The sequence below is a fragment of the Anser brachyrhynchus genome (genome assembly GCF_964034855.1).
Source record: "Anser brachyrhynchus genome assembly, chromosome: 6".
Lineage (NCBI taxonomy): Eukaryota > Metazoa > Chordata > Aves > Anseriformes > Anatidae > Anser > Anser brachyrhynchus.
The window spans coordinates 3,218,938-3,290,837 of record NC_137700.1 but is presented as its reverse complement, the minus strand read 5'-3'; the positions used below and the strand labels follow the sequence as shown (position 1 = coordinate 3,290,837).

At 40.2% G+C, this 71,900-nt stretch overlaps 3 pseudogenes across 3 annotated transcripts in view; all 3 read left to right on the top strand.

Moving 5' to 3' along the window:
* Positions 1–8,058, top strand: part of LOC308196955 (ubiquitin carboxyl-terminal hydrolase 42-like) — a 10,945-nt pseudogene extending 2,887 nt beyond the window's left edge. Inside the window, exons 6-15 of the transcript in view lie at positions 98–168; positions 703–785; positions 2,015–2,126; positions 2,487–2,627; positions 2,821–2,921; positions 3,382–3,523; positions 4,203–4,911; positions 5,282–5,370; positions 5,699–6,799; positions 7,298–8,058. The product of the transcript in view is annotated as a ubiquitin carboxyl-terminal hydrolase 42-like (transcript). The remainder of the gene's footprint in view (positions 1–97; positions 169–702; positions 786–2,014; positions 2,127–2,486; positions 2,628–2,820; positions 2,922–3,381; positions 3,524–4,202; positions 4,912–5,281; positions 5,371–5,698; positions 6,800–7,297) is intronic.
* A 27,954-nt stretch (positions 8,059–36,012) lies between these two features.
* On the top strand, positions 36,013–46,956 carry LOC308196954 (ubiquitin carboxyl-terminal hydrolase 42-like; annotated as a pseudogene). Its single transcript has 15 exons — positions 36,013–36,241; positions 36,949–37,149; positions 38,236–38,346; positions 38,507–38,609; positions 38,773–38,840; positions 38,997–39,067; positions 39,602–39,684; positions 40,914–41,025; positions 41,386–41,526; positions 41,720–41,820; positions 42,281–42,422; positions 43,102–43,809; positions 44,180–44,268; positions 44,597–45,697; positions 46,196–46,956. The product of its transcript is annotated as a ubiquitin carboxyl-terminal hydrolase 42-like (transcript).
* A 12,722-nt stretch (positions 46,957–59,678) lies between these two features.
* On the top strand, positions 59,679–70,622 carry LOC308196952 (ubiquitin carboxyl-terminal hydrolase 42-like; annotated as a pseudogene). The gene is made up of 15 exons: positions 59,679–59,907; positions 60,615–60,815; positions 61,902–62,012; positions 62,173–62,275; positions 62,439–62,506; positions 62,663–62,733; positions 63,268–63,350; positions 64,580–64,691; positions 65,052–65,192; positions 65,386–65,486; positions 65,947–66,088; positions 66,768–67,475; positions 67,846–67,934; positions 68,263–69,363; positions 69,862–70,622. The product of its transcript is annotated as a ubiquitin carboxyl-terminal hydrolase 42-like (transcript).
* Positions 70,623–71,900: the final 1,278 nt, after the last annotated feature.

Sequence of the window (71,900 nt, the reverse complement as noted above, 5' to 3'; positions counted from 1 at the left end):
CAGTCTGTAGTTTGTCTGAAGTAGTATCTATCGACAACTTGAATGTGGACAGTTAGTCTCCTTCACGTGTTGTTAAGCATTTATATTTTGCTTCCAGTGAAGTGCTTGAATTGCAAAGCAGTTTCGGATACGTATGAGGCATTTCTTGATATCACTTTGGATGTAAAGGTAGGAGGTTTTGTAAATATAATTCATGATGTTTAAGTACATGTATAACTTTCTAAATTAAACTTGTTTAACTTAAAAAACCAAACCACGTACAATGTTAAAATATAAGAGCTTGGTGGTGGTTAGAAAGTGGATTGGACTTTGTCCTTCTGTGGAACCCCTGTAAATAGTCTCCACGTCTGCATTGGGTTTAAGGGGAAAGAATTTTATTGCTGCGCAAAGTATAATACTGTCACACTTCTTTGTTGTTCTACCTCAATATACGTCTAATTGTTAGACTGTTGGATTTGTTGCCAGTATTGATGAGAAAGCACACTATAGATGCTGTCTGCGTTACTGGAAAATGATTTGTTTCAAAGTAAAATGACTTCCAGGTGAGGTAAACGCTGAGCATGCTCTTTCTGCCTCCTTCTTGACAGTGCTCATAGTAGATCGCTTAAGTATGTATTAGTCAGGTTCTCTTATAAACTCCTAGTGCGTCTCTGGAATTTTGAATTTACAGTGACTTTACGCTCTTCTCTCTCGCTCCTCTAGGCGGTTTCATCTGTTACCAGAGCTCTAGAACTATTTGTGAAACCTGAAGAGCTGGATGGAGAGAATTGCTATAAATGTAGCGAGTAAGATTATTACTAATTATGTCTTAATACTAGATATTAGTTTTATATATTACATGACTTAGAGCGTAAGTTATCCTTTAACTTCATTTAGAAATAAGGAGACGCAGCATTGTTGTTGTTGTTGTTGCTTCATTTTCTAGTAGTGGTGAGCTGAAGCAAGGAGCTATGGAGAATGATTTGGAGTGGAAGGCAGCAGCAGGTTCCTGCAGGTCCTAGCGTTCACTGTGAAACAAAGTTAGATTGAGTGTCAGGGAATGTGAGCTGGCTCTGTGGTAATGAATGTTAGCAGCCTGTGCTGGCTCACTAAACAGCGTCTTGCACAGCTCTTGAACTGTGAAACCTGTCGATGTGGACTAATGTCCGAAATGAGCTCCCTTAAGCCTAACCCGTGCACAGGGAAAGCCTGTTGAGTTCAGGCGCTCTCTGTGCTGATCAATATGTAAGATGTTTCTACGTATGTGAGAAACAATTGAATATTTGCATAAGATGGTTTGGCAAAACAAGCTGTTAGTCAAACATCCCCTCAGAAAAGCACAGAGTGCCCGGCTCAGTTCTGTAGAATTCATGCCTGACCCCTCTAAATGAAAAATGCAGTATCCACTTCTTGTTGTTGGATACTAAGGAAATTAGGGTGTCGAATCAAGAGCGTCCAATAGGTTATTAAAGCAATTTAATCCCAGGTTCGTCTTAGCCTGCGGATCCTAGAAAGCAACATGCAGCGTATTCAGGATTCTCATAAGTGATGTCTGAGGAAGAGAAAGAACTGTAATAGCACCTCACATCTGAATTGCATGGTCCTTCCTTAATGTGCTCTTTGAGGTGTGATCGGTTCAGTCACACTTAAAGCCAGAATTTTCCGTCTTTTTGTGAGTTTAAAAGGAAAGGCCTTGCACATGTACAGTACTTTTTCCATTGCTGATAACTGTTATTAGTCTTATATATAACTCATTTTTACTATTTTTTGTTTATATTTTATAACTCCCTGGTAATACGCTTTCGTGAGAGATTCCTGTTCCCGCTGTGCTCTGAGTTGTTGGTAAAACTTACCTTCTTCTCTGTATTAACAAACGTGACATGCAGTGCATGGGTTTATGAAAAGAAAAAACCAAACATATGATGCAAGTAAATATCATTCAAATAGCATAAGCATGCATGAGACATTAAAACGAGTTTGTTTTGGGGGCAAAAAAGATGATGCTTTCAAACACTTGTCTCTGCTTGTTTTTAAGGTGTAAAAAGATGGTTCCTGCATCCAAGAGATTTACCATACACCGTTCTTCCAACGTTCTCACAATATCACTGAAAAGATTTGCAGATTTCACAGGTGGAAAGATCAACAAGGTATATTTCCCGCTGTAATGCAACTTTGTCATCATGTAATGGGACATCCCCCAAAGCTGAAAGTTGTTAATATTTTCAGACAATAATTGTAGACTAACGACTACGGCTTATTCTTTCTCTTAATATCAGTAAAGTTCCTGCTTGACAAGAAGCATATACTTTCCTCTGAGAAGGCTAATTCATCAGAAAACAGTTGTCTGCAACTTCTAGTATTAAACGTTGCTTATGGGAAGACTTATTTTTAGTGAATCAAGAGATATATTCATATAATTCCAGTCTCTGTTTTTTGGAAGTGTTTTTCTCTGGCTAGTCCGCGAAGTACTCTGATATAATTTTTCTATCTTCTTGGTCTCTCTTTAGGAAGTAAAATATCCTGAGTATTTGGACCTCCGAGCCTACATGTCTCAATCAAGTGGAGAACCACTCATCTATGCCTTATATGCGGTGCTGGTGCATCATGGTATCAACTGTCGCTCAGGACACTATGTATGCTACATAAAGGTAGAAGTCAACATCATTTCTAACAGGGTAAAGGTTGTGCTGGCAAACCAGTTCAAGTGTTACTAGTAGTACTGTTTCTAGGGAAAAAGATTTCATTATATGTTTATTTGACACGTGTGTATTTTATTGCTATCTGTGATTTCATTTGGAAAACATGCAATTCATCTAAAGATATCGTTGTCTTTATTTGCAGGCTGGTAATGGACTTTGGTATCAGATGAATGATGCAAAAGTAGTCCGTACTGACATTAAAAGAGTTCTTGGTCAGCAAGCTTACTTACTTTTTTATATCAGGTAATAACAAGTATTCAAATGTGTTCAGAAGAGATTTACTCTCCTGTTATTGATACTTTTCTTTTTGCAAGTGTTTTTCTTTCTCTCCCAGGAAAAGATGATTATTTCTCTAATTCAGTTCTGTCTAACCTGAAATTCTCTGTCATTTATTATCTTTTGTTGCTTGGCCTTAAACTGCAGCACTTGTGTAAATTGCTGTATATGTGTTATCTGTAGCTGGCTAATTTAGAGAAGGAGAGAAATGAAGGCCATCTGTGGTGTAAGAATGAATTATTGCTCTGAAAGTGATAGTCATAGTAGGAAGACTGTTACCTACTTTTCAGTTTGTAGTCTTGGCTAAGTCTTCTGTAGAGAAGGCTTCCATATCGTATGAACTGTTCCTATAAAATTATAGGATGGGATTTAATCCAAGAGTAGGCCGAAAGAAAAACTAAACTGAGATCACTGCTCTTTTCTGAAGGCGCTATGATTTGACGCTCGGAGAACGTGCTTTTTACTTAGCAGCACCGTCTTATCCCTGTTCATTCCCCCCTGGTCAGCGGGGGGCTAACAGTAAGCAGGCTGGATTTCTGGGACCACGACTTCCTCCTCATATGATTAAGGTAATTTAGGGAAGCGGGAGGGCAGATAATGGCACCAAACGGACAGTGGGTTTGGGGTTTGGTGTGGGGTTTTTTGTTTGGTTTTTGGCATCTTTGTTTTGTTTTCCTTCCCACGCTGCAGCTGTCTTCACAGCCCTCATGCTACAGCCAGAGTCATTCAAACAGTGGTTACTGCTGAATTGCGCAGCCATGCGACTCCATTGTTTATACCTCCTAGACAGCTTTGTAAAGCACAGAGAGCTACGCTCTTTGACAATTTAAGTAGAGTGTACTAATCCTCGAATCATTTAAAAGAGGACTTGTTTTTCCTATCGACGTCACTTTAGCTAAGACAGGGAAACCAAATTGTCTTATTCCTGAGCACCAGAACAATTATTCCAGGCTTTTTGGGGTATGTTTAAAGGGGAAACTAAATATATTTGGGAATAGCTTTAGGCAATGTTAAGTTGTTTGGATGGTTTTCAAAAATGATGTTAATTTGATATCAATATGCAGTAAACCAAAAGCAGGAATTAAATACACTTATGGGACTTGCATTTATCTTTTAAGGGCAGTGTTTTTTGCTTTTTAGGTGTTAAGACCATTTGTAGAAATACTTAGTAGGAGAATGACATGTTTAAAAATGTTAAATGGAGTGTTTCCATTAACCCGTCTTGCAATTTCTTCTTTTTAAATACAGAATTCAAGTCGTTTAAATGGAAATGGATCCATAAAAGAGGATGCAAATACCACTGGTGTCACCCTAAAAAGGCCATCTTCAGCACCACCAATGGCCTGTGTTCAAGAACAGGCGATTACCAGGCCTTCAATTACTGATACGTCAAAAAACCAGAAGATCACCATCAGTATTCACAATAAATTGCCTGCTCGTCAGACTGTGTCACAGCCTGACTGTCTTAGCAGTGCTGTGGAGGATGAAGATCTCTACAAGGCTGTTCCTTCATCCACAATCACAAATTCGGTAAAGCAAATGAAGCAAATACAAATACAAAAAAAAAAAAAAAGAGTTTCTGCTGAAATTTTTGTGGAGCCAAAGGTGAATGGAAATCCTAAACTCAGCTCTGATAACACAGTCCCTTACGGTGCAGAATCTTCAGGAAAATCTGAGGAGGAGTCAAAGGGCTTATTTAAAAGGAATTGCAATGCAATGTGGAATTTTGGTTGGAAAGGTAGTCCGTACATTGCAGAATTCCCATTCTTCCTGTCAGAATGCTGATGAAGGAAGATCCCAGCATGAGCTGCCAAACACTGATTCACTGAATGGTGCTATTAGTTTAGTTCATGAATCTAAAGAAAACGGACTGAAACTTGATGATTCCACTTGCCAAGTTGAACCTGTTAAACCTTGTGAGATGTTCTTTTCTAAAACAAACGGATTGCTTGAAACATAGTAGTTTGCTCCATCGAGAATTTCTCACCCACGATGTATTCGGGAGTGTTTATCATGTTCCTAATTCAGGCGAAATGCTGAGAAAACACAGCACAAATTTGATCGTAACCCTTTGTGATACTATGCCATTAGAATTTGCAGAGCTGAGCTGACATTAGAACTTGTCAGCTTAAGCTGAGCTGAGATAAAAATTCTTAAGTTTCATAAAGTAGATTTTGGGAGGTGAGTTGGCGTTATCTTTGAAGTGTAGATAATGCATACAACACAAAGCGATCTTGCTTAGCATTTAATGTAGAAATTCTGAGAAGACTAGTCCTCAGCACAAATGGTATTTTTTCTGTCTGCTGACTTGTGCGTTTTAGTTGCAGATGCCTGGAGCTATGCCTCCAGTCCCTCGAGAAGTCATCATGGAATCCCTCATGGCCAGCCAGCTGAACAGCTTGTCAGAGGAAAGAAGGTAAAATGAGCACAGTCTGATTAAGACAAGATTTTATGGAAGTTCATTGCGGTTTTATCTGTCTACTAATACTATTTAATGGAAGGATTTAAATCAGTAGAATTCCGTACTGTATGGCCAGTGTTGCGAACAGAACTAATGATCGACACTGTGCATAGCACTCTGATGCAGGCTGGTGCCTCGCGGAGAACTTGTGTTTCTTCATAGAATGTTTTTCCATTTTTCTCCATTATCTGGAGAAACATTGGCTGTTCCCCCGTCGCCCCCACCCCTTTTTTCTCAGAGCAGCAGGTGGAGGGAGACGGAAACGTGTTTTTATTTTGTGCAGTGTCCCGGGACCTCCGAAATCTACTGAGAATGATGAATACCTTGAACAGTACCAATGTGATGACCGTGGAGACAAGGAGAAACCAAGAAGATCAAAAGAACATGAACTGATTTCAGAAGAAAATGTTTTCTACATCAAAGAGTCTTCTGAGACTGGTGAGAAATTGCGGCAAACTTCCCCTCTAAAGTCTGACAGTGAATGTAGTTCTAAGAACCTTTCCTCCTTAGCTGTTACAGATAGATGCCAAGATACAAAGGACGAGACTAAAAAATCTGACAAAGAGCGTTACCAGAGAAAGAGGGAACATTCTCCTACTGAAGAGAAGGAGAGTCAAAAAGATGGTCATTCCAGCAAGAGAAGGTGCTCTCGGAGTGTGGAAGTTGTTAAGCAAAAGCGTCACAAGCAGGAGTATTGGGAGGGAAGCAGGTACAGATCTTCCCATAGTGAAAGGAACAGCCCTGATAATGGCAGAAGACCAGTAAAATATTCAAAGTACAGATCTCGAAGCAGAGGAAGATCAGAACAAGATAGCGCTAGATATTACCATTCCAAAGGGGAAAGAAGTTGGAGCAGAGAAAGATACTATCAAGATGAACCACGGAAATGGGAAAAATGTAGCTATTACAAGGATTACTATTCACCTCATGCAGCAGGAGACAGTAGAGAGAGAAAGTTCTCTCACGGTGATAAAGACTTTGACAAATTGACTCAGACTTACTCCAGCAGGTCACATAAGCGTTATCATTACAAAAGCAGATGGCCTCACGGTTCCCTCTTGAGAGAGGAAGATGTACATCACTTTAGCACACCCAGAGCAGACTCACATCGTTGCTCAGTAGCTCAGCAACATTCTGGAAGACATTCGCGTGAGAGACATGCACTTCCACCTGTGTCAGCTCATTTGGAGAACTGTCGCCAGAAAAAGGCAAAAGAAGGAAACAGAAAAAGACAATATACTCGTGCAGAAGGTAGTGAAAGTGAAATAGAAAGGCAACGCAGAAAGGTAGAAAAGGAGGTTTTAGGTGGTGAAAACATGAAAAAATATAAGAAGTTCTAGAAGAAAAAGAAGTCTGAAGATAAACAGGGAGAGAAGGATTCCAAGTAAGCAGGGATTCCAGCCTAATCAGCATTTTTTTTCCTAATTCTTTTCTGGGTGCTTCTCATGTTTTGTTTTTTTTTTCATAGTTTCTGAGTTATTTAGATAGCATAATCTGGCTGGGGATCATGACTGGGGATCATTAGGTTGATCAGTGAAGACAGGAAAGGTATTGCTGAATTGTGTCAGAGCACTAGCTTTGGACCACGTAGTTCGAATCACATCTGCACACCATTCTGGATTAGGTTAAAATATTTTTTTTTTTTTACTTGCACATATTCCAGAGCTAACCATTGTTAATGATCTGTGTACCAACCAGGACCTATGGTCCTTCAATCTGAGGGCTTAAGTTTGCTGCATCTAAAGGAAGTTACATGTGCACAAAGTACCACAAAATAGCTGACATGCGGCAAATCATCGCCTGTGGTAAAATAAATAAAGTTTCCTGTATGCAACAAGTGCCACATCTTTTTTTCTCTTTTTAACTTGCATGTTTCTTTCAGACTTTATGATTTGTATTTCTCTGCGCTCCACTTTGACAATGCCAATCGCAAGCGTAACAAAAAGAAGAAAAAGGAGAAACATCAGGAAAGTGAAAGGCTTCTTGGAACACTTAGATCCTCGTTTCCAGAAGAAAACCCGGGAGAAGAAGGAAGAATCCCATCCTCCAGATGGCTCTTTATGAGAGCAATGCAGAAGTGAGGGCAGTAAACAACCTCACAAGGAAGGGAAGCCTTCCAGTGCAGGTGAAAGGAAGAAACATCGCATCCAGCGAGTATATTAAAGGTAAGCGGCTGCAGCATGTTTATGGGATTCCTTTTAGATTAATCTAGAGATTATCTAAAACAGTCTTTAAATGCTTGATGACTGAACAGTCTGCTGGATATTAAAATATGTTTTGAAAAATATGTTTCAAATGTTGTTTTTTCAGCTGTGTGGGGAGAACAAATACAGTGGCTATGAATATTTTGGCTATTATTCAGAACAGCATGTGGAGGGATATGTAAACTATGTAATATGTAAAAATATGTACTATGTAAAAATCCTGCTTTTTTTCTCCTTTTTGTTTTTTTTTTTTGTCTTTTTCTTTTTTTCCCTGCTATTATAGGTTTAAGAATATAGAGGAATGCGCTGATGGAAGCCATGTAAAGAGTCTCCAAATTTGCATTGGGTTTAAGCGGAAAGAATTTTATGTCTGCACAAATTATGATACTGTCAAAACTTCTTTGTTGTTCTACCTCAATATACATCTAATTGTTAGACTGCTGGATTTGTTGCCAGTATTGATGACAAAGCACACTATAGATGCTGTCTGCGTTACTGGAAAATGATTTGTTTCAAAGTAAAATGACTTCCAGGTGAGGTAAACGCTGAGCATGCTCTTTCTGCCTCCTTCTTGACAGTGCTCATAGTAGATCGCTTAAGTATGTATTAGTCAGGTTCTCTTATAAACTCCTAGTGCGTCTCTGGAATTTTGAATTTACAGTGACTTTACGCTCTTCTCTCTCGCTCCTCTAGGCGGTTTCATCTGTTACCAGAGCTCTAGAACTATTTGTGAAACCTGAAGAGCTGGATGGAGAGAATTGCTACAAATGTAGCGAGTGAGATTATTAACTAATTATGTCTTAATGCTAGATATTAGTTTTATGTATTGCATGACTTAGAGCATAAGTTATCTTTTAACTTCATTTAGAAATAAGGAGACGCAGCTTCGTTGTTGTTGTTGTTGCTTCATTTTGTTTAAACAACTGGTGCACGGAAATAATCCCAAACTTGAAAACGTTACATCTGTTTTGGAAATCTAAGAAGAGTGGCTATTAGCTGATATTGGACTTTTCTCGTAGCATTGTCTGCACCATGGCTTGTCAAGCTTCCTAGGCGTGTAGCTGCATGCTGAAATATTCATATTGGCAGAAGTGAAAAGACATGCCCAGTAAGTAGTGGTGAGCTGAAGCAAGGAGCTGTGGAGAATGATTTGGAGTGGAAGGCAGCAGCAGGTTGCTGCAGGTCCTAGCGTTCACTGTGAAACAAAGTTAGATTGAGTGTCAGGGAATGTGAGCTGGCTCTGTGGTAATGAATGTTAGCAGCCTGTGCTGGCTCACTAAACAGCGTCTTGCACAGCTCTTGAACTGTGAAACCTGTCGATGTGGACTAATGTCCGAAATGAGCTCCCTTAAGCCTAACCCGTGCACAGGGAAAGCCTGTTGAGTTCAGGCGCTCTCTGTGCTGATCAATATGTAAGATGTTTCTACGTATGTGAGAAACAATTGAACATTTGCATAAGATGGTTTGGCAAAACAAGCTGTTAGTCAAACATCCCCTCAGAAAAGCACAGAGTGCCCGGCTCAGTTCTGTAGGATTCATGCCTGACCCCTCTAAATGAAAAATGCAGTATCCACTTCTTGTTGTTGGATACTAAGGAAATTAGGGTGTCGAATCAAGAGCGTCCAATAGGTTATTAAAGCAATTTAATCCCAGGTTCGTCTTAGCCTGCGGATCCTAGAAAGCAACATGCAGCGTATTCAGGATTCTCATAAGTGATGTCTGAGGAAGAGAAAGAACTGTAATAGCACCTCACATCTGAATTGCATGGTCCTTCCTTAACGTGCTCTTTGAGGTGTGATCGGTTCAGTCACACTTAAAGCCAGAATTTTCTGTCTTTTTGTGAGCTTAAAAGGAAAGGCCTTGCACATGTACGGTACTTTTTCCATTGCTGATAACTGTTATTAGTCTTATATATAACTCATTTTTACTATTTTTTGTTTATATTTTATAACTCCCTGGTAATACGCTTTCGTGAGAGATTCCTGTTCCCGCTGTGCTCTGAGTTGTTGGTAAAACTTACCTTCTTCTCTGTATTAACAAACGTGACATGCAGTGCATGGGTTTATGAAAAGAAAAAACCAAACACATGATGCAAGTAAATATCATTCAAATAGCATAAGCATGCGTGAGACATTAAAAGGAGTTTGTTTTGGGGGCGAAAAAGAAGATGCTTTCAAACACTTGTCTCTGCTTGTTTTTAAGGTGTAAAAAGATGGTTCCTGCATCCAAGAGATTTACCATACACCGTTCTTCCAACGTTCTCACAATATCACTGAAAAGATTTGCAGATTTCACAGGTGGAAAGATCAACAAGGTATATTAAGAATATACCTTAAGAATATAGAGAAATGGTCTGCTTTTATTTTCATTTTCTCTTTTTTTCATTTTTCTCTTAATATCAGTAAAGTTCCTGCTTGACAAGAAGCATATACTTTCCTCTGAGAAGGCTAATTCATCAGGAAACAGTTGTCTGCAACTTCTAGTATTAAACATTGCTTATGGGAAGACTTATTTTTAGTGAATCAAGAAATATATTCATATAATTCCAGTCTCTGTTTTTTGGAAGTGTTTTTCTCTGGCTAGTCCGCGAAGTACTCTGATATAATTTTTCTATCTTCTTGGTCTCTCTTTAGGAGGTAAAATATCCTGAGTATTTGGACCTCCGAGCCTACATGTCTCAGTCAAGTGGAGAACCACTCCTCTACGCCTTATATGCGGTGCTGGTGCATCATGGAATCAACTGTCGCACAGGACACTATGTATGCTACATGAAGGTAGAAGTCAACATCATTTCTAACACGGTAAAAGGTTGTGCTGGCAAACCAGTTCAAGTGTTACTAGTAGTACTGTTTCTAGGCAAAAAGATTTTCTGAAATAACCCCAAACTTGAAAATGGGATCTTGTATAAAATCTTAAGCTGTGATTGACTCTCTGCTTAAGAGAGGCCAAACGTGTACCTACTGAGAAGCTAGGTGATAAGTGTTTTTGTACACTTATAAGTGGTCATTTTGTAAAGAGACTGCTGAAAAATCTGAACAGTGCTGCTGCAGAACTCTGAATGGGGGGCTAGCAACTGTCTTAACTGATCTGGAATCTTGAGTTTACTTTTCAGTGGACAGGAGGAGAGTCTCTCAAGGCAAACAGAGAGAGAAATAACACCCGATACTCATGTCAACATAAATTTATGCTCAGAGTGTAGGTGTAGGAACAGCGTCGGTATGTATATGGAACATCGGGAGAGGAAACTATATCGGTATTTACAGCTTTTCTACTTCCTTGTCAGAGAGACGTTGTCTCCAAATTAGAAATTGATGTATTTTGAATAAGGGCTGGCGGATCGGATTTATTCTTACTAGTGTTAATATTTGCTCTTGATTAGTACTTAATATCTGGTAACGCATCAATCAATCGTCAAAAATAAACTTAAAAATGTGTAAGGCTTATCTCGTTGGTCGATACAAAGACCAAGGTCTTTTCTCTTTTCTCTTTTTTTTTTTTTTTCCCAGTATTGTTTTTCTGTTTTCCTTCTCACTGCAGTCTTGATTTTGTTTCTTGTCCCTTAAGTATGTTTTCAATGTGTTGTTGAAACATTTTCCCTTTCAATGCAAAAAAAGGAGCTGTCACTGGTGTCTGCAAGTTGAAGACTGGAGCTTACCTGAAAATCACTGAGCCCAAGAGCTGTCACCTTAGTCTTCCAATAGGACAAGGATGTCTTCGTTTCTCAGTTAAATGCATTTTTCAGGTTTGTGTATTATTTTCTCAGGAATGGAAAGTGTGCGCACAATTTGCCAGTTGTGGGACTAGGAGTTCTCTTATTTCCTGTGCTTTGTTTAACCTGTCTTAAGTTTAATGGATAGCAATCAAGGTGTACTAGAAATCTGAAAACACTTTATGCTTTGTTCTCTCAGTCATTTTGGTATAACAAACTAGCTTATGGTTTAAACCCTCCATTAGGTTAGCATTTTCCCTAAACGTAACAAGTCCCTGTGTGCTACAGGAAGACAGTAACAAAAAATTAAGTATAGATATTCATCCTGCCATTATTCAGCTTCTGCCTATGGACAGACAATTACACTTATTTAAAGCGGTATCCTCTTGAAACCTAATCAGCATGTTAGAAAGCACTTAGTTATCGGCTTTTGTCCTGGAGGGCTGAGGTTTGTTTTGTTTTGTTTTACATTCAGCATTTCCTTTTCTAGCTTCCATTCCCCTGTTGTTTTGCATGAGGAAAACATGCAGCTTTACAAAGTAGAACGGAAAGAGATGCTTTTCAGTCTAACTTTTCAGTTTTTTGTAGGAGTTTTAAATGTGGTAGGTGCAAAACAGCATAAGTACTGCTGCCAAAGTTATATTCAAACAAGTATTTCTTGGAGAAGCAGAAGAAGCCCAGGGAGAAATAAATTTACAAACATGCTCTTCATGCTCTCCTTTCCCAAGATTTCTCTGAGATATATCCCATAGTCTGTGGGTTTTGAGGTATGTGGTTCCCAGGAGTGAAAAGGAGGGCCAAACAGCTCTCCTCTCGGATCTCCACGTGCCAGGGCTTTAGTGTACTGCCACTTATGGCTCCGCTTTTCACCTGGAAAAAGCGACCTCATGCTGTAAACTGAGGAGCCCTGCAATTGTTCTACTTGGGTTTTTTTTGTTTTTTTTTTTTTCCCCTGCTCATATAGGCTTAGAAATGTGCTGATGAAACAATAAAAAAGCCAGCTTGGTACATCTCCTTACAAAAAAATAAGTACAAACTTGAGCTCCTGATCGGCTTCATGCTGAACTCTGTGCTGTTCTTGTCGTAATCTTGGTCTCTCAGTAGATAATATGGTTTAATTACGAATAGAATCATGTGATGAAGAAGATCTCACACTGCAACAAATTCAGCATCTCAAATGAAATTTTACATTTTCCGTGATTTTCTTTCTGAGCAGAAGTGTGTAGTATTAAATATATATATATATATATATATCTGTGATGAAGCCACGGTCGCAGTTACTCAGATATCTTAATAAGCACTTGCAGGAAGATAAATTGCTGCATCTTTTAGCATTATTTAATTGTAGGGTTAGAGACATGTTGATTCAACAGTGCTGTAAAGTTTCTAAGAGGTCACTTTGAAAAATACCAGCTAAATTACTGGCAAGACTGCACCCGTTCTTAAAAACAAACAACCCCCCCAAATCATCTGTTTTCCTCTTACAGGTAACTGAAGTAATCCCCGAAGAAGACAGTTCACTATCCAAAGGCAAGTTTTATTTTTAAACATTTTCTACATTTTATACCTAGCCACAACTTAACAACCAGTTAACGGTCGGTGACAATCCTGTTCAGTGTTGAAAATGTCATTCTGGCATAGGAAACAAAGGACTTCATCTTCTTGCTTTACAGCTGAATGTCTTCTACGTAATGTTTGGAGAAGTGAAATCTTGCTAGAGGTTTTCAAAAATTCTGCCCGGTTTGGATGATGAAGTAAATTGCCATAGTCAGTAGATTCTGGCACTGACAAGTTCCTTCAAGCTAAAGAGGGAGTGCGATTGTTGCAAAGCATGACTGTGTTTTGAGACAGGGACGACCACAAGTTTTAATCTTAAAATACGACATGGAGGGGAGGCTGGTTGTTCACACATTCTTGCAAACATTAATACAATCTGTCCCATTATCAAGAACAAAATTAGGGACTGAACGGAGGTCTTTCAAATACCAGTGTTGCAAAAATAGACTTTTTATGCTACTAATGTCAAAAGAATCCTGATTGTACTAAACTGTGTCTCTTCTAGCTGATAAATCAGGAATAGCACAGAAGAAAATGCGTCTGCTCTAATGCTCTTTGGGCTTCGGTGAATTCTCTGGCCAGCAGATGGCGAACTCGCTTATTCTAAACCAGTCAAAAGTATAGGGAGAAAGTAAATGTCTTGCACACATTACACAAGTCCAGGGCATTGGGATCACTGGGCTACATGAGTGAAAGAGATGTACCCCAACAGTACCCCACTTAGATACGCTGCTTGCAACATAAGCAGGATGGGAGGGCTGTGCAAAGCAATTTTGGTAAATTGAGGAATTCATGTATTTCATCAAGCCTAAAGATACTAATTAGTTTCATGTGGGGGAAGGTCAGTCTTTCAAAGAAAAGAAAAAACATCTCTTAAGCAGGATTTTCTGAATGGTGGAATCTAATCTGAAAAAAGGCCACTTCAGCAGGTTATTTATTTATTTATTTATTTCTTACTGTATTGAACCTCTCAAGTAAGCTAGGAGCAGACTAGGAACAACTGAGGACTTGTTAGAGTGTGCCTTTTCACCTGGACTCATGTTACTTTGAATAAATTAACAAGGATAGCTAGTGATAATTTGTGATTTAAGGAAATTCCAGATACGTGAGAGAAAGAGCAGCGTTAAAGCAGTTAAATTCCTGCTCTCTCTAATAAGTGCTCTCTCTAGCCAGTTTCTGAACGCTTCTGTTCTGTGGCTAGGATTTGGTCAGCTTGACCACAAGATCACTAGTAAAACAAGGATGCCGTCCAGTCAAACCTTCAAATGAATGCAACTTACCTAAGGTCTACCGTTTGCTATCAAAACAGGTAGCTTTGTCCTAATATTCTGTACAGTTGACCAATTTTAGCATGGAACTGAAATGCAGTCAGTTTAATGGGAGGGCTTTGGAAGCTGCCTTCTCCAGTCAGTTCAGCCCTGTAGTCAGAGAGCAGATCAAGCTGTGTGCAGGCTTGTGACTTCTCTCTTTAGAAAGAAAACCACTGAGCCAGACAGTTCCATGTTGAGTATCACAACAGGGAATGACATTTCTTCCCTTTGTCTTTCAGATGCAGAGCTTACTGATGGAAGCCTTCAATACTCAGACTAAACCTACCATCAAAACGGACGACCTTTTTACCATCCAAACCAACCATTTTTCCATCAAACCCAACACCTTGGGTTTTGAAATGAAACTGGTAAGCCACAAGTCTTTATTGAATCTATTTTGCAGTGAAAGGGTTTTCTCTGTAACCTGATCATTTAAACTGTTGTGCTTAAAAGAAGGTCACTTGCAAGAGCGGTTATAATCCATGCTATAAAATTGAATCATCCTCTAGAAAGAAAAAAAAAAGGAGCAATTATCTTGCATGTACTCTTGATAAAGGAGGAGCTACACAATGGTATATAGTTTCACACTTTATTTTTGAGAATGTCCAGGCTTAAGTAACAGCTCTTGATGATAAATGAAAAGATTAATACGCAGTGGATTTACACAGAACATTGCGTTTTTAACAATGATCGATACAGAGTATTTGTCATGCAAATCACCTGTGTACACCAAGAAATACTTATTTCAATATATATCTGTACAGTATTTACATTTTATATTTAAACTCTAACTCGAAACATTTTCCAAGAAAATACAGAAATGGAACTGGTAAGCCACAAGTCTTAATCTGCAGCATTTGGTCTACAACAGACCTGGCTTTTCCAGCAAGCGTATCTACATAGATATGTAACAAATCTTAAAAATAGGCATTGTTTTTATATATGAAGCATTATAAATGCTGCTTGGTTTATAAAGCTTCGGTTTTGTACCCGTTTAAAACTGTTCAAAATGTCAAGTGATTTAGAGCTTACTTTGTCAGAATATTTTAAAATTTAAGTCAGTCCAGGGGAGTTTAACTATTATATACAGTTCTCTCCCTAGATTGCACTGGCAACGGGGCAGCAATTTAATGCTAGAAATAATATACTTCCTGCTACGATCTCCTCAGTTACATGTTACTCTAAATAATTATTTCTGCAGGGTATAAGAACTTCAAATACAGCAAACGAACTCTCAAGGCGTTTCCTTTGTGCTTACAGGTAGACACCGTCGCCTGGCTGGATAAACAGATTTTCTTGAAGGTGTTATTTCAGCATATAAGAATTGATTAAAAAAAAAAAAAAAAAGTGCTTCATGGCTTATTGGTTTTGTAATCTCACAGTTCTCCAGGAACACTTGATTTGCTGCATTTCACCATTACACTCGTCAGTAGCACTGATTCTGGTTTATCACTATTTGCATTACAAATCTCCTTGTCCAAAGCCTAAACTGATGTATGCACTGCTTGAAAACAAAACGTGGTTGCAGAGCAGAAGACTCAAGTCATTAGGTTAGCAGCTGCGTAACCATACTGCTTTCCAAACATAAGATGTAGAGCTTATTGAGTTTCTATGAAGAGTTTAAACGGCTCCCATTAAGCAAAGATGTCCCCACACTGCTACTTCCTCTTAAGCAAGGATTCTACCTCCTTTGGCTGAGGCTTGCTCCCTTACATTCGAACATTCATCCAAGTAGCCTGCAATTCCACATTCGTGGGGGAAAGTCTATAGAATAGAAAAGGTTCCTCCAGTCTCTTCCTCTCAGCCTTTTTTTGAAGCATGCAATAAAGCAAAACATTCACAGGCTGACCTTCCATGCAAAACAAGGCAACTTAGTAAGACAGGAACCGCAAAACTGATTGCTCTTTAAAGTTAAAATGAGATTTGAAATAGATCAAGTTAGCAAGTGGTGTTAAGTCTGTAAGTAAGTCTGTTTTTGCCAGTGCAGCACAGTTCCCTATCATGTAGCCAGAGCTGCTTCTGTAGCTCCAAGAAGCAAAACTGCTTTGACAAAATACTGTGTCATGAAAGCATTCGTTGGTGCGGTAGGCACAGCTCAGGTTCAACAACTGAAAGACCATCAGAGTGGGACTGCAGAAAGATCTTTCAGAAGTTCCAAAAAGACATGTGGGGGTGGGAGTTTAGTTGTGTTAGATAACACAATCTTAGATAAAGATTTTGGTCTTAACGTAAAAGTAAGGGCGTCTACCGATTTCTTCAACTCCAACAACTGAAGCACAAGTCTGAAAAATCGCCTTTAAGAATGCAATGAAAATATTTAACTCTTCTGTATGTTCATAGTTTGTTGTCAAGCAAAGGAATGAATGCTGATGCCTTAACTATCTAGGGCTGTAGCTTACAGAAAGACTACACCTTCCTGTTTTTTTCCCTTTAAAAACGTTAAATCCATGTGAAATTATTTGGGGATGTTTTCACATGCAAAGCCTAATGCAACTCGTGCCTAATGCAAGCCCTGTCATCTTCTTCCTTTAGTAGTGTCGCATTAAGGGGTGTAGCCGATTGACCGTTACGGGTCCGGTCGGCTTCAGGGTACTGAACTATCACGGCCACGGATCCACCAACAACGCAGCACGCCCTCGCTCTAGTCGCGTTCAAGGAGAACTGTCACGGCCAGGAACAATGCAATTAAGTGCAGTTTATTACGGCAACAGATACACAGGTCCTTTGGATTGCCAGTGATAAATTCACTGTCTGCAAAAGCAAGCTAGCATGCATGAAATGCACAGGTACACGGCCTAGGTATTAAGATGTTAAAAAGCATAAAGACGCTAGAGATTTCTAAGTTTCCGTGGAGACGCCTGGTATAACCAAGCGTTCAGATCTTACCTCGCAGCATCCCAGTGGGCGGGGGGGGGGAGGGGTGAGAGGCTCAGCCTGTCGACTGATGTCAGAAGGTATCCTTCGTGACAGTATCTTCCCCAACATTCCCTTTCTCTTAAGCCAATTTATATTATTTTCTATCTTTTAGGTGGAGCTTGAGTGACTCCAGTCATGCGTATCTTGGTTGTGATTGGTAGAAATTACCTCGCTTGCGTTTAAAGGTACAGGCTCCGAGAAATTCAGAGGATGTGCTCAGTGAGGGGTGGTTGCCCCTTGGAGGCGGGTAGCTTTTGGGATGGAGGGGTGCTTATAATGCCTAGTCACTTAAGGCAATTACTCCACAAGGAGTAACTTTACTCCTTTAACTTAACTACTTGAACTACTTTAAGCTTTAACTACAGCATATCTAAAACATAAGGAGGATGTTACTATGTAAAAAGCAGATGAAACCAGTCCTTAACTCTTACTGCTTATTGTGCGTGAGCAGACTGGCATGAGTTTTAGCTATACTGGCAAATATCAAAGCACACCTGTGTAGTCCCAAAGCTGGGAGAAAAGCAAGGAAACCTTGAAGAAAATAGGGAGGCCTGTAGCTTGTGTAGTCTTTTAGCTGAGAAAATAAGGAAGGAGAGAGACAGGTAGCCTTGAGCTAGCAGAAGCAAGGAAGAGAAGGGATAAAAGGGAAAAAACAAGAAGGAGAAAACCAGCTCCAGACTGGCCTGTAGTAACCTTTTGCTCATTAAGGGTCATTAACACATTAGAAATCACACCTGTCAAAATGATAATCCTTGCTAATGTGGGATTCGGTGTGTGTCCCCCTCCTCCTGTACCCCCCCCCCCCCCCCCCGGTGTTCCTCTGTAATGCGCAAGCTCAGTAGAGAAAAGTTAGGTGAGCTGTAATAACCAATCAAAAGGAGCCAAAGAGAGAGTTTTCACAAGTTTCCTGTGTATGAATGACGGTGATTCGAGTCAGAGGTGTGCTTGCTTTGCGAAAGATAGCCAAGTACCTGACTCTGCAGAGTTCTGTAATTAATTATGTAATTAAAAGACCTTGGTGTGCATTCCGACTCTGGGTGCTTATTGGCGCGGTGCACTGGGCACGAACTCGCGGACAACATCTGTACTCAGTGTGATGCCTACAGACAATCCTTTACTGTTGGGACCTGCATATTTTTCTGTGCCTTCAACACAAACCCTTTGGTACAACTAGTTCCCTACGTAGCTGCCAGTTCACCACTCAGTTGCACTTCTGAAGAGGAAAAGCTATTTCCCTCTAACGTAGGAGCACATACTCTAAATGCAAGCTTCACTCAGCTGGTCATTTACTGCAGGACAAGATTTGAAAACTGTTGTGGAGATTCTGTTGGGTTTTCTGCTTACAGAAAAATTAAGTGCCAAATCGCCCTCTACTCCGCTTTGTAGTGCTGCATTTAATGGAGATTCAAAGAATTTCATTTGCTCCTCCGTTTATGGACAACGAGCTGAAGGAACAGGTACAGCACATTAGCCTGGAATGCCTTCCCTCCCAACCAAAGTAAACTGGAGCTGTAACTAACACAAGCAGAAACAAGGCTTCCACGTTTTCAGCTGAATAAAGTTCCAACAAAATCATCCTCTGGGATTTGAAGCTTACTTCAAATTACATGCCAACAGCTCTTTTCCCTGAAAGGTCTTGCCCAGTTCTTACGTCATAGTAAAGTGTATACCTATAAAATTTACAGTTAACGTCTTCTCTTAGTTTGTCCAATTTTTGCATTATCGCTCAGCTGTGTGCTCATTTATAAGCTGATGCATGTATACAAGCTGCTGCTCAAGTCCTACGTCTTGTTTGCAATTCTTCGTTTCCTTGTTGCCAGCATATTGTAAAGCGGATCCCTGCTGCTACTCGCTCTAGAAGAAAAGGAATCATCGGTTTGGTTACCAAATACCCGCTTCTGGAAACCAGAAGTGTTTTGGTCTCTCTTCCCTTCGAATGACTCCACACCTCTCATCAGATAATGGATTGCTGACCTAGAATCAGAGAACATCCCAAGGTGGAAAGGGCTCACAATAATGAGCGAGTCCAACTCCTGGCTCCACACAGGACCACCCCAAAAGCAGAGCCTATGTCTGAGAGCATTGTTCAAACACTTCTGGACCCCCGTCAGGCTCGGTGCCACGACCACTGCCCTGGGCAGCTGTCCCAGTGCCCGAGCGCCCTCTCAGGGCAGCACCTGAGGCGCACGGGGCTCGGCGGGGCGGCCCGGGAGGGGAGGAGGACGGCGGGGCGAAGCGGCCGCTCCCTCAGAGCCGTCTCCCCGCCGCCTCGCCCGCACGTCGGGGCTTTTTCGTGTCGGGGCTTTTTCGTGTCGCGCCCTCGGGCTCTCGCCGCGGGCGACATGCCGCTCCCCAGCGCGGACAGCTTGCGCGCGGGGCCTGCCCGCGGCGGCGGCGGGAGGGAAACCCCAACCGCAAAGCCGTCCCGGCAGGGAGAGCTCGGGGTGAGGGCCGGTCCGGCACCGACAGTAAAGACACGCCGGAGGAAACGCTCTGCTTTTAGCCGTGAGCACCGCGGCCAGGTTGAAAAGGCGTCACGCTGGAGCTCCGAGTTGGGCGGCGTTCCGAGGCCGTTGTGGCAGTTGTGGAGACGGCCTCGGCTGAGGTGGCGGCTGCTGTCGCTGCTGTCCCCTCTGTCCCCGCTGTTGCCGCTGTTCCCGGCGCCTGGAGACCCCCGGCAGCCCCCTGTGACAGGACCTGTGGCCCCGGGGAGCAGGTCCTGTGGCCCCCTGTGCCCGCCGCCTCGTCGGCCATCCCGGCAGCAATCCTGCCAGCACAGAATAGCTCACCGGCTTTACGTGCGTTTCAGGGTAAAGTGACGATTAACTTCTATTTCCTGGCTTGGGTGCTGCTTTATTCTTTAACGGAGCTTCAGGTTTAAAGGTTAAACTCAGTTCTGTCAAGGTTAAACTCAGTTTCGTGAATGGCATCTTGGACAAAATCTTAAGCTGTGATTGACTCTCTGCTTAACAGAGGCCAAACGTGTACCTACTGAGAAGCAGGTCATAGGTGATAAGCCCTCACAAATTAACTTGCTATCACAAAGTGACGCCCAGAAAAAGTGTATTCAAAAGCTAGGCTCATTATAGAATCACAACCAAGCCATCATGACTGGTGCAGTAGACAGTGAGGTAGAGGGTGAGCCCTGGAAAGACAGAAGTAAAGTAGCAGCGAAATGCAGGTACCTTTGTGCACACGAAGCAGAAAAGCGCAGGCAGTAAAGTAATAGTGCTCCATTACTAGCGTGAGCAACAATTATATATAAATCGCAACCATTATCTATTAGATAATAGGTAATAATTAATAGATAATTGCAAAGCTCCAAAAATGCAATAAATAACTGATTCCCCTCAGAGAATGTCATTTGCATTTTTATATTAAAAAGACTCCAGAGTTGTAATGGATTAAAATCCTACGAAAGTGAAAGAAATGGCATCAGCCACTAGTTCTGCAGAAGCTAAAAGTAATACTGATAGAGTTTTGATGGAAATTTTTCCTTTGTGTGTTTAGTTTGGGGATTCCTTTTAAATCATTCATACCAGCAAGTTAGTTCTTCAAGGCCGTTTCTTTGAGATTAAGTGACAGGACTTCTACTACTCTTTTCTTCTTGGAATGCTTCTTGGTATTCTTACGTCAGCCAGAACATTTGTCTCTGTCGCAGATGAGAACAATGACCATAGTTAACAAGCCCAAATCTTCAAAGTCTAAAAAGCCATCTTCAAGGCGGTCTGGCAAATCCAAGAAACCGAGTACTAAAAAACTGATGTCACGCACCGCAAACTGGGGCCGGATACCACCTGCAGAAGATTCAAGCCAAGTCTCTGTGGCCCAAGGATGTGGAGGTGCTATTTATTGTAGATCCTCTGAAAAATCTAAGCCTTTTGCCCAAAGAGATCTAAGTAAGTGTGCGCTTTATCCTGCCTCCGTTTTCTTCAAAACAAAAGTAGAAAGTGGTAGTTCTTGCTTGTTGCACTGATAGAGAACAGGACTACTGTGAATAAAGACTTCCAAAGCGATTCTCCTAAGGCAACTGAAGTGACTGACGTTACAGAAATTAATTTTGATATATTTACAGTCGACAGAGAAATGTGGGGAGCATTTTGTAATGCACTGATTCATCCATATCTTTTCTGTTTTGCAAAGAAAAGTGTTTGATTGTTGCTATTCACAGGTTCCATTATTCACAGGTTTTTGAATGTTAAGATTGCTCAGGAAAAGATCTGATATTTGTAGGGGTACCGTCATTCCTAGTTATTTGTTTTTACATTGTCCTTGCATTTATTACCATATAATTTCAAGTCTAAGTTTGTGGTTGAAGTTATAATAAGGAAAAAAGCATATAATAAGGAAGAAATTAAAATGGTTGACTAAACTTTTTTTTCCCAAAACGTTGTGTTGACCAGCCAATTTGAAGATGGCGGTATTAAAGGTGTCTGCAATAAGTTTTTCTGTTTTGGATTGTAGCTAGTTCCTCTAGGTGCTCCCGCAGAATAGTATTTTTACTATGCCTATATATACTTTATATATTCACTATACCTATATATACTTAATACCTTTCTTAGAAACAAACAAACAAAATCTCTTTTTAAATATAACTTTCTTGCAGTTGTTAATGATGGAATTGCTCCGCCACAAAGGATTCTTTTTCCACCTGAGAAGATACGTATGGATTGGCAAGAAACACAAAGTGTTGGAGTTGGCCTGTACAATCTTGGCAACACGTGTTTTCTTAATGCTACTCTACAGTGTTTGACCTACACCCCCCCACTTGCCAATTACATGCTTTCTCTTGAGCACAGCCAGTCATGTGAGTACTTTCTAACAGTATTTTAAATCTGTTGGATAGCTGTGAAGGTGAAAGAACAGCAGTGATTCTGTGAGACAAACTTACTTGTCTGATTTTACCTGTAGACGCTGGCTTTGAGCATTGTATTAGCAGTGGGCTCGGAATAGCATATGGAGTGCGTTTAATGCACCATGTGTTTTTTTTGTTTGTTTGTTTGTTTGTTTTTTTAAAAGGATCTTTTCTTGCTTCATGGGAATAATGAAGTGCATTGGACAGTAATGCATTTAATGAACATTTGGCATTTGGGCTATTTGGGCTTCCTGCTGCTAGAAAGGCAATAAAATTTAGGATGTTGGCATCATAGGTCTTTAGTCTGCACAGCCGAGGTTCCATAATGCACTACAATAAATGGTCTGTTCGTTGTTGAACCAATTAAAAAAAAAAAAAAAAACAAAAAAAACCTAGAAAGCAATATGAGCTGTTATGAACACGACTAGATTTTTTTGTGGGACTGTATTAAAATCTAGACTGATTTTGTCCTAAATAAAATGTTGTACTATAAAGTAAATGTTGTACTAAACCTGTATGCTTTTTAGGCTGGTATCTTTGTATCGATACCTAGAAATTTAACTGTTTTCTTCCTGTATATAGAAATCGTTTCAGTTAAGAATCCTGTTGAAAAAAGGAGGGCAGAAGTACTATTACATACATTACTGTAATTTTTCCTTTCTCCCAAAGGACTCGTAGCTCTGTATCATGAAGCTCACCTGACAGCACTGTGCTGAAAATAACCCACGTTCTCTTAATGCTGTATCATCAAGGTCAAATATTCTTTCCTCATACATTTTGCAACCTGTGGAGTTCACATTCCTGTCAGCCTTTACAAACGTGACTTTGCAGTAGTCTTTTAGATTTCTCATCACAAAATGCACTTGAATACAGGCTTAATGGATATTTTTATTCTATAAAGTTGTGTGAAATGAAATGTTAGGAGACTGTTGGGACAAGGAGAGTGGATATTGTATCTATAGTTTAAATGTTACTTATATGTTTGTTTGTAGTTATGTCTGTTTCGCTAGACTGGGATGCTTTCTTCTTTCACTCTTCAGGTCGTGAACAAGATTTTTGCATGATGTGCACGATGGAGACTCACATTAACCAGGCCCTGCGTTGCACTGTTGATGCCATCGAGCCTACGCGTGTTATCAATAATCTCAGTCGTAAGTGGCTTCAGATGTGTTTCTTTTTCAGCATCTTGTAATCTTCAAATAATTATTTGATGTGTATAAATGGTTTTAACACTGTAAAGAAGAGAGATTTTAGAAACAGGAGAATTACTTCATTTTTAAATGAGGTGAATACTATCATCTTCTTATTTAGGAATAGGACAACATTTCCGTTTTGGCAGTCAAGAAGACGCACACGAGTTCTTGCGCTATACTGTTGATGCTATGCAGGAAGCGTGCTTGAATGGAAGCACCAAGTAAGCATAAACAAATTCACTTTTATACGTTCTCTAGCACCTTTTAGGCCTTTATTTACTATCAAAACTGAAAGTCTAGGTCATCCTTGGTTTTCATAAAACTCTTTGAAGAGTTAACTGTGTGCCTTAAATCTTCTGAGGTCTGATTATAATTTATTTCCAGATTGGACAGATCTTCTCAAGCTACCACCATCATTCATCAAATATTTGGAGGATTTCTAAGATCAAGAGGTACTTTTAAAAATATTCCTGTCCTTAGAACTGATCTGTGTCTTTTGTCGGTAGTAAAGCAGTCTGTAGTTTGTCTGAAGTAGTATCTATCGACAACTTGAATGTGGACAGTTAGTCTCCTTCACGTGTTGTTAAGCATTTATATTTTGCTTCCAGTGAAGTGCTTGAATTGCAAAGCAGTTTCGGATACGTATGAGGCATTTCTTGATATCACTTTGGATGTAAAGGTAGGAGGTTTTGTAAATATAATTCATGATGTTTAAGTACATGTATAACTTTCTAAATTAAACTTGTTTAACTTAAAAAACCAAACCACGTACAATGTTAAAATATAAGAGCTTGGTGGTGGTTAGAAAGTGGATTGGACTTTGTCCTTCTGTGGAACCCCTGTAAATAGTCTCCACGTCTGCATTGGGTTTAAGGGGAAAGAATTTTATTGCTGCGCAAAGTATAATACTGTCACACTTCTTTGTTGTTCTACCTCAATATACGTCTAATTGTTAGACTGTTGGATTTGTTGCCAGTATTGATGAGAAAGCACACTATAGATGCTGTCTGCGTTACTGGAAAATGATTTGTTTCAAAGTAGAATGACTTCCAGGTGAGGTAAACGCTGAGCATGCTCTTTCTGCCTCCTTCTTGACAGTGCTCATAGTAGATCGCTTAAGTATGTGTTAGTCAGGTTCTCTTATAAACTCCTAGTGCGTCTCTGGAATTTTGAATTTACAGTGACTTTACGCTCTTCTCTCTCGCTCCTCTAGGCGGTTTCATCTGTTACCAGAGCTCTAGAACTATTTGTGAAACCTGAAGAGCTGGATGGAGAGAATTGCTATAAATGTAGCGAGTAAGATTATTACTAATTATGTCTTAATACTAGATATTAGTTTTATATATTACATGACTTAGAGCGTAAGTTATCCTTTAACTTCTAGAAATAAGGAGACGCAGCATTGTTGTTGTTGTTGTTGCTTCATTTTCTAGTAGTGGTGAGCTGAAGCAAGGAGCTATGGAGAATGATTTGGAGTGGAAGGCAGCAGCAGGTTCCTGCAGGTCCTAGCGTTCACTGTGAAACAAAGTTAGATTGAGTGTCAGGGAATGTGAGCTGGCTCTGTGGTAATGAATGTTAGCAGCCTGTGCTGGCTCACTAAACAGCGTCTTGCACAGCTCTTGAACTGTGAAACCTGTCGATGTGGACTAATGTCCGAAATGAGCTCCCTTAAGCCTAACCCGTGCACAGGGAAAGCCTGTTGAGTTCAGGCGCTCTCTGTGCTGATCAATATGTAAGATGTTTCTACGTATGTGAGAAACAATTGAATATTTGCATAAGATGGTTTGGCAAAACAAGCTGTTAGTCAAACATCCCCTCAGAAAAGCACAGAGTGCCCGGCTCAGTTCTGTAGAATTCATGCCTGACCCCTCTAAATGAAAAATGCAGTATCCACTTCTTGTTGTTGGATACTAAGGAAATTAGGGTGTCGAATCAAGAGCGTCCAATAGGTTATTAAAGCAATTTAATCCCAGGTTCGTCTTGGCCTGCGGATCCTAGAAAGCAACATGCAGCGTATTCAGGATTCTCATAAGTGATGTCTGAGGAAGAGAAAGAACTGTAATAGCACCTCACATCTGAATTGCATGGTCCTTCCTTAACGTGCTCTTTGAGGTGTGATCGGTTCAGTCACACTTAAAGCCAGAATTTTCCGTCTTTTTGTGAGCTTAAAAGGAAAGGCCTTGCACATGTACAGTACTTTTTCCATTGCTGATAACTGTTATTAGTCTTATATATAACTCATTTTTACTATTTTTTGTTTATATTTTATAACTCCCTGGTAATACGCTTTCGTGAGAGATTCCTGTTCCCGCTATGCTCTGAGTTGTTGGTAAAACTTACCTTCTTCTCTGTATTAACAAACGTGACATGCAGTGCATGGGTTTATGAAAAGAAAAAACCAAACATATGATGCAAGTAAATATCATTCAAATAGCATAAGCATGCATGAGACATTAAAACGAGTTTGTTTTGGGGGCAAAAAAGATGATGCTTTCAAACACTTGTCTCTGCTTGTTTTTAAGGTGTAAAAAGATGGTTCCTGCATCCAAGAGATTTACCATACACCGTTCTTCCAACGTTCTCACAATATCACTGAAAAGATTTGCAGATTTCACAGGTGGAAAGATCAACAAGGTATATTAAGAATATACCTTAAGAATATAGAGAAATGGTCTGCTTTTATTTTCATTTTCTCTTTTTTTCATTTTTCTCTTAATATCAGTAAAGTTCCTGCTTGACAAGAAGCATATACTTTCCTCTGAGAAGGCTAATTCATCAGGAAACAGTTGTCTGCAACTTCTAGTATTAAACATTGCTTATGGGAAGACTTATTTTTAGTGAATCAAGAAATATATTCATATAATTCCAGTCTCTGTTTTTTGGAAGTGTTTTTCTCTGGCTAGTCCGCGAAGTACTCTGATATAATTTTTCTATCTTCTTGGTCTCTCTTTAGGAGGTAAAATATCCTGAGTATTTGGACCTCCGAGCCTACATGTCTCAGTCAAGTGGAGAACCACTCCTCTACGCCTTATATGCGGTGCTGGTGCATCATGGAATCAACTGTCGCACAGGACACTATGTATGCTACATGAAGGTAGAAGTCAACATCATTTCTAACACGGTAAAAGGTTGTGCTGGCAAACCAGTTCAAGTGTTACTAGTAGTACTGTTTCTAGGCAAAAAGATTTTCTGAAATAACCCCAAACTTGAAAATGGGATCTTGTATAAAATCTTAAGCTGTGATTGACTCTCTGCTTAAGAGAGGCCAAACGTGTACCTACTGAGAAGCTAGGTGATAAGTGTTTTTGTACACTTATAAGTGGTCATTTTGTAAAGAGACTGCTGAAAAATCTGAACAGTGCTGCTGCAGAACTCTGAATGGGGGGCTAGCAACTGTCTTAACTGATCTGGAATCTTGAGTTTACTTTTCAGTGGACAGGAGGAGAGTCTCTCAAGGCAAACAGAGAGAGAAATAACACCCGATACTCATGTCAACATAAATTTATGCTCAGAGTGTAGGTGTAGGAACAGCGTCGGTATGTATATGGAACATCGGGAGAGGAAACTATATCGGTATTTACAGCTTTTCTACTTCCTTGTCAGAGAGACGTTGTCTCCAAATTAGAAATTGATGTATTTTGAATAAGGGCTGGCGGATCGGATTTATTCTTACTAGTGTTAATATTTGCTCTTGATTAGTACTTAATATCTGGTAACGCATCAATCAATCGTCAAAAATAAACTTAAAAATGTGTAAGGCTTATCTCGTTGGTCGATACAAAGACCAAGGTCTTTTCTCTTTTCTCTTTTTTTTTTTTTTTCCCAGTATTGTTTTTCTGTTTTCCTTCTCACTGCAGTCTTGATTTTGTTTCTTGTCCCTTAAGTATGTTTTCAATGTGTTGTTGAAACATTTTCCCTTTCAATGCAAAAAAAGGAGCTGTCACTGGTGTCTGCAAGTTGAAGACTGGAGCTTACCTGAAAATCACTGAGCCCAAGAGCTGTCACCTTAGTCTTCCAATAGGACAAGGATGTCTTCGTTTCTCAGTTAAATGCATTTTTCAGGTTTGTGTATTATTTTCTCAGGAATGGAAAGTGTGCGCACAATTTGCCAGTTGTGGGACTAGGAGTTCTCTTATTTCCTGTGCTTTGTTTAACCTGTCTTAAGTTTAATGGATAGCAATCAAGGTGTACTAGAAATCTGAAAACACTTTATGCTTTGTTCTCTCAGTCATTTTGGTATAACAAACTAGCTTATGGTTTAAACCCTCCATTAGGTTAGCATTTTCCCTAAACGTAACAAGTCCCTGTGTGCTACAGGAAGACAGTAACAAAAAATTAAGTATAGATATTCATCCTGCCATTATTCAGCTTCTGCCTATGGACAGACAATTACACTTATTTAAAGCGGTATCCTCTTGAAACCTAATCAGCATGTTAGAAAGCACTTAGTTATCGGCTTTTGTCCTGGAGGGCTGAGGTTTGTTTTGTTTTGTTTTACATTCAGCATTTCCTTTTCTAGCTTCCATTCCCCTGTTGTTTTGCATGAGGAAAACATGCAGCTTTACAAAGTAGAACGGAAAGAGATGCTTTTCAGTCTAACTTTTCAGTTTTTTGTAGGAGTTTTAAATGTGGTAGGTGCAAAACAGCATAAGTACTGCTGCCAAAGTTATATTCAAACAAGTATTTCTTGGAGAAGCAGAAGAAGCCCAGGGAGAAATAAATTTACAAACATGCTCTTCATGCTCTCCTTTCCCAAGATTTCTCTGAGATATATCCCATAGTCTGTGGGTTTTGAGGTATGTGGTTCCCAGGAGTGAAAAGGAGGGCCAAACAGCTCTCCTCTCGGATCTCCACGTGCCAGGGCTTTAGTGTACTGCCACTTATGGCTCTGCTTTTCACCTGGAAAAAGCGACCTCATGCTGTAAACTGAGGAGCCCTGCAATTGTTCTACTTGGGTTTTTTTTGTTTTTTTTTTTTTTCCCCTGCTCATATAGGCTTAGAAATGTGCTGATGAAACAATAAAAAAGCCAGCTTGGTACATCTCCTTACAAAAAAATAAGTACAAACTTGAGCTCCTGATCGGCTTCATGCTGAACTCTGTGCTGTTCTTGTCGTAATCTTGGTCTCTCAGTAGATAATATGGTTTAATTACGAATAGAATCATGTGATGAAGAAGATCTCACACTGCAACAAATTCAGCATCTCAAATGAAATTTTACATTTTCCGTGATTTTCTTTCTGAGCAGAAGTGTGTAGTATTAAATATATATATATATATATATATCTGTGATGAAGCCACGGTCGCAGTTACTCAGATATCTTAATAAGCACTTGCAGGAAGATAAATTGCTGCATCTTTTAGCATTATTTAATTGTAGGGTTAGAGACATGTTGATTCAACAGTGCTGTAAAGTTTCTAAGAGGTCACTTTGAAAAATACCAGCTAAATTACTGGCAAGACTGCACCCGTTCTTAAAAACAAACAACCCCCCCAAATCATCTGTTTTCCTCTTACAGGTAACTGAAGTAATCCCCGAAGAAGACAGTTCACTATCCAAAGGCAAGTTTTATTTTTAAACATTTTCTACATTTTATACCTAGCCACAACTTAACAACCAGTTAACGGTCGGTGACAATCCTGTTCAGTGTTGAAAATGTCATTCTGGCATAGGAAACAAAGGACTTCATCTTCTTGCTTTACAGCTGAATGTCTTCTACATAATGTTTGGAGAAGTGAAATCTTGCTAGAGGTTTTCAAAAATTCTGCCCGGTTTGGATGATGAAGTAAATTGCCATAGTCAGTAGATTCTGGCACTGACAAGTTCCTTCAAGCTAAAGAGGGAGTGCGATTGTTGCAAAGCATGACTGTGTTTTGAGACAGGGACGACCACAAGTTTTAATCTTAAAATACGACATGGAGGGGAGGCTGGTTGTTCACACATTCTTGCAAACATTAATACAATCTGTCCCATTATCAAGAACAAAATTAGGGACTGAACGGAGGTCTTTCAAATACCAGTGTTGCAAAAATAGACTTTTTATGCTACTAATGTCAAAAGAATCCTGATTGTACTAAACTGTGTCTCTTCTAGCTGATAAATCAGGAATAGCACAGAAGAAAATGCGTCTGCTCTAATGCTCTTTGGGTTTCGGTGAATTCTCTGGCCAGCAGATGGCGAACTCGGTTATTCTAAACCAGTCAAAAGTATAGGGAGAAAGTAAATGTCTTGCACACATTACACAAGTCCAGGGCATTGGGATCACTGGGCTACATGAGTGAAAGAGATGTACCCCAACAGTACCCCACTTAGATACGCTGCTTGCAACATAAGCAGGATGGGAGGGCTGTGCAAAGCAATTTTGGTAAATTGAGGAATTCATGTATTTCATCAAGCCTAAAGATACTAATTAGTTTCATGTGGGGGAAGGTCAGTCTTTCAAAGAAAAGAAAAAACATCTCTTAAGCAGGATTTTCTGAATGGTGGAATCTAATCTGAAAAAAGGCCACTTCAGCAGGTTATTTATTTATTTATTTATTTCTTACTGTATTGAACCTCTCAAGTAAGCTAGGAGCAGACTAGGAACAACTGAGGACTTGTTAGAGTGTGCCTTTTCACCTGGACTCATGTTACTTTGAATAAATTAACAAGGATAGCTAGTGATAATTTGTGATTTAAGGAAATTCCAGATACGTGAGAGAAAGAGCAGCGTTAAAGCAGTTAAATTCCTGCTCTCTCTAATAAGTGCTCTCTCTAGCCAGTTTCTGAACGCTTCTGTTCTGTGGCTAGGATTTGGTCAGCTTGACCACAAGATCACTAGTAAAACAAGGATGCCGTCCAGTCAAACCTTCAAATGAATGCAACTTACCTAAGGTCTACCGTTTGCTATCAAAACAGGTAGCTTTGTCCTAATATTCTGTACAGTTGACCAATTTTAGCATGGAACTGAAATGCAGTCAGTTTAATGGGAGGGCTTTGGAAGCTGCCTTCTCCAGTCAGTTCAGCCCTGTAGTCAGAGAGCAGATCAAGCTGTGTGCAGGCTTGTGACTTCTCTCTTTAGAAAGAAAACCACTGAGCCAGACAGTTCCATGTTGAGTATCACAACAGGGAATGACATTTCTTCCCTTTGTCTTTCAGATGCAGAGCTTACTGATGGAAGCCTTCAATACTCAGACTAAACCTACCATCAAAACGGACGACCTTTTTACCATCCAAACCAACCATTTTTCCATCAAACCCAACACCTTGGGTTTTGAAATGAAACTGGTAAGCCACAAGTCTTTATTGAATCTATTTTGCAGTGAAAGGGTTTTCTCTGTAACCTGATCATTTAAACTGTTGTGCTTAAAAGAAGGTCACTTGCAAGAGCGGTTATAATCCATGCTATAAAATTGAATCATCCTCTAGAAAGAAAAAAAAAAGGAGCAATTATCTTGCATGTACTCTTGATAAAGGAGGAGCTACACAATGGTATATAGTTTCACACTTTATTTTTGAGAATGTCCAGGCTTAAGTAACAGCTCTTGATGATAAATGAAAAGATTAATACGCAGTGGATTTACACAGAACATTGCGTTTTTAACAATGATCGATACAGAGTATTTGTCATGCAAATCACCTGTGTACACCAAGAAATACTTATTTCAATATATATCTGTACAGTATTTACATTTTATATTTAAACTCTAACTCGAAACATTTTCCAAGAAAATACAGAAATGGAACTGGTAAGCCACAAGTCTTAATCTGCAGCATTTGGTCTACAACAGACCTGGCTTTTCCAGCAAGCGTATCTACATAGATATGTAACAAATCTTAAAAATAGGCATTGTTTTTATATATGAAGCATTATAAATGCTGCTTGGTTTATAAAGCTTCGGTTTTGTACCCGTTTAAAACTGTTCAAAATGTCAAGTGATTTAGAGCTTACTTTGTCAGAATATTTTAAAATTTAAGTCAGTCCAGGGGAGTTTAACTATTATATACAGTTCTCTCCCTAGATTGCACTGGCAACGGGGCAGCAATTTAATGCTAGAAATAATATACTTCCTGCTACGATCTCCTCAGTTACATGTTACTCTAAATAATTATTTCTGCAGGGTATAAGAACTTCAAATACAGCAAACGAACTCTCAAGGCGTTTCCTTTGTGCTTACAGGTAGACACCGTCGCCTGGCTGGATAAACAGATTTTCTTGAAGGTGTTATTTCAGCATATAAGAATTGATTAAAAAAAAAAAAAAAAAGTGCTTCATGGCTTATTGGTTTTGTAATCTCACAGTTCTCCAGGAACACTTGATTTGCTGCATTTCACCATTACACTCGTCAGTAGCACTGATTCTGGTTTATCACTATTTGCATTACAAATCTCCTTGTCCAAAGCCTAAACTGATGTATGCACTGCTTGAAAACAAAACGTGGTTGCAGAGCAGAAGACTCAAGTCATTAGGTTAGCAGCTGCGTAACCATACTGCTTTCCAAACATAAGATGTAGAGCTTATTGAGTTTCTATGAAGAGTTTAAACGGCTCCCATTAAGCAAAGATGTCCCCACACTGCTACTTCTTCTTAAGCAAGGATTCTACCTCCTTTGGCTGAGGCTTGCTCCCTTACATTCGAACATTCATCCAAGTAGCCTGCAATTCCACATTCGTGGGGGAAAGTCTATAGAATAGAAAAGGTTCCTCCAGTCTCTTCCTCTCAGCCTTTTTTTGAAGCATGCAATAAAGCAAAACATTCACAGGCTGACCTTCCATGCAAAACAAGGCAACTTAGTAAGACAGGAACCGCAAAACTGATTGCTCTTTAAAGTTAAAATGAGATTTGAAATAGATCAAGTTAGCAAGTGGTGTTAAGTCTGTAAGTAAGTCTGTTTTTGCCAGTGCAGCACAGTTCCCTATCATGTAGCCAGAGCTGCTTCTGTAGCTCCAAGAAGCAAAACTGCTTTGACAAAATACTGTGTCATGAAAGCATTCGTTGGTGCGGTAGGCACAGCTCAGGTTCAACAACTGAAAGACCATCAGAGTGGGACTGCAGAAAGATCTTTCAGAAGTTCCAAAAAGACATGTGGGGGTGGGAGTTTAGTTGTGTTAGATAACACAATCTTAGATAAAGATTTTGGTCTTAACGTAAAAGTAAGGGCGTCTACCGATTTCTTCAACTCCAACAACTGAAGCACAAGTCTGAAAAATCGCCTTTAAGAATGCAATGAAAATATTTAACTCTTCTGTATGTTCATAGTTTGTTGTCAAGCAAAGGAATGAATGCTGATGCCTTAACTATCTAGGGCTGTAGCTTACAGAAAGACTACACCTTCCTGTTTTTTTCCCTTTAAAAACGTTAAATCCATGTGAAATTATTTGGGGATGTTTTCACATGCAAAGCCTAATGCAACTCGTGCCTAATGCAAGCCCTGTCATCTTCTTCCTTTAGTAGTGTCGCATTAAGGGGTGTAGCCGATTGACCGTTACGGGTCCGGTCGGCTTCAGGGTACTGAACTATCACGGCCACGGATCCACCAACAACGCAGCACGCCCTCGCTCTAGTCGCGTTCAAGGAGAACTGTCACGGCCAGGAACAATGCAATTAAGTGCAGTTTATTACGGCAACAGATACACAGGTCCTTTGGATTGCCAGTGATAAATTCACTGTCTGCAAAAGCAAGCTAGCATGCATGAAATGCACAGGTACACGGCCTAGGTATTAAGATGTTAAAAAGCATAAAGACGCTAGAGATTTCTAAGTTTCCGTGGAGACGCCTGGTATAACCAAGCGTTCAGATCTTACCTCGCAGCATCCCAGTGGGCGGGGGGGGGGAGGGGTGAGAGGCTCAGCCTGTCGACTGATGTCAGAAGGTATCCTTCGTGACAGTATCTTCCCCAACATTCCCTTTCTCTTAAGCCAATTTATATTATTTTCTATCTTTTAGGTGGAGCTTGAGTGACTCCAGTCATGCGTATCTTGGTTGTGATTGGTAGAAATTACCTCGCATGCGTTTAAAGGCACAGGCTCCGAGAAATTCAGAGGATGTGCTCAGTGAGGGGTGGTTGCCCCTTGGAGGCGGGTAGCTTTTGGGATGGAGGGGTGCTTATAATGCCTAGTCACTTAAGGCAATTACTCCACAAGGAGTAACTTTACTCCTTTAACTTAACTACTTGAACTACTTTAAGCTTTAACTACAGCATATCTAAAACATAAGGAGGATGTTACTATGTAAAAAGCAGATGAAACCAGTCCTTAACTCTTACTGCTTATTGTGCGTGAGCAGACTGGCATGAGTTTTAGCTATACTGGCAAATATCAAAGCACACCTGTGTAGTCCCAAAGCTGGGAGAAAAGCAAGGAAACCTTGAAGAAAATAGGGAGGCCTGTAGCTTGTGTAGTCTTTTAGCTGAGAAAATAAGGAAGGAGAGAGACAGGTAGCCTTGAGCTAGCAGAAGCAAGGAAGAGAAGGGATAAAAGGGAAAAAACAAGAAGGAGAAAACCAGCTCCAGACTGGCCTGTAGTAACCTTTTGCTCATTAAGGGTCATTAACACATTAGAAATCACACCTGTCAAAATGATAATCCTTGCTAATGTGGGATTCGGTGTGTGTCCCCCTCCTCCTGTACCCCCCCCCCCCCCGGAACGAGCTGAAGGAACAGGTACAGCACGTTAGCCTGGAATGCCTTCCCTCCCAACCAAAGTAAACTGGAGCTGTAACTAACACAAGCAGAAACAAGGCTTCCACGTTTTCAGCTGAATAAAGTTCCAACAAAATCATCCTCTGGGATTTGAAGCTTACTTCAAATTACATGCCAACAGCTCTTTTCCCTGAAAGGTCTTGCCCAGTTCTTACGTCATAGTAAAGTGTATACCTATAAAATTTACAGTTAACGTCTTCTCTTAGTTTGTCCAATTTTTGCATTATCGCTCAGCTGTGTGCTCATTTATAAGCTGATGCATGTATACAAGCTGCTGCTCAAGTCCTACGTCTTGTTTGCAATTCTTCGTTTCCTTGTTGCCAGCATATTGTAAAGCGGATCCCTGCTGCTACTCGCTCTAGAAGAAAAGGAATCATCGGTTTGGTTACCAAATACCCGCTTCTGGAAACCAGAAGTGTTTTGGTCTCTCTTCCCTTCGAATGACTCCACACCTCTCATCAGATAATGGATTGCTGACCTAGAATCAGAGAACATCCCAAGGTGGAAAGGGCTCACAATAATGAGCGAGTCCAACTCCTGGCTCCACACAGGACCACCCCAAAAGCAGAGCCTATGTCTGAGAGCATTGTTCAAACACTTCTGGACCCCCGTCAGGCTCGGTGCCACGACCACTGCCCTGGGCAGCTGTCCCAGTGCCCGAGCGCCCTCTCAGGGCAGCACCTGAGGCGCACGGGGCTCGGCGGGGCGGCCCGGGAGGGGAGGAGGACGGCGGGGCGAAGCGGCCGCTCCCTCAGAGCCGTGTCCCCGCCGCCTCGCCCGCACGTCGGGGCTTTTTCGTGTCGGGGCTTTTTCGTGTCGCGCCCTCGGGCTCTCGCCGCGGGCGACATGCCGCTCCCCAGCGCGGACAGCTTGCGCGCGGGGCCTGCCCGCGGCGGCGGCGGGAGGGAAACCCCAACCGCAAAGCCGTCCCGGCAGGGAGAGCTCGGGGTGAGGGCCGGTCCGGCACCGACAGTAAAGACACGCCGGAGGAAACGCTCTGCTTTTAGCCGTGAGCACCGCGGCCAGGTTGAAAAGGCGTCACGCTGGAGCTCCGAGTTGGGCGGCGTTCCGAGGCCGTTGTGGCAGTTGTGGAGACGGCCTCGGCTGAGGTGGCGGCTGCTGTCGCTGCTGTCCCCTCTGTCCCCGCTGTTGCCGCTGTTCCCGGCGCCTGGAGACCCCCGGCAGCCCCCTGTGACAGGACCTGTGGCCCCGGGGAGCAGGTCCTGTGGCCCCCTGTGCCCGCCGCCTCGTCGGCCATCCCGGCAGCAATCCTGCCAGCACAGAATAGCTCACCGGCTTTACGTGCGTTTCAGGGTAAAGTGACGATTAACTTCTATTTCCTGGCTTGGGTGCTGCTTTATTCTTTAACGGAGCTTCAGGTTTAAAGGTTAAACTCAGTTCTGTCAAGGTTAAACTCAGTTTCGTGAATGGCATCTTGGACAAAATCTTAAGCTGTGATTGACTCTCTGCTTAACAGAGGCCAAACGTGTACCTACTGAGAAGCAGGTCATAGGTGATAAGCCCTCACAAATTAACTTGCTATCACAAAGTGACGCCCAGAAAAAGTGTATTCAAAAGCTAGGCTCATTATAGAATCACAACCAAGCCATCATGACTGGTGCAGTAGACAGTGAGGTAGAGGGTGAGCCCTGGAAAGACAGAAGTAAAGTAGCAGCGAAATGCAGGTACCTTTGTGCACACGAAGCAGAAAAGCGCAGGCAGTAAAGTAATAGTGCTCCATTACTAGCGTGAGCAACAATTATATATAAATCGCAACCATTATCTATTAGATAATAGGTAATAATTAATAGATAATTGCAAAGCTCCAAAAATGCAATAAATAACTGATTCCCCTCAGAGAATGTCATTTGCATTTTTATATTAAAAAGACTCCAGAGTTGTAATGGATTAAAATCCTACGAAAGTGAAAGAAATGGCATCAGCCACTAGTTCTGCAGAAGCTAAAAGTAATACTGATAGAGTTTTGATGGAAATTTTTCCTTTGTGTGTTTAGTTTGGGGATTCCTTTTAAATCATTCATACCAGCAAGTTAGTTCTTCAAGGCCGTTTCTTTGAGATTAAGTGACAGGACTTCTACTACTCTTTTCTTCTTGGAATGCTTCTTGGTATTCTTACGTCAGCCAGAACATTTGTCTCTGTCGCAGATGAGAACAATGACCATAGTTAACAAGCCCAAATCTTCAAAGTCTAAAAAGCCATCTTCAAGGCGGTCTGGCAAATCCAAGAAACCGAGTACTAAAAAACTGATGTCACGCACCGCAAACTGGGGCCGGATACCACCTGCAGAAGATTCAAGCCAAGTCTCTGTGGCCCAAGGATGTGGAGGTGCTATTTATTGTAGATCCTCTGAAAAATCTAAGCCTTTTGCCCAAAGAGATCTAAGTAAGTGTGCGCTTTATCCTGCCTCCGTTTTCTTCAAAACAAAAGTAGAAAGTGGTAGTTCTTGCTTGTTGCACTGATAGAGAACAGGACTACTGTGAATAAAGACTTCCAAAGCGATTCTCCTAAGGCAACTGAAGTGACTGACGTTACAGAAATTAATTTTGATATATTTACAGTCGACAGAGAAATGTGGGGAGCATTTTGTAATGCACTGATTCATCCATATCTTTTCTGTTTTGCAAAGAAAAGTGTTTGATTGTTGCTATTCACAGGTTCCATTATTCACAGGTTTTTGAATGTTAAGATTGCTCAGGAAAAGATCTGATATTTGTAGGGGTACCGTCATTCCTAGTTATTTGTTTTTACATTGTCCTTGCATTTATTACCATATAATTTCAAGTCTAAGTTTGTGGTTGAAGTTATAATAAGGAAAAAAGCATATAATAAGGAAGAAATTAAAATGGTTGACTAAACTTTTTTTTCCCAAAACGTTGTGTTGACCAGCCAATTTGAAGATGGCGGTATTAAAGGTGTCTGCAATAAGTTTTTCTGTTTTGGATTGTAGCTAGTTCCTCTAGGTGCTCCCGCAGAATAGTATTTTTACTATGCCTATATATACTTTATATATTCACTATACCTATATATACTTAATACCTTTCTTAGAAACAAACAAACAAAATCTCTTTTTAAATATAACTTTCTTGCAGTTGTTAATGATGGAATTGCTCCGCCACAAAGGATTCTTTTTCCACCTGAGAAGATACGTATGGATTGGCAAGAAACACAAAGTGTTGGAGTTGGCCTGTACAATCTTGGCAACACGTGTTTTCTTAATGCTACTCTACAGTGTTTGACCTACACCCCCCCACTTGCCAATTACATGCTTTCTCTTGAGCACAGCCAGTCATGTGAGTACTTTCTAACAGTATTTTAAATCTGTTGGATAGCTGTGAAGGTGAAAGAACAGCAGTGATTCTGTGAGACAAACTTACTTGCCTGATTTTACCTGTAGACGCTGGCTTTGAGCATTGTATTAGCAGTGGGCTCGGAATAGCATATGGAGTGCGTTTAATGCACCATGTGTTTTTTTTGTTTGTTTGTTTGTTTGTTTTTTTAAAAGGATCTTTTCTTGCTTCATGGGAATAATGAAGTGCATTGGACAGTAATGCATTTAATGAACATTTGGCATTTGGGCTATTTGGGCTTCCTGCTGCTAGAAAGGCAATAAAATTTAGGATGTTGGCATCATAGGTCTTTAGTCTGCACAGCCGAGGTTCCATAATGCACTACAATAAATGGTCTGTTCGTTGTTGAACCAATTAAAAAAAAAAAAAAAAAAAAAAAACCTAGAAAGCAATATGAGCTGTTATGAACACGACTAGATTTTTTTGTGGGACTGTATTAAAATCTAGACTGATTTTGTCCTAAATAAAATGTTGTACTATAAAGTAAATGTTGTACTAAACCTGTATGCTTTTTAGGCTGGTATCTTTGTATCGATACCTAGAAATTTAACTGTTTTCTTCCTGTATATAGAAATCGTTTCAGTTAAGAATCCTGTTGAAAAAAGGAGGGCAGAAGTACTATTACATACATTACTGTAATTTTTCCTTTCTCCCAAAGGACTCGTAGCTCTGTATCATGAAGCTCACCTGACAGCACTGTGCTGAAAATAACCCACGTTCTCTTAATGCTGTATCATCAAGGTCAAATATTCTTTCCTCATACATTTTGCAACCTGTGGAGTTCACATTCCTGTCAGCCTTTACAAACGTGACTTTGCAGTAGTCTTTTAGATTTCTCATCACAAAATGCACTTGAATACAGGCTTAATGGATATTTTTATTCTATAAAGTTGTGTGAAATGAAATGTTAGGAGACTGTTGGGACAAGGAGAGTGGATATTGTATCTATAGTTTAAATGTTACTTATATGTTTGTTTGTAGTTATGTCTGTTTCGCTAGACTGGGATGCTTTCTTCTTTCACTCTTCAGGTCGTGAACAAGATTTTTGCATGATGTGCACGATGGAGACTCACATTAACCAGGCCCTGCGTTGCACTGTTGATGCCATCGAGCCTACGCGTGTTATCAATAATCTCAGTCGTAAGTGGCTTCAGATGTGTTTCTTTTTCAGCATCTTGTAATCTTCAAATAATTATTTGATGTGTATAAATGGTTTTAACACTGTAAAGAAGAGAGATTTTAGAAACAGGAGAATTACTTCATTTTTAAATGAGGTGAATACTATCATCTTCTTATTTAGGAATAGGACAACATTTCCGTTTTGGCAGTCAAGAAGACGCACACGAGTTCTTGCGCTATACTGTTGATGCTATGCAGGAAGCGTGCTTGAATGGAAGCACCAAGTAAGCATAAACAAATTCACTTTTATACGTTCTCTAGCACCTTTTAGGCCTTTATTTACTATCAAAACTGAAAGTCTAGGTCATCCTTGGTTTTCATAAAACTCTTTGAAGAGTTAACTGTGTGCCTTAAATCTTCTGAGGTCTGATTATAATTTATTTCCAGATTGGACAGATCTTCTCAAGCTACCACCATCATTCATCAAATATTTGGAGGATTTCTAAGATCAAGAGGTACTTTTAAAAATATTCCTGTCCTTAGAACTGATCTGTGTCTTTTGTCGGTAGTAAAGCAGTCTGTAGTTTGTCTGAAGTAGTATCTATCGACAACTTGAATGTGGACAGTTAGTCTCCTTCACGTGTTGTTAAGCATTTATATTTTGCTTCCAGTGAAGTGCTTGAATTGCAAAGCAGTTTCGGATACGTATGAGGCATTTCTTGATATCACTTTGGATGTAAAGGTAGGAGGTTTTGTAAATATAATTCATGATGTTTAAGTACATGTATAACTTTCTAAATTAAACTTGTTTAACTTAAAAAACCAAACCACGTACAATGTTAAAATATAAGAGCTTGGTGGTGGTTAGAAAGTGGATTGGACTTTGTCCTTCTGTGGAACCCCTGTAAATAGTCTCCACGTCTGCATTGGGTTTAAGGGGAAAGAATTTTATTGCTGCGCAAAGTATAATACTGTCACACTTCTTTGTTGTTCTACCTCAATATACGTCTAATTGTTAGACTGTTGGATTTGTTGCCAGTATTGATGAGAAAGCACACTATAGATGCTGTCTGCGTTACTGGAAAATGATTTGTTTCAAAGTAAAATGACTTCCAGGTGAGGTAAACGCTGAGCATGCTCTTTCTGCCTCCTTCTTGACAGTGCTCATAGTAGATCGCTTAAGTATGTGTTAGTCAGGTTCTCTTATAAACTCCTAGTGCGTCTCTGGAATTTTGAATTTACAGTGACTTTACGCTCTTCTCTCTCGCTCCTCTAGGCGGTTTCATCTGTTACCAGAGCTCTAGAACTATTTGTGAAACCTGAAGAGCTGGATGGAGAGAATTGCTATAAATGTAGCGAGTAAGATTATTACTAATTATGTCTTAATACTAGATATTAGTTTTATATATTACATGACTTAGAGCGTAAGTTATCCTTTAACTTCATTTAGAAATAAGGAGACGCAGCATTGTTGTTGTTGTTGTTGCTTCATTTTCTAGTAGTGGTGAGCTGAAGCAAGGAGCTATGGAGAATGATTTGGAGTGGAAGGCAGCAGCAGGTTCCTGCAGGTCCTAGCGTTCACTGTGAAACAAAGTTAGATTGAGTGTCAGGGAATGTGAGCTGGCTCTGTGGTAATGAATGTTAGCAGCCTGTGCTGGCTCACTAAACAGCGTCTTGCACAGCTCTTGAACTGTGAAACCTGTCGATGTGGACTAATGTCCGAAATGAGCTCCCTTAAGCCTAACCCGTGCACAGGGAAAGCCTGTTGAGTTCAGGCGCTCTCTGTGCTGATCAATATGTAAGATGTTTCTACGTATGTGAGAAACAATTGAATATTTGCATAAGATGGTTTGGCAAAACAAGCTGTTAGTCAAACATCCCCTCAGAAAAGCACAGAGTGCCCGGCTCAGTTCTGTAGAATTCATGCCTGACCCCTCTAAATGAAAAATGCAGTATCCACTTCTTGTTGTTGGATACTAAGGAAATTAGGGTGTCGAATCAAGAGCGTCCAATAGGTTATTAAAGCAATTTAATCCCAGGTTCGTCTTAGCCTGCGGATCCTAGAAAGCAACATGCAGCGTATTCAGGATTCTCATAAGTGATGTCTGAGGAAGAGAAAGAACTGTAATAGCACCTCACATCTGAATTGCATGGTCCTTCCTTAATGTGCTCTTTGAGGTGTGATCGGTTCAGTCACACTTAAAGCCAGAATTTTCCGTCTTTTTGTGAGTTTAAAAGGAAAGGCCTTGCACATGTACAGTACTTTTTCCATTGCTGATAACTGTTATTAGTCTTATATATAACTCATTTTTACTATTTTTTGTTTATATTTTATAACTCCCTGGTAATACGCTTTCGTGAGAGATTCCTGTTCCCGCTGTGCTCTGAGTTGTTGGTAAAACTTACCTTCTTCTCTGTATTAACAAACGTGACATGCAGTGCATGGGTTTATGAAAAGAAAAAACCAAACATATGATGCAAGTAAATATCATTCAAATAGCATAAGCATGCATGAGACATTAAAACGAGTTTGTTTTGGGGGCAAAAAAGATGATGCTTTCAAACACTTGTCTCTGCTTGTTTTTAAGGTGTAAAAAGATGGTTCCTGCATCCAAGAGATTTACCATACACCGTTCTTCCAACGTTCTCACAATATCACTGAAAAGATTTGCAGATTTCACAGGTGGAAAGATCAACAAGGTATATTTCCCGCTGTAATGCAACTTTGTCATCATGTAATGGGACATCCCCCAAAGCTGAAAGTTGTTAATATTTTCAGACAATAATTGTAGACTAACGACTACGGCTTATTCTTTCTCTTAATATCAGTAAAGTTCCTGCTTGACAAGAAGCATATACTTTCCTCTGAGAAGGCTAATTCATCAGAAAACAGTTGTCTGCAACTTCTAGTATTAAACGTTGCTTATGGGAAGACTTATTTTTAGTGAATCAAGAGATATATTCATATAATTCCAGTCTCTGTTTTTTGGAAGTGTTTTTCTCTGGCTAGTCCGCGAAGTACTCTGATATAATTTTTCTATCTTCTTGGTCTCTCTTTAGGAAGTAAAATATCCTGAGTATTTGGACCTCCGAGCCTACATGTCTCAATCAAGTGGAGAACCACTCATCTATGCCTTATATGCGGTGCTGGTGCATCATGGTATCAACTGTCGCTCAGGACACTATGTATGCTACATAAAGGTAGAAGTCAACATCATTTCTAACAGGGTAAAGGTTGTGCTGGCAAACCAGTTCAAGTGTTACTAGTAGTACTGTTTCTAGGGAAAAAGATTTCATTATATGTTTATTTGACACGTGTGTATTTTATTGCTATCTGTGATTTCATTTGGAAAACATGCAATTCATCTAAAGATATCGTTGTCTTTATTTGCAGGCTGGTAATGGACTTTGGTATCAGATGAATGATGCAAAAGTAGTCCGTACTGACATTAAAAGAGTTCTTGGTCAGCAAGCTTACTTACTTTTTTATATCAGGTAATAACAAGTATTCAAATGTGTTCAGAAGAGATTTACTCTCCTGTTATTGATACTTTTCTTTTTGCAAGTGTTTTTCTTTCTCTCCCAGGAAAAGATGATTATTTCTCTAATTCAGTTCTGTCTAACCTGAAATTCTCTGTCATTTATTATCTTTTGTTGCTTGGCCTTAAACTGCAGCACTTGTGTAAATTGCTGTATATGTGTTATCTGTAGCTGGCTAATTTAGAGAAGGAGAGAAATGAAGGCCATCTGTGGTGTAAGAATGAATTATTGCTCTGAAAGTGATAGTCATAGTAGGAAGACTGTTACCTACTTTTCAGTTTGTAGTCTTGGCTAAGTCTTCTGTAGAGAAGGCTTCCATATCGTATGAACTGTTCCTATAAAATTATAGGATGGGATTTAATCCAAGAGTAGGCCGAAAGAAAAACTAAACTGAGATCACTGCTCTTTTCTGAAGGCGCTATGATTTGACGCTCGGAGAACGTGCTTTTTACTTAGCAGCACCGTCTTATCCCTGTTCATTCCCCCCTGGTCAGCGGGGGGCTAACAGTAAGCAGGCTGGATTTCTGGGACCACGACTTCCTCCTCATATGATTAAGGTAATTTAGGGAAGCGGGAGGGCAGATAATGGCACCAAACGGACAGTGGGTTTGGGGTTTGGTGTGGGGTTTTTTGTTTGGTTTTTGGCATCTTTGTTTTGTTTTCCTTCCCACGCTGCAGCTGTCTTCACAGCCCTCATGCTACAGCCAGAGTCATTCAAACAGTGGTTACTGCTGAATTGCGCAGCCATGCGACTCCATTGTTTATACCTCCTAGACAGCTTTGTAAAGCACAGAGAGCTACGCTCTTTGACAATTTAAGTAGAGTGTACTAATCCTCGAATCATTTAAAAGAGGACTTGTTTTTCCTATCGACGTCACTTTAGCTAAGACAGGGAAACCAAATTGTCTTATTCCTGAGCACCAGAACAATTATTCCAGGCTTTTTGGGGTATGTTTAAAGGGGAAACTAAATATATTTGGGAATAGCTTTAGGCAATGTTAAGTTGTTTGGATGGTTTTCAAAAATGATGTTAATTTGATATCAATATGCAGTAAACCAAAAGCAGGAATTAAATACACTTATGGGACTTGCATTTATCTTTTAAGGGCAGTGTTTTTTGCTTTTTAGGTGTTAAGACCATTTGTAGAAATACTTAGTAGGAGAATGACATGTTTAAAAATGTTAAATGGAGTGTTTCCATTAACCCGTCTTGCAATTTCTTCTTTTTAAATACAGAATTCAAGTCGTTTAAATGGAAATGGATCCATAAAAGAGGATGCAAATACCACTGGTGTCACCCTAAAAAGGCCATCTTCAGCACCACCAATGGCCTGTGTTCAAGAACAGGCGATTACCAGGCCTTCAATTACTGATACGTCAAAAAACCAGAAGATCACCATCAGTATTCACAATAAATTGCCTGCTCGTCAGACTGTGTCACAGCCTGACTGTCTTAGCAGTGCTGTGGAGGATGAAGATCTCTACAAGGCTGTTCCTTCATCCACAATCACAAATTCGGTAAAGCAAATGAAGCAAATACAAATACAAAAAAAAAAAAAAGAGTTTCTGCTGAAATTTTTGTGGAGCCAAAGGTGAATGGAAATCCTAAACTCAGCTCTGATAACACAGTCCCTTACGGTGCAGAATCTTCAGGAAAATCTGAGGAGGAGTCAAAGGGCTTATTTAAAAGGAATTGCAATGCAATGTGGAATTTTGGTTGGAAAGGTAGTCCGTACATTGCAGAATTCCCATTCTTCCTGTCAGAATGCTGATGAAGGAAGATCCCAGCATGAGCTGCCAAACACTGATTCACTGAATGGTGCTATTAGTTTAGTTCATGAATCTAAAGAAAACGGACTGAAACTTGATGATTCCACTTGCCAAGTTGAACCTGTTAAACCTTGTGAGATGTTCTTTTCTAAAACAAACGGATTGCTTGAAACATAGTAGTTTGCTCCATCGAGAATTTCTCACCCACGATGTATTCGGGAGTGTTTATCATGTTCCTAATTCAGGCGAAATGCTGAGAAAACACAGCACAAATTTGATCGTAACCCTTTGTGATACTATGCCATTAGAATTTGCAGAGCTGAGCTGACATTAGAACTTGTCAGCTTAAGCTGAGCTGAGATAAAAATTCTTAAGTTTCATAAAGTAGATTTTGGGAGGTGAGTTGGCGTTATCTTTGAAGTGTAGATAATGCATACAACACAAAGCGATCTTGCTTAGCATTTAATGTAGAAATTCTGAGAAGACTAGTCCTCAGCACAAATGGTATTTTTTCTGTCTGCTGACTTGTGCGTTTTAGTTGCAGATGCCTGGAGCTATGCCTCCAGTCCCTCGAGAAGTCATCATGGAATCCCTCACGGCCAGCCAGCTGAACAGCTTGTCAGAGGAAAGAAGGTAAAATGAGCACAGTCTGATTAAGACAAGATTTTATGGAAGTTCATTGCGGTTTTATCTGTCTACTAATACTATTTAATGGAAGGATTTAAATCAGTAGAATTCCGTACTGTATGGCCAGTGTTGCGAACAGAACTAATGATCGACACTGTGCATAGCACTCTGATGCAGGCTGGTGCCTCGCGGAGAACTTGTGTTTCTTCATAGAATGTTTTTCCATTTTTCTCCATTATCTGGAGAAACATTGGCTGTTCCCCCGTCGCCCCCACCCCTTTTTTCTCAGAGCAGCAGGTGGAGGGAGACGGAAACGTGTTTTTATTTTGTGCAGTGTCCCGGGACCTCCGAAATCTACTGAGAATGATGAATACCTTGAACAGTACCAATGTGATGACCGTGGAGACAAGGAGAAACCAAGAAGATCAAAAGAACATGAACTGATTTCAGAAGAAAATGTTTTCTACATCAAAGAGTCTTCTGAGACTGGTGAGAAATTGCGGCAAACTTCCCCTCTAAAGTCTGACAGTGAATGTAGTTCTAAGAACCTTTCCTCCTTAGCTGTTACAGATAGATGCCAAGATACAAAGGACGAGACTAAAAAATCTGACAAAGAGCGTTACCAGAGAAAGAGGGAACATTCTCCTACTGAAGAGAAGGAGAGTCAAAAAGATGGTCATTCCAGCAAGAGAAGGTGCTCTCGGAGTGTGGAAGTTGTTAAGCAAAAGCGTCACAAGCAGGAGTATTGGGAGGGAAGCAGGTACAGATCTTCCCATAGTGAAAGGAACAGCCCTGATAATGGCAGAAGACCAGTAAAATATTCAAAGTACAGATCTCGAAGCAGAGGAAGATCAGAACAAGATAGCGCTAGATATTACCATTCCAAAGGGGAAAGAAGTTGGAGCAGAGAAAGATACTATCAAGATGAACCACGGAAATGGGAAAAATGTAGCTATTACAAGGATTACTATTCACCTCATGCAGCAGGAGACAGTAGAGAGAGAAAGTTCTCTCACGGTGATAAAGACTTTGACAAATTGACTCAGACTTACTCCAGCAGGTCACATAAGCGTTATCATTACAAAAGCAGATGGCCTCACGGTTCCCTCTTGAGAGAGGAAGATGTACATCACTTTAGCACACCCAGAGCAGACTCACATCGTTGCTCAGTAGCTCAGCAACATTCTGGAAGACATTCGCGTGAGAGACATGCACTTCCACCTGTGTCAGCTCATTTGGAGAACTGTCGCCAGAAAAAGGCAAAAGAAGGAAACAGAAAAAGACAATATACTCGTGCAGAAGGTAGTGAAAGTGAAATAGAAAGGCAACGCAGAAAGGTAGAAAAGGAGGTTTTAGGTGGTGAAAACATGAAAAAATATAAGAAGTTCTAGAAGAAAAAGAAGTCTGAAGATAAACAGGGAGAGAAGGATTCCAAGTAAGCAGGGATTCCAGCCTAATCAGCATTTTTTTTCCTAATTCTTTTCTGGGTGCTTCTCATGTTTTGTTTTTTTTTTCATAGTTTCTGAGTTATTTAGATAGCATAATCTGGCTGGGGATCATGACTGGGGATCATTAGGTTGATCAGTGAAGACAGGAAAGGTATTGCTGAATTGTGTCAGAGCACTAGCTTTGGACCACGTAGTTCGAATCACATCTGCACACCATTCTGGATTAGGTTAAAATATTTTTTTTTTTTTACTTGCACATATTCCAGAGCTAACCATTGTTAATGATCTGTGTACCAACCAGGACCTATGGTCCTTCAATCTGAGGGCTTAAGTTTGCTGCATCTAAAGGAAGTTACATGTGCACAAAGTACCACAAAATAGCTGACATGCGGCAAATCATCGCCTGTGGTAAAATAAATAAAGTTTCCTGTATGCAACAAGTGCCACATCTTTTTTTCTCTTTTTAACTTGCATGTTTCTTTCAGACTTTATGATTTGTATTTCTCTGCGCTCCACTTTGACAATGCCAATCGCAAGCGTAACAAAAAGAAGAAAAAGGAGAAACATCAGGAAAGTGAAAGGCTTCTTGGAACACTTAGATCCTCGTTTCCAGAAGAAAACCCGGGAGAAGAAGGAAGAATCCCATCCTCCAGATGGCTCTTTATGAGAGCAATGCAGAAGTGAGGGCAGTAAACAACCTCACAAGGAAGGGAAGCCTTCCAGTGCAGGTGAAAGGAAGAAACATCGCATCCAGCGAGTATATTAAAGGTAAGCGGCTGCAGCATGTTTATGGGATTCCTTTTAGATTAATCTAGAGATTATCTAAAACAGTCTTTAAATGCTTGATGACTGAACAGTCTGCTGGATATTAAAATATGTTTTGAAAAATATGTTTCAAATGTTGTTTTTTCAGCTGTGTGGGGAGAACAAATACAGTGGCTATGAATATTTTGGCTATTATTCAGAACAGCATGTGGAGGGATATGTAAACTATGTAATATGTAAAAATATGTACTATGTAAAAATCCTGCTTTTTTTCTCCTTTTTGTTTTTTTTTTTTGTCTTTTTCTTTTTTTCCCTGCTATTATAGGTTTAAGAATATAGAGGAATGCGCTGATGGAAGCCATGTAAAGAGTCTCCAAATTTGCATTGGGTTTAAGCGGAAAGAATTTTATGTCTGCACAAATTATGATACTGTCAAAACTTCTTTGTTGTTCTACCTCAATATACATCTAATTGTTAGACTGCTGGATTTGTTGCCAGTATTGATGACAAAGCACACTATAGATGCTGTCTGCGTTACTGGAAAATGATTTGTTTCAAAGTAAAATGACTTCCAGGTGAGGTAAACGCTGAGCATGCTCTTTCTGCCTCCTTCTTGACAGTGCTCATAGTAGATCGCTTAAGTATGTATTAGTCAGGTTCTCTTATAAACTCCTAGTGCGTCTCTGGAATTTTGAATTTACAGTGACTTTACGCTCTTCTCTCTCGCTCCTCTAGGCGGTTTCATCTGTTACCAGAGCTCTAGAACTATTTGTGAAACCTGAAGAGCTGGATGGAGAGAATTGCTACAAATGTAGCGAGTGAGATTATTAACTAATTATGTCTTAATGCTAGATATTAGTTTTATGTATTGCATGACTTAGAGCATAAGTTATCTTTTAACTTCATTTAGAAATAAGGAGACGCAGCTTCGTTGTTGTTGTTGTTGCTTCATTTTGTTTAAACAACTGGTGCACGGAAATAATCCCAAACTTGAAAACGTTACATCTGTTTTGGAAATCTAAGAAGAGTGGCTATTAGCTGATATTGGACTTTTCTCGTAGCATTGTCTGCACCATGGCTTGTCAAGCTTCCTAGGCGTGTAGCTGCATGCTGAAATATTCATATTGGCAGAAGTGAAAAGACATGCCCAGTAAGTAGTGGTGAGCTGAAGCAAGGAGCTGTGGAGAATGATTTGGAGTGGAAGGCAGCAGCAGGTTGCTGCAGGTCCTAGCGTTCACTGTGAAACAAAGTTAGATTGAGTGTCAGGGAATGTGAGCTGGCTCTGTGGTAATGAATGTTAGCAGCCTGTGCTGGCTCACTAAACAGCGTCTTGCACAGCTCTTGAACTGTGAAACCTGTCGATGTGGACTAATGTCCGAAATGAGCTCCCTTAAGCCTAACCCGTGCACAGGGAAAGCCTGTTGAGTTCAGGCGCTCTCTGTGCTGATCAATATGTAAGATGTTTCTACGTATGTGAGAAACAATTGAACATTTGCATAAGATGGTTTGGCAAAACAAGCTGTTAGTCAAACATCCCCTCAGAAAAGCACAGAGTGCCCGGCTCAGTTCTGTAGGATTCATGCCTGACCCCTCTAAATGAAAAATGCAGTATCCACTTCTTGTTGTTGGATACTAAGGAAATTAAGGTGTCGAATCAAGAGCGTCCAATAGGTTATTAAAGCAATTTAATCCCAGGTTCGTCTTAGCCTGCGGATCCTAGAAAGCAACATGCAGCGTATTCAGGATTCTCATAAGTGATGTCTGAGGAAGAGAAAGAACTGTAATAGCACCTCACATCTGAATTGCATGGTCCTTCCTTAACGTGCTCTTTGAGGTGTGATCGGTTCAGTCACACTTAAAGCCAGAATTTTCTGTCTTTTTGTGAGCTTAAAAGGAAAGGCCTTGCACATGTACGGTACTTTTTCCATTGCTGATAACTGTTATTAGTCTTATATATAACTCATTTTTACTATTTTTTGTTTATATTTTATAACTCCCTGGTAATACGCTTTCGTGAGAGATTCCTGTTCCCGCTGTGCTCTGAGTTGTTGGTAAAACTTACCTTCTTCTCTGTATTAACAAACGTGACATGCAGTGCATGGGTTTATGAAAAGAAAAAACCAAACACATGATGCAAGTAAATATCATTCAAATAGCATAAGCATGCGTGAGACATTAAAAGGAGTTTGTTTTGGGGGCGAAAAAGAAGATGCTTTCAAACACTTGTCTCTGCTTGTTTTTAAGGTGTAAAAAGATGGTTCCTGCATCCAAGAGATTTACCATACACCGTTCTTCCAACGTTCTCACAATATCACTGAAAAGATTTGCAGATTTCACAGGTGGAAAGATCAACAAGGTATATTAAGAATATACCTTAAGAATATAGAGAAATGGTCTGCTTTTATTTTCATTTTCTCTTTTTTTCATTTTTCTCTTAATATCAGTAAAGTTCCTGCTTGACAAGAAGCATATACTTTCCTCTGAGAAGGCTAATTCATCAGGAAACAGTTGTCTGCAACTTCTAGTATTAAACATTGCTTATGGGAAGACTTATTTTTAGTGAATCAAGAAATATATTCATATAATTCCAGTCTCTGTTTTTTGGAAGTGTTTTTCTCTGGCTAGTCCGCGAAGTACTCTGATATAATTTTTCTATCTTCTTGGTCTCTCTTTAGGAGGTAAAATATCCTGAGTATTTGGACCTCCGAGCCTACATGTCTCAGTCAAGTGGAGAACCACTCCTCTACGCCTTATATGCGGTGCTGGTGCATCATGGAATCAACTGTCGCACAGGACACTATGTATGCTACATGAAGGTAGAAGTCAACATCATTTCTAACACGGTAAAAGGTTGTGCTGGCAAACCAGTTCAAGTGTTACTAGTAGTACTGTTTCTAGGGAAAAAGATTTTCTGAAATAACCCCAAACTTGAAAATGGGATCTTGTATAAAATCTTAAGCTGTGATTGACTCTCTGCTTAAGAGAGGCCAAACGTGTACCTACTGAGAAGCTAGGTGATAAGTGTTTTTGTACACTTATAAGTGGTCATTTTGTAAAGAGACTGCTGAAAAATCTGAACAGTGCTGCTGCAGAACTCTGAATGGGGGGCTAGCAACTGTCTTAACTGATCTGGAATCTTGAGTTTACTTTTCAGTGGACAGGAGGAGAGTCTCTCAAGGCAAACAGAGAGAGAAATAACACCCGATACTCATGTCAACATAAATTTATGCTCAGAGTGTAGGTGTAGGAACAGCGTCGGTATGTATATGGAACATCGGGAGAGGAAACTATATCGGTATTTACAGCTTTTCTACTTCCTTGTCAGAGAGACGTTGTCTCCAAATTAGAAATTGATGTATTTTGAATAAGGGCTGGCGGATCGGATTTATTCTTACTAGTGTTAATATTTGCTCTTGATTAGTACTTAATATCTGGTAACGCATCAATCAATCGTCAAAAATAAACTTAAAAATGTGTAAGGCTTATCTCGTTGGTCGATACAAAGACCAAGGTCTTTTCTCTTTTCTCTTTTTTTTTTTTTTTCCCAGTATTGTTTTTCTGTTTTCCTTCTCACTGCAGTCTTGATTTTGTTTCTTGTCCCTTAAGTATGTTTTCAATGTGTTGTTGAAACATTTTCCCTTTCAATGCAAAAAAAGGAGCTGTCACTGGTGTCTGCAAGTTGAAGACTGGAGCTTACCTGAAAATCACTGAGCCCAAGAGCTGTCACCTTAGTCTTCCAATAGGACAAGGATGTCTTCGTTTCTCAGTTAAATGCATTTTTCAGGTTTGTGTATTATTTTCTCAGGAATGGAAAGTGTGCGCACAATTTGCCAGTTGTGGGACTAGGAGTTCTCTTATTTCCTGTGCTTTGTTTAACCTGTCTTAAGTTTAATGGATAGCAATCAAGGTGTACTAGAAATCTGAAAACACTTTATGCTTTGTTCTCTCAGTCATTTTGGTATAACAAACTAGCTTATGGTTTAAACCCTCCATTAGGTTAGCATTTTCCCTAAACGTAACAAGTCCCTGTGTGCTACAGGAAGACAGTAACAAAAAATTAAGTATAGATATTCATCCTGCCATTATTCAGCTTCTGCCTATGGACAGACAATTACACTTATTTAAAGCGGTATCCTCTTGAAACCTAATCAGCATGTTAGAAAGCACTTAGTTATCGGCTTTTGTCCTGGAGGGCTGAGGTTTGTTTTGTTTTGTTTTACATTCAGCATTTCCTTTTCTAGCTTCCATTCCCCTGTTGTTTTGCATGAGGAAAACATGCAGCTTTACAAAGTAGAACGGAAAGAGATGCTTTTCAGTCTAACTTTTCAGTTTTTTGTAGGAGTTTTAAATGTGGTAGGTGCAAAACAGCATAAGTACTGCTGCCAAAGTTATATTCAAACAAGTATTTCTTGGAGAAGCAGAAGAAGCCCAGGGAGAAATAAATTTACAAACATGCTCTTCATGCTCTCCTTTCCCAAGATTTCTCTGAGATATATCCCATAGTCTGTGGGTTTTGAGGTATGTGGTTCCCAGGAGTGAAAAGGAGGGCCAAACAGCTCTCCTCTCGGATCTCCACGTGCCAGGGCTTTAGTGTACTGCCACTTATGGCTCTGCTTTTCACCTGGAAAAAGCGACCTCATGCTGTAAACTGAGGAGCCCTGCAATTGTTCTACTTGGGTTTTTTTTGTTTTTTTTTTTTTTCCCCTGCTCATATAGGCTTAGAAATGTGCTGATGAAACAATAAAAAAGCCAGCTTGGTACATCTCCTTACAAAAAAATAAGTACAAACTTGAGCTCCTGATCGGCTTCATGCTGAACTCTGTGCTGTTCTTGTCGTAATCTTGGTCTCTCAGTAGATAATATGGTTTAATTACGAATAGAATCATGTGATGAAGAAGATCTCACACTGCAACAAATTCAGCATCTCAAATGAAATTTTACATTTTCCGTGATTTTCTTTCTGAGCAGAAGTGTGTAGTATTAAATATATATATATATATATATATCTGTGATGAAGCCACGGTCGCAGTTACTCAGATATCTTAATAAGCACTTGCAGGAAGATAAATTGCTGCATCTTTTAGCATTATTTAATTGTAGGGTTAGAGACATGTTGATTCAACAGTGCTGTAAAGTTTCTAAGAGGTCACTTTGAAAAATACCAGCTAAATTACTGGCAAGACTGCACCCGTTCTTAAAAACAAACAACCCCCCCAAATCATCTGTTTTCCTCTTACAGGTAACTGAAGTAATCCCCGAAGAAGACAGTTCACTATCCAAAGGCAAGTTTTATTTTTAAACATTTTCTACATTTTATACCTAGCCACAACTTAACAACCAGTTAACGGTCGGTGACAATCCTGTTCAGTGTTGAAAATGTCATTCTGGCATAGGAAACAAAGGACTTCATCTTCTTGCTTTACAGCTGAATGTCTTCTACATAATGTTTGGAGAAGTGAAATCTTGCTAGAGGTTTTCAAAAATTCTGCCCGGTTTGGATGATGAAGTAAATTGCCATAGTCAGTAGATTCTGGCACTGACAAGTTCCTTCAAGCTAAAGAGGGAGTGCGATTGTTGCAAAGCATGACTGTGTTTTGAGACAGGGACGACCACAAGTTTTAATCTTAAAATACGACATGGAGGGGAGGCTGGTTGTTCACACATTCTTGCAAACATTAATACAATCTGTCCCATTATCAAGAACAAAATTAGGGACTGAACGGAGGTCTTTCAAATACCAGTGTTGCAAAAATAGACTTTTTATGCTACTAATGTCAAAAGAATCCTGATTGTACTAAACTGTGTCTCTTCTAGCTGATAAATCAGGAATAGCACAGAAGAAAATGCGTCTGCTCTAATGCTCTTTGGGCTTCGGTGAATTCTCTGGCCAGCAGATGGCGAACTCGCTTATTCTAAACCAGTCAAAAGTATAGGGAGAAAGTAAATGTCTTGCACACATTACACAAGTCCAGGGCATTGGGATCACTGGGCTACATGAGTGAAAGAGATGTACCCCAACAGTACCCCACTTAGATACGCTGCTTGCAACATAAGCAGGATGGGAGGGCTGTGCAAAGCAATTTTGGTAAATTGAGGAATTCATGTATTTCATCAAGCCTAAAGATACTAATTAGTTTCATGTGGGGGAAGGTCAGTCTTTCAAAGAAAAGAAAAAACATCTCTTAAGCAGGATTTTCTGAATGGTGGAATCTAATCTGAAAAAAGGCCACTTCAGCAGGTTATTTATTTATTTATTTATTTCTTACTGTATTGAACCTCTCAAGTAAGCTAGGAGCAGACTAGGAACAACTGAGGACTTGTTAGAGTGTGCCTTTTCACCTGGACTCATGTTACTTTGAATAAATTAACAAGGATAGCTAGTGATAATTTGTGATTTAAGGAAATTCCAGATACGTGAGAGAAAGAGCAGCGTTAAAGCAGTTAAATTCCTGCTCTCTCTAATAAGTGCTCTCTCTAGCCAGTTTCTGAACGCTTCTGTTCTGTGGCTAGGATTTGGTCAGCTTGACCACAAGATCACTAGTAAAACAAGGATGCCGTCCAGTCAAACCTTCAAATGAATGCAACTTACCTAAGGTCTACCGTTTGCTATCAAAACAGGTAGCTTTGTCCTAATATTCTGTACAGTTGACCAATTTTAGCATGGAACTGAAATGCAGTCAGTTTAATGGGAGGGCTTTGGAAGCTGCCTTCTCCAGTCAGTTCAGCCCTGTAGTCAGAGAGCAGATCAAGCTGTGTGCAGGCTTGTGACTTCTCTCTTTAGAAAGAAAACCACTGAGCCAGACAGTTCCATGTTGAGTATCACAACAGGGAATGACATTTCTTCCCTTTGTCTTTCAGATGCAGAGCTTACTGATGGAAGCCTTCAATACTCAGACTAAACCTACCATCAAAACGGACGACCTTTTTACCATCCAAACCAACCATTTTTCCATCAAACCCAACACCTTGGGTTTTGAAATGAAACTGGTAAGCCACAAGTCTTTATTGAATCTATTTTGCAGTGAAAGGGTTTTCTCTGTAACCTGATCATTTAAACTGTTGTGCTTAAAAGAAGGTCACTTGCAAGAGCGGTTATAATCCATGCTATAAAATTGAATCATCCTCTAGAAAGAAAAAAAAAAGGAGCAATTATCTTGCATGTACTCTTGATAAAGGAGGAGCTACACAATGGTATATAGTTTCACACTTTATTTTTGAGAATGTCCAGGCTTAAGTAACAGCTCTTGATGATAAATGAAAAGATTAATACGCAGTGGATTTACACAGAACATTGCGTTTTTAACAATGATCGATACAGAGTATTTGTCATGCAAATCACCTGTGTACACCAAGAAATACTTATTTCAATATATATCTGTACAGTATTTACATTTTATATTTAAACTCTAACTCGAAACATTTTCCAAGAAAATACAGAAATGGAACTGGTAAGCCACAAGTCTTAATCTGCAGCATTTGGTCTACAACAGACCTGGCTTTTCCAGCAAGCGTATCTACATAGATATGTAACAAATCTTAAAAATAGGCATTGTTTTTATATATGAAGCATTATAAATGCTGCTTGGTTTATAAAGCTTCGGTTTTGTACCCGTTTAAAACTGTTCAAAATGTCAAGTGATTTAGAGCTTACTTTGTCAGAATATTTTAAAATTTAAGTCAGTCCAGGGGAGTTTAACTATTATATACAGTTCTCTCCCTAGATTGCACTGGCAACGGGGCAGCAATTTAATGCTAGAAATAATATACTTCCTGCTACGATCTCCTCAGTTACATGTTACTCTAAATAATTATTTCTGCAGGGTATAAGAACTTCAAATACAGCAAACGAACTCTCAAGGCGTTTCCTTTGTGCTTACAGGTAGACACCGTCGCCTGGCTGGATAAACAGATTTTCTTGAAGGTGTTATTTCAGCATATAAGAATTGATTAAAAAAAAAAAAAAAAAGTGCTTCATGGCTTATTGGTTTTGTAATCTCACAGTTCTCCAGGAACACTTGATTTGCTGCATTTCACCATTACACTCGTCAGTAGCACTGATTCTGGTTTATCACTATTTGCATTACAAATCTCCTTGTCCAAAGCCTAAACTGATGTATGCACTGCTTGAAAACAAAACGTGGTTGCAGAGCAGAAGACTCAAGTCATTAGGTTAGCAGCTGCGTAACCATACTGCTTTCCAAACATAAGATGTAGAGCTTATTGAGTTTCTATGAAGAGTTTAAACGGCTCCCATTAAGCAAAGATGTCCCCACACTGCTACTTCCTCTTAAGCAAGGATTCTACCTCCTTTGGCTGAGGCTTGCTCCCTTACATTCGAACATTCATCCAAGTAGCCTGCAATTCCACATTCGTGGGGGAAAGTCTATAGAATAGAAAAGGTTCCTCCAGTCTCTTCCTCTCAGCCTTTTTTTGAAGCATGCAATAAAGCAAAACATTCACAGGCTGACCTTCCATGCAAAACAAGGCAACTTAGTAAGACAGGAACCGCAAAACTGATTGCTCTTTAAAGTTAAAATGAGATTTGAAATAGATCAAGTTAGCAAGTGGTGTTAAGTCTGTAAGTAAGTCTGTTTTTGCCAGTGCAGCACAGTTCCCTATCATGTAGCCAGAGCTGCTTCTGTAGCTCCAAGAAGCAAAACTGCTTTGACAAAATACTGTGTCATGAAAGCATTCGTTGGTGCGGTAGGCACAGCTCAGGTTCAACAACTGAAAGACCATCAGAGTGGGACTGCAGAAAGATCTTTCAGAAGTTCCAAAAAGACATGTGGGGGTGGGAGTTTAGTTGTGTTAGATAACACAATCTTAGATAAAGATTTTGGTCTTAACGTAAAAGTAAGGGCGTCTACCGATTTCTTCAACTCCAACAACTGAAGCACAAGTCTGAAAAATCGCCTTTAAGAATGCAATGAAAATATTTAACTCTTCTGTATGTTCATAGTTTGTTGTCAAGCAAAGGAATGAATGCTGATGCCTTAACTATCTAGGGCTGTAGCTTACAGAAAGACTACACCTTCCTGTTTTTTTCCCTTTAAAAACGTTAAATCCATGTGAAATTATTTGGGGATGTTTTCACATGCAAAGCCTAATGCAACTCGTGCCTAATGCAAGCCCTGTCATCTTCTTCCTTTAGTAGTGTCGCATTAAGGGGTGTAGCCGATTGACCGTTACGGGTCCGGTCGGCTTCAGGGTACTGAACTATCACGGCCACGGATCCACCAACAACGCAGCACGCCCTCGCTCTAGTCGCGTTCAAGGAGAACTGTCACGGCCAGGAACAATGCAATTAAGTGCAGTTTATTACGGCAACAGATACACAGGTCCTTTGGATTGCCAGTGATAAATTCACTGTCTGCAAAAGCAAGCTAGCATGCATGAAATGCACAGGTACACGGCCTAGGTATTAAGATGTTAAAAAGCATAAAGACGCTAGAGATTTCTAAGTTTCCGTGGAGACGCCTGGTATAACCAAGCGTTCAGATCTTACCTCGCAGCATCCCAGTGGGCGGGGGGGGGGAGGGGTGAGAGGCTCAGCCTGTCGACTGATGTCAGAAGGTATCCTTCGTGACAGTATCTTCCCCAACATTCCCTTTCTCTTAAGCCAATTTATATTATTTTCTATCTTTTAGGTGGAGCTTGAGTGACTCCAGTCATGCGTATCTTGGTTGTGATTGGTAGAAATTACCTCGCTTGCGTTTAAAGGTACAGGCTCCGAGAAATTCAGAGGATGTGCTCAGTGAGGGGTGGTTGCCCCTTGGAGGCGGGTAGCTTTTGGGATGGAGGGGTGCTTATAATGCCTAGTCACTTAAGGCAATTACTCCACAAGGAGTAACTTTACTCCTTTAACTTAACTACTTGAACTACTTTAAGCTTTAACTACAGCATATCTAAAACATAAGGAGGATGTTACTATGTAAAAAGCAGATGAAACCAGTCCTTAACTCTTACTGCTTATTGTGCGTGAGCAGACTGGCATGAGTTTTAGCTATACTGGCAAATATCAAAGCACACCTGTGTAGTCCCAAAGCTGGGAGAAAAGCAAGGAAACCTTGAAGAAAATAGGGAGGCCTGTAGCTTGTGTAGTCTTTTAGCTGAGAAAATAAGGAAGGAGAGAGACAGGTAGCCTTGAGCTAGCAGAAGCAAGGAAGAGAAGGGATAAAAGGGAAAAAACAAGGAGAAAACCAGCTCCAGACTGGCCTGTAGTAACCTTTTGCTCATTAAGGGTCATTAACACATTAGAAATCACACCTGTCAAAATGATAATCCTTGCTAATGTGGGATTCGGTGTGTGTCCCCCTCCTCCTGTACCCCCCCCCCCCCCCCCCCGGTGTTCCTCTGTAATGCGCAAGCTCAGTAGAGAAAAGTTAGGTGAGCTGTAATAACCAATCAAAAGGAGCCAAAGAGAGAGTTTTCACAAGTTTCCTGTGTATGAATGACGGTGATTCGAGTCAGAGGTGTGCTTGCTTTGCGAAAGATAGCCAAGTACCTGACTCTGCAGAGTTCTGTAATTAATTATGTAATTAAAAGACCTTGGTGTGCATTCCGACTCTGGGTGCTTATTGGCGCGGTGCACTGGGCACGAACTCGCGGACAACATCTGTACTCAGTGTGATGCCTACAGACAATCCTTTACTGTTGGGACCTGCATATTTTTCTGTGCCTTCAACACAAACCCTTTGGTACAACTAGTTCCCTACGTAGCTGCCAGTTCACCACTCAGTTGCACTTCTGAAGAGGAAAAGCTATTTCCCTCTAACGTAGGAGCACATACTCTAAATGCAAGCTTCACTCAGCTGGTCATTTACTGCAGGACAAGATTTGAAAACTGTTGTGGAGATTCTGTTGGGTTTTCTGCTTACAGAAAAATTAAGTGCCAAATCGCCCTCTACTCCGCTTTGTAGTGCTGCATTTAATGGAGATTCAAAGAATTTCATTTGCTCCTCCGTTTATGGACAACGAGCTGAAGGAACAGGTACAGCACATTAGCCTGGAATGCCTTCCCTCCCAACCAAAGTAAACTGGAGCTGTAACTAACACAAGCAGAAACAAGGCTTCCACGTTTTCAGCTGAATAAAGTTCCAACAAAATCATCCTCTGGGATTTGAAGCTTACTTCAAATTACATGCCAACAGCTCTTTTCCCTGAAAGGTCTTGCCCAGTTCTTACGTCATAGTAAAGTGTATACCTATAAAATTTACAGTTAACGTCTTCTCTTAGTTTGTCCAATTTTTGCATTATCGCTCAGCTGTGTGCTCATTTATAAGCTGATGCATGTATACAAGCTGCTGCTCAAGTCCTACGTCTTGTTTGCAATTCTTCGTTTCCTTGTTGCCAGCATATTGTAAAGCGGATCCCTGCTGCTACTCGCTCTAGAAGAAAAGGAATCATCGGTTTGGTTACCAAATACCCGCTTCTGGAAACCAGAAGTGTTTTGGTCTCTCTTCCCTTCGAATGACTCCACACCTCTCATCAGATAATGGATTGCTGACCTAGAATCAGAGAACATCCCAAGGTGGAAAGGGCTCACAATAATGAGCGAGTCCAACTCCTGGCTCCACACAGGACCACCCCAAAAGCAGAGCCTATGTCTGAGAGCATTGTTCAAACACTTCTGGACCCCCGTCAGGCTCGGTGCCACGACCACTGCCCTGGGCAGCTGTCCCAGTGCCCGAGCGCCCTCTCAGGGCAGCACCTGAGGCGCACGGGGCTCGGCGGGGCGGCCCGGGAGGGGAGGAGGACGGCGGGGCGAAGCGGCCGCTCCCTCAGAGCCGTGTCCCCGCCGCCTCGCCCGCACGTCGGGGCTTTTTCGTGTCGGGGCTTTTTCGTGTCGCGCCCTCGGGCTCTCGCCGCGGGCGACATGCCGCTCCCCAGCGCGGACAGCTTGCGCGCGGGGCCTGCCCGCGGCGGCGGCGGGAGGGAAACCCCAACCGCAAAGCCCTCCCGGCAGGGAGAGCTCGGGGTGAGGGCCGGTCCGGCACCGACAGTAAAGACACGCCGGAGGAAACGCTCTGCTTTTAGCCGTGAGCACCGCGGCCAGGTTGAAAAGGCGTCACGCTGGAGCTCCGAGTTGGGCGGCGTTCCGAGGCCGTTGTGGCAGTTGTGGAGACGGCCTCGGCTGAGGTGGCGGCTGCTGTCGCTGCTGTCCCCTCTGTCCCCGCTGTTGCCGCTGTTCCCGGCGCCTGGAGACCCCCGGCAGCCCCCTGTGACAGGACCTGTGGCCCCGGGGAGCAGGTCCTGTGGCCCCCTGTGCCCGCCGCCTCGTCGGCCATCCCGGCAGCAATCCTGCCAGCACAGAATAGCTCACCGGCTTTACGTGCGTTTCAGGGTAAAGTGACGATTAACTTCTATTTCCTGGCTTGGGTGCTGCTTTATTCTTTAACGGAGCTTCAGGTTTAAAGGTTAAACTCAGTTCTGTCAAGGTTAAACTCAGTTTCGTGAATGGCATCTTGGACAAAATCTTAAGCTGTGATTGACTCTCTGCTTAACAGAGGCCAAACGTGTACCTACTGAGAAGCAGGTCATAGGTGATAAGCCCTCACAAATTAACTTGCTATCACAAAGTGACGCCCAGAAAAAGTGTATTCAAAAGCTAGGCTCATTATAGAATCACAACCAAGCCATCATGACTGGTGCAGTAGACAGTGAGGTAGAGGGTGAGCCCTGGAAAGACAGAAGTAAAGTAGCAGCGAAATGCAGGTACCTTTGTGCACACGAAGCAGAAAAGCGCAGGCAGTAAAGTAATAGTGCTCCATTACTAGCGTGAGCAACAATTATATATAAATCGCAACCATTATCTATTAGATAATAGGTAATAATTAATAGATAATTGCAAAGCTCCAAAAATGCAATAAATAACTGATTCCCCTCAGAGAATGTCATTTGCATTTTTATATTAAAAAGACTCCAGAGTTGTAATGGATTAAAATCCTACGAAAGTGAAAGAAATGGCATCAGCCACTAGTTCTGCAGAAGCTAAAAGTAATACTGATAGAGTTTTGATGGAAATTTTTCCTTTGTGTGTTTAGTTTGGGGATTCCTTTTAAATCATTCATACCAGCAAGTTAGTTCTTCAAGGCCGTTTCTTTGAGATTAAGTGACAGGACTTCTACTACTCTTTTCTTCTTGGAATGCTTCTTGGTATTCTTACGTCAGCCAGAACATTTGTCTCTGTCGCAGATGAGAACAATGACCATAGTTAACAAGCCCAAATCTTCAAAGTCTAAAAAGCCATCTTCAAGGCGGTCTGGCAAATCCAAGAAACCGAGTACTAAAAAACTGATGTCACGCACCGCAAACTGGGGCCGGATACCACCTGCAGAAGATTCAAGCCAAGTCTCTGTGGCCCAAGGATGTGGAGGTGCTATTTATTGTAGATCCTCTGAAAAATCTAAGCCTTTTGCCCAAAGAGATCTAAGTAAGTGTGCGCTTTATCCTGCCTCCGTTTTCTTCAAAACAAAAGTAGAAAGTGGTAGTTCTTGCTTGTTGCACTGATAGAGAACAGGACTACTGTGAATAAAGACTTCCAAAGCGATTCTCCTAAGGCAACTGAAGTGACTGACGTTACAGAAATTAATTTTGATATATTTACAGTCGACAGAGAAATGTGGGGAGCATTTTGTAATGCACTGATTCATCCATATCTTTTCTGTTTTGCAAAGAAAAGTGTTTGATTGTTGCTATTCACAGGTTCCATTATTCACAGGTTTTTGAATGTTAAGATTGCTCAGGAAAAGATCTGATATTTGTAGGGGTACCGTCATTCCTAGTTATTTGTTTTTACATTGTCCTTGCATTTATTACCATATAATTTCAAGTCTAAGTTTGTGGTTGAAGTTATAATAAGGAAAAAAGCATATAATAAGGAAGAAATTAAAATGGTTGACTAAACTTTTTTTTCCCAAAACGTTGTGTTGACCAGCCAATTTGAAGATGGCGGTATTAAAGGTGTCTGCAATAAGTTTTTCTGTTTTGGATTGTAGCTAGTTCCTCTAGGTGCTCCCGCAGAATAGTATTTTTACTATGCCTATATATACTTTATATATTCACTATACCTATATATACTTAATACCTTTCTTAGAAACAAACAAACAAAATCTCTTTTTAAATATAACTTTCTTGCAGTTGTTAATGATGGAATTGCTCCGCCACAAAGGATTCTTTTTCCACCTGAGAAGATACGTATGGATTGGCAAGAAACACAAAGTGTTGGAGTTGGCCTGTACAATCTTGGCAACACGTGTTTTCTTAATGCTACTCTACAGTGTTTGACCTACACCCCCCCACTTGCCAATTACATGCTTTCTCTTGAGCACAGCCAGTCATGTGAGTACTTTCTAACAGTATTTTAAATCTGTTGGATAGCTGTGAAGGTGAAAGAACAGCAGTGATTCTGTGAGACAAACTTACTTGCCTGATTTTACCTGTAGACGCTGGCTTTGAGCATTGTATTAGCAGTGGGCTCGGAATAGCATATGGAGTGCGTTTAATGCACCATGTGTTTTTTTTGTTTGTTTGTTTGTTTGTTTTTTTAAAAGGATCTTTTCTTGCTTCATGGGAATAATGAAGTGCATTGGACAGTAATGCATTTAATGAACATTTGGCATTTGGGCTATTTGGGCTTCCTGCTGCTAGAAAGGCAATAAAATTTAGGATGTTGGCATCATAGGTCTTTAGTCTGCACAGCCGAGGTTCCATAATGCACTACAATAAATGGTCTGTTCGTTGTTGAACCAATTAAAAAAAAAAAAAAAAAAAAAAAACCTAGAAAGCAATATGAGCTGTTATGAACACGACTAGATTTTTTTGTGGGACTGTATTAAAATCTAGACTGATTTTGTCCTAAATAAAATGTTGTACTATAAAGTAAATGTTGTACTAAACCTGTATGCTTTTTAGGCTGGTATCTTTGTATCGATACCTAGAAATTTAACTGTTTTCTTCCTGTATATAGAAATCGTTTCAGTTAAGAATCCTGTTGAAAAAAGGAGGGCAGAAGTACTATTACATACATTACTGTAATTTTTCCTTTCTCCCAAAGGACTCGTAGCTCTGTATCATGAAGCTCACCTGACAGCACTGTGCTGAAAATAACCCACGTTCTCTTAATGCTGTATCATCAAGGTCAAATATTCTTTCCTCATACATTTTGCAACCTGTGGAGTTCACATTCCTGTCAGCCTTTACAAACGTGACTTTGCAGTAGTCTTTTAGATTTCTCATCACAAAATGCACTTGAATACAGGCTTAATGGATATTTTTATTCTATAAAGTTGTGTGAAATGAAATGTTAGGAGACTGTTGGGACAAGGAGAGTGGATATTGTATCTATAGTTTAAATGTTACTTATATGTTTGTTTGTAGTTATGTCTGTTTCGCTAGACTGGGATGCTTTCTTCTTTCACTCTTCAGGTCGTGAACAAGATTTTTGCATGATGTGCACGATGGAGACTCACATTAACCAGGCCCTGCGTTGCACTGTTGATGCCATCGAGCCTACGCGTGTTATCAATAATCTCAGTCGTAAGTGGCTTCAGATGTGTTTCTTTTTCAGCATCTTGTAATCTTCAAATAATTATTTGATGTGTATAAATGGTTTTAACACTGTAAAGAAGAGAGATTTTAGAAACAGGAGAATTACTTCATTTTTAAATGAGGTGAATACTATCATCTTCTTATTTAGGAATAGGACAACATTTCCGTTTTGGCAGTCAAGAAGACGCACACGAGTTCTTGCGCTATACTGTTGATGCTATGCAGGAAGCGTGCTTGAATGGAAGCACCAAGTAAGCATAAACAAATTCACTTTTATACGTTCTCTAGCACCTTTTAGGCCTTTATTTACTATCAAAACTGAAAGTCTAGGTCATCCTTGGTTTTCATAAAACTCTTTGAAGAGTTAACTGTGTGCCTTAAATCTTCTGAGGTCTGATTATAATTTATTTCCAGATTGGACAGATCTTCTCAAGCTACCACCATCATTCATCAAATATTTGGAGGATTTCTAAGATCAAGAGGTACTTTTAAAAATATTCCTGTCCTTAGAACTGATCTGTGTCTTTTGTCGGTAGTAAAGCAGTCTGTAGTTTGTCTGAAGTAGTATCTATCGACAACTTGAATGTGGACAGTTAGTCTCCTTCACGTGTTGTTAAGCATTTATATTTTGCTTCCAGTGAAGTGCTTGAATTGCAAAGCAGTTTCGGATACGTATGAGGCATTTCTTGATATCACTTTGGATGTAAAGGTAGGAGGTTTTGTAAATATAATTCATGATGTTTAAGTACATGTATAACTTTCTAAATTAAACTTGTTTAACTTAAAAAACCAAACCACGTACAATGTTAAAATATAAGAGCTTGGTGGTGGTTAGAAAGTGGATTGGACTTTGTCCTTCTGTGGAACCCCTGTAAATAGTCTCCACGTCTGCATTGGGTTTAAGGGGAAAGAATTTTATTGCTGCGCAAAGTATAATACTGTCACACTTCTTTGTTGTTCTACCTCAATATACGTCTAATTGTTAGACTGTTGGATTTGTTGCCAGTATTGATGAGAAAGCACACTATAGATGCTGTCTGCGTTACTGGAAAATGATTTGTTTCAAAGTAAAATGACTTCCAGGTGAGGTAAACGCTGAGCATGCTCTTTCTGCCTCCTTCTTGACAGTGCTCATAGTAGATCGCTTAAGTATGTGTTAGTCAGGTTCTCTTATAAACTCCTAGTGCGTCTCTGGAATTTTGAATTTACAGTGACTTTACGCTCTTCTCTCTCGCTCCTCTAGGCGGTTTCATCTGTTACCAGAGCTCTAGAACTATTTGTGAAACCTGAAGAGCTGGATGGAGAGAATTGCTATAAATGTAGCGAGTAAGATTATTACTAATTATGTCTTAATACTAGATATTAGTTTTATATATTACATGACTTAGAGCGTAAGTTATCCTTTAACTTCATTTAGAAATAAGGAGACGCAGCATTGTTGTTGTTGTTGTTGCTTCATTTTCTAGTAGTGGTGAGCTGAAGCAAGGAGCTATGGAGAATGATTTGGAGTGGAAGGCAGCAGCAGGTTCCTGCAGGTCCTAGCGTTCACTGTGAAACAAAGTTAGATTGAGTGTCAGGGAATGTGAGCTGGCTCTGTGGTAATGAATGTTAGCAGCCTGTGCTGGCTCACTAAACAGCGTCTTGCACAGCTCTTGAACTGTGAAACCTGTCGATGTGGACTAATGTCCGAAATGAGCTCCCTTAAGCCTAACCCGTGCACAGGGAAAGCCTGTTGAGTTCAGGCGCTCTCTGTGCTGATCAATATGTAAGATGTTTCTACGTATGTGAGAAACAATTGAATATTTGCATAAGATGGTTTGGCAAAACAAGCTGTTAGTCAAACATCCCCTCAGAAAAGCACAGAGTGCCCGGCTCAGTTCTGTAGAATTCATGCCTGACCCCTCTAAATGAAAAATGCAGTATCCACTTCTTGTTGTTGGATACTAAGGAAATTAGGGTGTCGAATCAAGAGCGTCCAATAGGTTATTAAAGCAATTTAATCCCAGGTTCGTCTTAGCCTGCGGATCCTAGAAAGCAACATGCAGCGTATTCAGGATTCTCATAAGTGATGTCTGAGGAAGAGAAAGAACTGTAATAGCACCTCACATCTGAATTGCATGGTCCTTCCTTAATGTGCTCTTTGAGGTGTGATCGGTTCAGTCACACTTAAAGCCAGAATTTTCCGTCTTTTTGTGAGTTTAAAAGGAAAGGCCTTGCACATGTACAGTACTTTTTCCATTGCTGATAACTGTTATTAGTCTTATATATAACTCATTTTTACTATTTTTTGTTTATATTTTATAACTCCCTGGTAATACGCTTTCGTGAGAGATTCCTGTTCCCGCTGTGCTCTGAGTTGTTGGTAAAACTTACCTTCTTCTCTGTATTAACAAACGTGACATGCAGTGCATGGGTTTATGAAAAGAAAAAACCAAACATATGATGCAAGTAAATATCATTCAAATAGCATAAGCATGCATGAGACATTAAAACGAGTTTGTTTTGGGGGCAAAAAAGATGATGCTTTCAAACACTTGTCTCTGCTTGTTTTTAAGGTGTAAAAAGATGGTTCCTGCATCCAAGAGATTTACCATACACCGTTCTTCCAACGTTCTCACAATATCACTGAAAAGATTTGCAGATTTCACAGGTGGAAAGATCAACAAGGTATATTTCCCGCTGTAATGCAACTTTGTCATCATGTAATGGGACATCCCCCAAAGCTGAAAGTTGTTAATATTTTCAGACAATAATTGTAGACTAACGACTACGGCTTATTCTTTCTCTTAATATCAGTAAAGTTCCTGCTTGACAAGAAGCATATACTTTCCTCTGAGAAGGCTAATTCATCAGAAAACAGTTGTCTGCAACTTCTAGTATTAAACGTTGCTTATGGGAAGACTTATTTTTAGTGAATCAAGAGATATATTCATATAATTCCAGTCTCTGTTTTTTGGAAGTGTTTTTCTCTGGCTAGTCCGCGAAGTACTCTGATATAATTTTTCTATCTTCTTGGTCTCTCTTTAGGAAGTAAAATATCCTGAGTATTTGGACCTCCGAGCCTACATGTCTCAATCAAGTGGAGAACCACTCATCTATGCCTTATATGCGGTGCTGGTGCATCATGGTATCAACTGTCGCTCAGGACACTATGTATGCTACATAAAGGTAGAAGTCAACATCATTTCTAACAGGGTAAAGGTTGTGCTGGCAAACCAGTTCAAGTGTTACTAGTAGTACTGTTTCTAGGGAAAAAGATTTCATTATATGTTTATTTGACACGTGTGTATTTTATTGCTATCTGTGATTTCATTTGGAAAACATGCAATTCATCTAAAGATATCGTTGTCTTTATTTGCAGGCTGGTAATGGACTTTGGTATCAGATGAATGATGCAAAAGTAGTCCGTACTGACATTAAAAGAGTTCTTGGTCAGCAAGCTTACTTACTTTTTTATATCAGGTAATAACAAGTATTCAAATGTGTTCAGAAGAGATTTACTCTCCTGTTATTGATACTTTTCTTTTTGCAAGTGTTTTTCTTTCTCTCCCAGGAAAAGATGATTATTTCTCTAATTCAGTTCTGTCTAACCTGAAATTCTCTGTCATTTATTATCTTTTGTTGCTTGGCCTTAAACTGCAGCACTTGTGTAAATTGCTGTATATGTGTTATCTGTAGCTGGCTAATTTAGAGAAGGAGAGAAATGAAGGCCATCTGTGGTGTAAGAATGAATTATTGCTCTGAAAGTGATAGTCATAGTAGGAAGACTGTTACCTACTTTTCAGTTTGTAGTCTTGGCTAAGTCTTCTGTAGAGAAGGCTTCCATATCGTATGAACTGTTCCTATAAAATTATAGGATGGGATTTAATCCAAGAGTAGGCCGAAAGAAAAACTAAACTGAGATCACTGCTCTTTTCTGAAGGCGCTATGATTTGACGCTCGGAGAACGTGCTTTTTACTTAGCAGCACCGTCTTATCCCTGTTCATTCCCCCCTGGTCAGCGGGGGGCTAACAGTAAGCAGGCTGGATTTCTGGGACCACGACTTCCTCCTCATATGATTAAGGTAATTTAGGGAAGCGGGAGGGCAGATAATGGCACCAAACGGACAGTGGGTTTGGGGTTTGGTGTGGGGTTTTTTGTTTGGTTTTTGGCATCTTTGTTTTGTTTTCCTTCCCACGCTGCAGCTGTCTTCACAGCCCTCATGCTACAGCCAGAGTCATTCAAACAGTGGTTACTGCTGAATTGCGCAGCCATGCGACTCCATTGTTTATACCTCCTAGACAGCTTTGTAAAGCACAGAGAGCTACGCTCTTTGACAATTTAAGTAGAGTGTACTAATCCTCGAATCATTTAAAAGAGGACTTGTTTTTCCTATCGACGTCACTTTAGCTAAGACAGGGAAACCAAATTGTCTTATTCCTGAGCACCAGAACAATTATTCCAGGCTTTTTGGGGTATGTTTAAAGGGGAAACTAAATATATTTGGGAATAGCTTTAGGCAATGTTAAGTTGTTTGGATGGTTTTCAAAAATGATGTTAATTTGATATCAATATGCAGTAAACCAAAAGCAGGAATTAAATACACTTATGGGACTTGCATTTATCTTTTAAGGGCAGTGTTTTTTGCTTTTTAGGTGTTAAGACCATTTGTAGAAATACTTAGTAGGAGAATGACATGTTTAAAAATGTTAAATGGAGTGTTTCCATTAACCCGTCTTGCAATTTCTTCTTTTTAAATACAGAATTCAAGTCGTTTAAATGGAAATGGATCCATAAAAGAGGATGCAAATACCACTGGTGTCACCCTAAAAAGGCCATCTTCAGCACCACCAATGGCCTGTGTTCAAGAACAGGCGATTACCAGGCCTTCAATTACTGATACGTCAAAAAACCAGAAGATCACCATCAGTATTCACAATAAATTGCCTGCTCGTCAGACTGTGTCACAGCCTGACTGTCTTAGCAGTGCTGTGGAGGATGAAGATCTCTACAAGGCTGTTCCTTCATCCACAATCACAAATTCGGTAAAGCAAATGAAGCAAATACAAATACAAAAAAAAAAAAAAGAGTTTCTGCTGAAATTTTTGTGGAGCCAAAGGTGAATGGAAATCCTAAACTCAGCTCTGATAACACAGTCCCTTACGGTGCAGAATCTTCAGGAAAATCTGAGGAGGAGTCAAAGGGCTTATTTAAAAGGAATTGCAATGCAATGTGGAATTTTGGTTGGAAAGGTAGTCCGTACATTGCAGAATTCCCATTCTTCCTGTCAGAATGCTGATGAAGGAAGATCCCAGCATGAGCTGCCAAACACTGATTCACTGAATGGTGCTATTAGTTTAGTTCATGAATCTAAAGAAAACGGACTGAAACTTGATGATTCCACTTGCCAAGTTGAACCTGTTAAACCTTGTGAGATGTTCTTTTCTAAAACAAACGGATTGCTTGAAACATAGTAGTTTGCTCCATCGAGAATTTCTCACCCACGATGTATTCGGGAGTGTTTATCATGTTCCTAATTCAGGCGAAATGCTGAGAAAACACAGCACAAATTTGATCGTAACCCTTTGTGATACTATGCCATTAGAATTTGCAGAGCTGAGCTGACATTAGAACTTGTCAGCTTAAGCTGAGCTGAGATAAAAATTCTTAAGTTTCATAAAGTAGATTTTGGGAGGTGAGTTGGCGTTATCTTTGAAGTGTAGATAATGCATACAACACAAAGCGATCTTGCTTAGCATTTAATGTAGAAATTCTGAGAAGACTAGTCCTCAGCACAAATGGTATTTTTTCTGTCTGCTGACTTGTGCGTTTTAGTTGCAGATGCCTGGAGCTATGCCTCCAGTCCCTCGAGAAGTCATCATGGAATCCCTCACGGCCAGCCAGCTGAACAGCTTGTCAGAGGAAAGAAGGTAAAATGAGCACAGTCTGATTAAGACAAGATTTTATGGAAGTTCATTGCGGTTTTATCTGTCTACTAATACTATTTAATGGAAGGATTTAAATCAGTAGAATTCCGTACTGTATGGCCAGTGTTGCGAACAGAACTAATGATCGACACTGTGCATAGCACTCTGATGCAGGCTGGTGCCTCGCGGAGAACTTGTGTTTCTTCATAGAATGTTTTTCCATTTTTCTCCATTATCTGGAGAAACATTGGCTGTTCCCCCGTCGCCCCCACCCCTTTTTTCTCAGAGCAGCAGGTGGAGGGAGACGGAAACGTGTTTTTATTTTGTGCAGTGTCCCGGGACCTCCGAAATCTACTGAGAATGATGAATACCTTGAACAGTACCAATGTGATGACCGTGGAGACAAGGAGAAACCAAGAAGATCAAAAGAACATGAACTGATTTCAGAAGAAAATGTTTTCTACATCAAAGAGTCTTCTGAGACTGGTGAGAAATTGCGGCAAACTTCCCCTCTAAAGTCTGACAGTGAATGTAGTTCTAAGAACCTTTCCTCCTTAGCTGTTACAGATAGATGCCAAGATACAAAGGACGAGACTAAAAAATCTGACAAAGAGCGTTACCAGAGAAAGAGGGAACATTCTCCTACTGAAGAGAAGGAGAGTCAAAAAGATGGTCATTCCAGCAAGAGAAGGTGCTCTCGGAGTGTGGAAGTTGTTAAGCAAAAGCGTCACAAGCAGGAGTATTGGGAGGGAAGCAGGTACAGATCTTCCCATAGTGAAAGGAACAGCCCTGATAATGGCAGAAGACCAGTAAAATATTCAAAGTACAGATCTCGAAGCAGAGGAAGATCAGAACAAGATAGCGCTAGATATTACCATTCCAAAGGGGAAAGAAGTTGGAGCAGAGAAAGATACTATCAAGATGAACCACGGAAATGGGAAAAATGTAGCTATTACAAGGATTACTATTCACCTCATGCAGCAGGAGACAGTAGAGAGAGAAAGTTCTCTCACGGTGATAAAGACTTTGACAAATTGACTCAGACTTACTCCAGCAGGTCACATAAGCGTTATCATTACAAAAGCAGATGGCCTCACGGTTCCCTCTTGAGAGAGGAAGATGTACATCACTTTAGCACACCCAGAGCAGACTCACATCGTTGCTCAGTAGCTCAGCAACATTCTGGAAGACATTCGCGTGAGAGACATGCACTTCCACCTGTGTCAGCTCATTTGGAGAACTGTCGCCAGAAAAAGGCAAAAGAAGGAAACAGAAAAAGACAATATACTCGTGCAGAAGGTAGTGAAAGTGAAATAGAAAGGCAACGCAGAAAGGTAGAAAAGGAGGTTTTAGGTGGTGAAAACATGAAAAAATATAAGAAGTTCTAGAAGAAAAAGAAGTCTGAAGATAAACAGGGAGAGAAGGATTCCAAGTAAGCAGGGATTCCAGCCTAATCAGCATTTTTTTTCCTAATTCTTTTCTGGGTGCTTCTCATGTTTTGTTTTTTTTTTCATAGTTTCTGAGTTATTTAGATAGCATAATCTGGCTGGGGATCATGACTGGGGATCATTAGGTTGATCAGTGAAGACAGGAAAGGTATTGCTGAATTGTGTCAGAGCACTAGCTTTGGACCACGTAGTTCGAATCACATCTGCACACCATTCTGGATTAGGTTAAAATATTTTTTTTTTTTTACTTGCACATATTCCAGAGCTAACCATTGTTAATGATCTGTGTACCAACCAGGACCTATGGTCCTTCAATCTGAGGGCTTAAGTTTGCTGCATCTAAAGGAAGTTACATGTGCACAAAGTACCACAAAATAGCTGACATGCGGCAAATCATCGCCTGTGGTAAAATAAATAAAGTTTCCTGTATGCAACAAGTGCCACATCTTTTTTTCTCTTTTTAACTTGCATGTTTCTTTCAGACTTTATGATTTGTATTTCTCTGCGCTCCACTTTGACAATGCCAATCGCAAGCGTAACAAAAAGAAGAAAAAGGAGAAACATCAGGAAAGTGAAAGGCTTCTTGGAACACTTAGATCCTCGTTTCCAGAAGAAAACCCGGGAGAAGAAGGAAGAATCCCATCCTCCAGATGGCTCTTTATGAGAGCAATGCAGAAGTGAGGGCAGTAAACAACCTCACAAGGAAGGGAAGCCTTCCAGTGCAGGTGAAAGGAAGAAACATCGCATCCAGCGAGTATATTAAAGGTAAGCGGCTGCAGCATGTTTATGGGATTCCTTTTAGATTAATCTAGAGATTATCTAAAACAGTCTTTAAATGCTTGATGACTGAACAGTCTGCTGGATATTAAAATATGTTTTGAAAAATATGTTTCAAATGTTGTTTTTTCAGCTGTGTGGGGAGAACAAATACAGTGGCTATGAATATTTTGGCTATTATTCAGAACAGCATGTGGAGGGATATGTAAACTATGTAATATGTAAAAATATGTACTATGTAAAAATCCTGCTTTTTTTCTCCTTTTTGTTTTTTTTTTTTGTCTTTTTCTTTTTTTCCCTGCTATTATAGGTTTAAGAATATAGAGGAATGCGCTGATGGAAGCCATGTAAAGAGTCTCCAAATTTGCATTGGGTTTAAGCGGAAAGAATTTTATGTCTGCACAAATTATGATACTGTCAAAACTTCTTTGTTGTTCTACCTCAATATACATCTAATTGTTAGACTGCTGGATTTGTTGCCAGTATTGATGACAAAGCACACTATAGATGCTGTCTGCGTTACTGGAAAATGATTTGTTTCAAAGTAAAATGACTTCCAGGTGAGGTAAACGCTGAGCATGCTCTTTCTGCCTCCTTCTTGACAGTGCTCATAGTAGATCGCTTAAGTATGTATTAGTCAGGTTCTCTTATAAACTCCTAGTGCGTCTCTGGAATTTTGAATTTACAGTGACTTTACGCTCTTCTCTCTCGCTCCTCTAGGCGGTTTCATCTGTTACCAGAGCTCTAGAACTATTTGTGAAACCTGAAGAGCTGGATGGAGAGAATTGCTACAAATGTAGCGAGTGAGATTATTAACTAATTATGTCTTAATGCTAGATATTAGTTTTATGTATTGCATGACTTAGAGCATAAGTTATCTTTTAACTTCATTTAGAAATAAGGAGACGCAGCTTCGTTGTTGTTGTTGTTGCTTCATTTTGTTTAAACAACTGGTGCACGGAAATAATCCCAAACTTGAAAACGTTACATCTGTTTTGGAAATCTAAGAAGAGTGGCTATTAGCTGATATTGGACTTTTCTCGTAGCATTGTCTGCACCATGGCTTGTCAAGCTTCCTAGGCGTGTAGCTGCATGCTGAAATATTCATATTGGCAGAAGTGAAAAGACATGCCCAGTAAGTAGTGGTGAGCTGAAGCAAGGAGCTGTGGAGAATGATTTGGAGTGGAAGGCAGCAGCAGGTTGCTGCAGGTCCTAGCGTTCACTGTGAAACAAAGTTAGATTGAGTGTCAGGGAATGTGAGCTGGCTCTGTGGTAATGAATGTTAGCAGCCTGTGCTGGCTCACTAAACAGCGTCTTGCACAGCTCTTGAACTGTGAAACCTGTCGATGTGGACTAATGTCCGAAATGAGCTCCCTTAAGCCTAACCCGTGCACAGGGAAAGCCTGTTGAGTTCAGGCGCTCTCTGTGCTGATCAATATGTAAGATGTTTCTACGTATGTGAGAAACAATTGAACATTTGCATAAGATGGTTTGGCAAAACAAGCTGTTAGTCAAACATCCCCTCAGAAAAGCACAGAGTGCCCGGCTCAGTTCTGTAGGATTCATGCCTGACCCCTCTAAATGAAAAATGCAGTATCCACTTCTTGTTGTTGGATACTAAGGAAATTAAGGTGTCGAATCAAGAGCGTCCAATAGGTTATTAAAGCAATTTAATCCCAGGTTCGTCTTAGCCTGCGGATCCTAGAAAGCAACATGCAGCGTATTCAGGATTCTCATAAGTGAT